The following is a 72,089-nucleotide window of genomic DNA, read 5'->3' on the forward strand; positions in this document are numbered from 1 at the left end:
AATTACTCCGTATTATCATCCATCCTTCATTGGGATTATAAAACGTTATTTGGCAGTTGTGTGCTAAAAATAAAAAAAGTACCTCCATGATAGTACGTACTGTGTTGATAGGGACATACTCGATTACCCATGTGCATGACACGCAGTCTATGTACACAGCGCTGCAACGAAACTGGCGTTGTCTATCTTCATTAACAGCCTGGGAATAATTTGATTTTTGTTGTTTTTAAGCTGTTGTTAACAAAACTCATAAAAAAACACACAGTCATTGAACTACTGTAAAACATGTTGAAAAAGCGACATGCATTTTAAATGACGTAATAGCGAAATGCTGATTTAGCGAATCTCCAAGCCTTGACTATTTTGAATTTATAATAAAGTCATTAGCAACATCTTGAATTAGCGAATCAGTTCTCTCGCTAAATTCGCTAAAAAGACATGCTCGCATAAAAGACACGTTTTACAGTACTTTTCAAACAGCACTGGACTATTCACACAATGTTCATGCTGATTGTAGCTATTAACATGTACGAGTATAAATTTCACTTTATCAGATGACGAATTAAAAGCATTATGGACGTATGTTTGTGAAAGCATTTATTTATTTATTTGTTGTATCTTTTTACATCAGGGGCCCACTAACAAGTAGTGAGGAGCTGCAATAAAATTATTGGAAAAAGGACATACTATATAAACGCAAAAAGAAATGGACAATTTAAAACTTAAAGGAAGTGCAAAAATAAAACTATACATGAAATAAATGTAATCTACATAATCTTTTCTATAATCCATGGCATCAATAAGAAATCTTGGAAAGAGTTCCTTTTGTACGCCCAATCCCTAATCCTAACCCATATTCCTACCCTCCAGCACTCCCCATTTAATTGTTCATGCCCCTCCTAAGGACATATATAGTTATCTAGAGGGGGCATATACAAATGAATTGGGTAACTGGTAGTGAGTGATAGAGTTAGGGATGGGGTACAAAAGGAACTCTATCAATTTCTTCACATATCCCATAAGTGTAATGCTATCGCCTAAAAGGAAACATAATAATGCTTCTCCCTTCGTAATATCTTCGTGAAGATTTGCTTCACCATTTTTACATCTTGAAAGATGCAGACCTCTTTAAAACATCGCAGCTATCACATCAAAATATTAAGGAAATTAGCAGCACTATTAAACAACAATACATAACATACTGGAGAGAGAATATGATAAGTGAAAAAACAAAACTGAGAACATACATTAAATTTAAAATGAATTACAATCTGGAAAATTACATTAATGTTTTGGATAATAATCAAAGAATATCAATGGCTAGATTCAGAACAAGTAGTCACAATCTAGCCATTGAAAAAAGGCAGACATACCAATCCAAAAACCCCATTAGAAAATAGAATTTGTAAACAATGCCCATTACAGGAAGTTGATATCAAACAGATAGAAATGATTTTATTTCCAATATTTTATTCCCCAAAGAAATCATTACCAACCTGCAAAAATTCACATTTAATGAAAAGTAATGACAGAAATATAATAAAACTTTTAGGGGAATTTTTACATAAATCATTTATTTTAAGAAATGAGCTTTCTTTGGATATAATACCTTGACTCTTTTTTTTATATTTTTTCACGTTATCATACTTTGATATTATTTCAATCACTTATATTTTTATTACTGTAAACCAATAGAACATTTGTACTTCTAAGGATGCAATAAAGTTATTATTATTATTATTAGGATATGACTAATATTTATCATCATATTTATCCCTATGTTCTTTGTAGCTTTCACACTCCAGTTCTAGAGTTTCAAATCTTTCTTGCAGCATGCAAATGAGAAAACATGAATACGCGAGTTTTCGTTCATTTGCGTATTCTAGTATGCCCGACAATTGTGACCACGCACCAATGTTATAAACCAGCCAAATTCGGCTGTGGTTCAGGAGCATAGTGCAGTGTCACACAGTTCAATGTAAAATGATACCACGTGACCTGCCGTCGCGTAGGCGGCTCTACAATAAATGACAGGGGTGACAGACCAGATACTGAGACGGGTTGACAATTTATATGACGTTATGTTTTACCTAAAAAAGTTTAGTTATTTAATATATATATATATATAAATTGCCACGAAAAATGGAATTGGTAAGTCATCCTCCTCATAGAGGATTCAGTCAGAGTGAGTCTCAATGCTAAATATTGGATCACCCTCTCTTCAAAGTGGAACGGTCGACTGTTGACCTCAGTTCCCTATATTTTGCTGGCGACATTTTACCACTGGACCGGACAACTGAGCTAAAATTTCGATGTCGAAATGGACGTGACGAAAACATTTAATACACGGTGTTCTTGGATAAGGTTTTCTGTGATTCACCAGAGTGCTCTTTGAGCAAAAGGTTTGTGAACATTTTTATGTCATTTTAAGTGTGTCAGTGTCACAAATAATAATTCAAATGTACGTAACGTTGTTGACAGATAATTCTCACAGTCGGAGCTACGTCACGATCCCCCAAACGTTGCCAGGACCTACGACAAACAGGAAAAGACAATAAATTTTTGGATTAACACCTCTGTTTCCCCCACGTTAACCAAATTTCCCCACGCGAACGAAAAAATCGGTTGTCTTCTGCTGACTACCTGTTCCGGTCCGTCTGTCTGTGAGAATTTGGCAGAACACGCTTTAGAACACGCTTTTCAAACAACCTAAATATCACGAACATTACAAATATTGACGAAAAATGTGATTATCTGTCAAGAATGTTGGTATTTGATCATTGCCGAGGTCGAAAAGAAGCCCAATGAAACATGGTTCAAATCAGGTGAAGTCCTCCTATTGTGACTGTTACAATGGGCCGAGAATAACAAATTCAACTGTAATATATCAAAACTATTTACATCTAGTGTCAGAAATCTAGAAACTGCGGCTTCCATTGAAATGGTACAATGCAACAGAGGGGATGCGGTTTATATTAGAGCATCTACACATGCATTGTATGAGAAATGATGCATTTGTTGTGCTCAATTATTCAAAAATAATGTGATGCAGCTTCTAATACAGATTTTATGGTACTGGCCATATAAACCACTTTCCCAGAAGTAGTGAGACTGGGGTGCAAAAACACACCTGCTTCTTCATGGCGGCGAATATGTCAGTTTGTTGATACATGTACATTTTTGTGGCGGCAATTGGTACACCCAGAAGCACAACATGTCTTCACATGTGTAAGTTTACTTTACACCCCAAAACGGTATTCGTGTGTATGCGAAACGCTGAATCTTCAACTTCCATAGAACATCGCTGTTGCTTTCGTAATTTAAGGTACTGTGCCAAACGATAATACCGTACTTATCCGGGTAAGAGCCCATGCCTGGACAAACGCCCAGCCCCCACTTTTGACACAATAAAGAAGTTGAGGTCATATCCGGGCACACGCCCAGGGCGGTCTTTTTCTACACAAAATTAAAAAACTGTGGTTGTATTAACAGTTGACTTTCTTGAAGTCTGTCGTGATACTTATAAAAATTGTTAATTGCGTAAAACAAGGGGTGAACGCAAAATAGCTGTGACAGCGCTCTGCCTTCAGTGCAGCGCGTTCACCGCTGATTTTTTGTCAGAATCATAACAGTCAGCAAGTCTATAAAAATAAATATTAAAGCAGAAACTGTAGTTCTCTTTTTGAAATATGTCATGGCCCAAAAAAGGGCCGGCCGTTTGGTTTGTGCTTCCTTAGAAACGATTCAAGCAAATCGTATAAGGAGAGCCGCTAAGCAAGTGTCGCACTCGTTCGGCTTTAGCGTCGTCGACAATGAAAACAATGTTGCAATATTGTAGCAACCCGTACCTGGGAGAATGGTTGAAATCACGTTATTTTGGCTTTATAAATATTTTGTAGCAGCTTGCGAATCTATAACTGGGACCAGCAATTTTGCAATGTCACGCCGAAGACTGACAACTTTTTTACCATCTTTTATCACCGCTATTGCATTTCTGTCATGAAAACTATTCTTCTGTCGTTGGATAAAAAAAAAATTCCTATTTCAAGTCCACCGCGATATCCATATAGTGAGACATTAAAACCGCCGGAACTTGTTGAATGATAACTTTCACCGTGATTAATAAGCGTCGAGTCTGATAAGAAAGCAATGTCACGATTTGACCTTTATGATGAAATACTAGTAGTGATGTCATTCTTAGCCAATCAGTAAAGCAGATGCATAAAGGTCAAAGATGATTGCTAGACTGTAAACAAAAAGCATCGTGTGCCATCGCAGCAGAGCGACCCCATTTTTCTTGTCTCTTTATTATGATTAGACATGAATGAAAAGTGCCAAGCTGGCAGACTGCGAAATCCGTGGATTAAAAGTGCTAAGTCCGAATTGTGTGGGACGATATCGACGAACTTGAGGAATAAGTTGTAGGGATTTTGTTCGACGGCTACAGTGACGCCGACTTGGACATTTGAGGGTTTTGAGTTTGACGAAGATGGCAATGAACGTACAAATAAAGATCTGAGAAGTTTTTTTCAAACAGCTGTGAATTTTTATAATTTTTACTGTGTAAATTTGTAAATTATTATTGATCTTGTATGACGGTTGATTCGTAATTTGTCTAGACCGGAAATCATTTTACGCAGTTTAACCCCTCACATTTTAATTCATTTTGAGTTCACGTGTATTGGGCGTGTTTGTCGGCGGGAAATCCTAATTCAAATGATTTCTCACTGTCAATTTTTATTATTTCTGGTTTATTTGTCACATTATAAGCAATACATTATTTTTGTTTTACTTCTAGTGTTGCTGTTCTATTCCCTGTCGCAGTTCGATCTGCGTGTTGTCAATTTTCGTGAACTTTCGTTTTTTTTGCCGGGGATCTCCTGGCAAACGCCCACCCCTTCTTTTTGGCAATTTTCCATGTTCAGGACCCTGGGCTTATACCCGTATAAATACGGTAGTACGGTACTACTTGTACTTTAGCAAAGGAATCACTAACATTTCAAGCATTTTAACAAATTTGATTGGATCCATCTTTCGCGTTTGTGGCAGTAAATCTGCCAATAATTGAAAAAAATCTTCAAATACTCATCGGTAATATGCGTTACCAAATGGTTTCTACCACCAATGAAATCATCACAACTTGACACCTCCATGAAACCCAGTGTTTATCATGACTTTTAGTAATTTTACAGTTACCGGTATATAACGTACACTAAGCTGTTTATAAGCAGGACAAAACTACAGTCTTGCTTCTAACCAAGTTTTGTAAATACATTGTATCAGTAAACTGCTTTCATTCACATTTAAATGTACTGGTTTAAGAGCTAACCATTGTCTACCTTTATAATGCACAGGAATGCCTTTGACTTCACAAAACATAGCAACTGTGACCACCTAAACATTTAAAATGTGATGCTTGCTGATTTAATGATGTTAAACTATCTACATGTATTAGTAACAACAATGTTGGAAAAGGATTTGGATTCAAGTCCACAACATCAATCATATTAGGATGAGCCTCCGGCGACTGAGCTATTCCTTTTTTTGATGGAGGTTCTGGAAAAAAAAGGCATTAAAAAGGTTCATGAGCAAGTGACAAAGCTTATCTTAGGCTTATCTTTTGTATTTATTTAAATTACCCGGTAACACATAGTCAATGCTGTACGCTACAAATGCTTCTGATCTGATTTCTGAGTGTGTATTTACAAATATAATTTATAAACTCAAAACTTTGGTGAGAGTTGAGAAAATTGCATCAGGGCACTAGTGTTTCTAATACATAAATTTGTGTTTTCAATTCACTCTGCAGTCTGTACTCATAACTTTTTTCTGGTAAAGATTGCTTGTGAAATGTGCATCACTAACACTGGAGCTTTAGTTGACACGCTGTCTGCTCAGTCTTGGTGTTACTGGCAATGTATTATTTCTTAAAGATACAAGTTGATTGTGTATTGATGTCTACATCTACCTGTATATAGTGTATCCTCGGGGGCGGACATCCGGGCATTTTCACCGCCTGGCAACCCGCGGCGGTGAAAACAAAGGCCCAAAACTCGCAGAAAACGGTACTTTGGGGTGATTGTTGATACTCCTCTGAACAGTGCAACAAAATTAGCCCTACGTGTGTAACATATATAAATTTGGTTGTTCAGGGTTACTTCAAAGTTGAGTTTGTGTTGTTTTCTCGAATTTTCACCGGCTCGACCGGAGTTCCACAGCAGCGCGCACAGAGCCCATAGAAATGCATGTACAGTGGTGCGCGTCTTAGCAACGTGGAACGTCTGTGACGTAGCTCCGCCCCCGAGGATAGGTATTTACATGTATATACATGTGCATGTAACAGCAAAGCATGCCATACAAAATATCAAACATACTGGTACTCACATATTTGTATACATGTCACATTGTAAAAATATTTTAGCCATATGGCAGCAGCAATATCTGTTTACAATTATTCGTTTTTTTATTATCTGTTTTTTTGAAGAAAAAAAAAAAAGAACAGTAAAATAATACAAATTAACTTAAATAATACAAATTAAATACTTCCCATTGACCACAATGAAAATACATTTATTTTAAATTTTTTTTTTTTTATTGCCAGACTAGATAACACAGCAGCACTGCAAAGATCTGTATTGAGACAATGTTACCTAAATACTGTTTGCATTGTTGTTGTTTTGCACTGAAAAACAAGACAGTTAGGTCAACATGTCAAAGTTGAATCAGTGAGAATATACAAAAATAACAAATTTACATTGTCAAAACAAGTTTCTCTATTTCTGGAGCTACATGTATTAAAATTATTTAAAAATACTTTAAGTTAAAGAGAAATTTTTTCCATTTATTTTTCCATTTAATTGTGGTTGTGTGAATTGTTAGTCACTCGCCTCAAATTGCCAACTCCAATCTTGTTAATTTTGTATGAAATCAAGATAATGAAATTTTAAATTACTGTATTTGCTCTATTAGTATTACCCAATATTCTAGTGCACATGTGTATGTATTCTATGCTGAATCATTTCAGGCCCAAGTCAGTTTTAATTCAGTTAATATAGAAATAAACATGTTTGTCCGACATTTGAAGCACTACTTTGTATTGTTAAAATCAATATCTTGATACGATTTCATAGCAGAATGTGGGAAAAACATGTCATTTAGACTGTCATAGTCTGGAATTGTTTTATCTAAAAATATATTTTGGCTATCAAAGGCTATTGTTATTTATTGCTTTGCTTTGTTTCTTCTGCTTCTTCAGCTGTTTTTTTAAACTGCATTTTCTTGAAAAAAGTTCTATCAATAAGCCTGAAAATTTAGGCATGCATTCTGCTTGTTTTGCTCTAAAAAGTGACTGAAACATTTTTTGATTAGTCCCGTTGTTTGACCACAATCTTGGATTTTGTGAAGCCCGGAAGTGCTCAACTGTACCACTGGGGGTCTAGGACTTTCAAATGTCTTTGTGTTGCCTCTTTGGCATATGTGTATCAATATTTATATATCTAATTTATGAAATATGCCCCTATTATTGCTGGATCCTGAGTGTCTCTAAAAAAGTAACTGTACTGTCAATGATTTACTGCAAAGTGTAAATAATATACCTATTTAACTGTACAAAAGTCCAGGAACACAAAACAAACGACTGACAAAAATCGGCAAAACAAAAAAACTGGATATCTAAAAAGGTATGTACCCCATACAAAAAAATATCAGTGAATACAATATTTAAGAAATAAAGCCGCAAGCAGGATCATCGGGCCCAATTTGAGATAACAGGGCACGGCACCCTGTTAAAACCCCTAGTGGAGAACTGTTATTACACACGAGCTGTACTATATCCCATAAAAACAATCTGACTGCCTAGACCCCCAGAAAATGGTCAAATAGCCACTTCCGGTTCAATTCAAATCCATTATGGCCGCCGGACCAATTGACCTAGAAGCCTAGCTCTTTTAAGTGTCTTGTCATAGAAAGAATAAAGAATAAAAATGTGGCTGCCATTTTTAATTTTTGAAAAACATAACTGCTAGTTTATTTGATGTACACAGTCTTCAGAAGCATCTCTTCAAAGTGACTTTTTGCAATTATTCTGACCAATATAAAAATAATTGTCATTATTACCATCAGTTTAAAAATATATTTAAATGGTAGATATCATATTAACAAACAATTGCCATTATATATGTACTGGCTAAATGCTAAAGAATTTCTAAAAGTACCGGATTCGGCTGATACCCCGCCCTGGGCGATCTTGTGGAGGATTCGATTTTTTTTTAGAAAAATGTGGACCAAAAGATCGCCTGGGCGATCTTTTGGCAGATATTACGTGGCCCATCTTGTCTAAAAAAAATAACCCTGCGTTGTTAGAAATGGTCTAGAAAAAATAATGTTTCGCGTTGACCAAATATAATCATGCAAAGTATAAATTCAAAGTGTTTTAATACATTGGTGAGAGGTCGCATTTTACGTGAACAAGAACATGCACTAAGAAGGAAAAATCGAAACGGGGTGTATTATGGACATGACACAACACACGCTGTGACAACTGAGTGATTAGAGACATAATTTTGGGACGCAATTGAACTTGAAGTACTTCTTTGCGAAACTTGCTGCGCCGTGATGCTGGCATCAAGTGTGTGTTGACCGAAGTTTGACCCCAAGTCACGCGCTGAACTGGCGTGTTACCTTAGCAACCTTTTTCTTTTGTGGTCCGCGCGTCGATCTAGTAAAATTTGTATTATATCCGACGGTACTGTAATTACGCAACTTGTATGCAACTCTGTACTGGCTTTGAATATACCAACGTCGTTTACTTAGTGCACTACTTTTCTAATTACGCAAATTTGTTTACAATATTGTACCAGCTCTGAATATTTCAACTTTGTATTAAATGTATTGCTTTCATGATAATTACGCAAACTCAAGTTAATTTTTACTATTGTTAGGGCACTGACCCGGGGTATTGGGTCTGTGAATATTTCAATATTACCGACTTGATAATGCGTTGCATTCGTAATAATTACGCAAACATAAACATTGGCGCATTTAAATCATTAAAAATGATAGTAGTCGGGTATCTACGGAAAGTCGAGAAAATATTTTAAATACTTGTGATTCACCAATGTTCCAATGGTGATTTTTTTATTCGAAATGAAGTGAATATGTAATATAAACCATACCATGCGTCAAGTTAAATTTTACTATAATATAATAAACTCTGGACAGCGCACTTCGATCGCAATATTCACGTACATTTCGACTGAACTCTAATAACCACGCGTTTGAGTTCACGCACTGATATTTAAATTCGGGCCACCCAGCTTGACGCAAATCAATATAGTTACTTGTCATGTGTTCAAAAAATCTTTCAACTCTCACAAATACCATGAACGCGAAGAGCTAACTGGGGGTTAACTGAAAGAGAACGTCTTTTTTGGAGAAAAAACACGTCAGTACAAGATTATGTGTACAAGGTTAGCTTTATAGAACGTACATGACGTAACGTACGTAAATCAATATAGTTACTTGTCATGTGTTCAAAAAATCTTTCAACTCTCACAAATACCATGAACGCGAAGAGCTAACTGGGGGTTAACTGAAAGAGAACGTCTTTTTTGGAGAAAAAACACGTCTGTACAAGATTATGTGTACAAGGTTAGCTTTATAGAACGTACATGACGTAACGTACGTAAATCAATATAGTTACTTGTCATGTGTTCAAAAAATCTTTCAACTTCCACAAATACCATGAACGCGAAGAGCTAACTGGGGGTTAACTGAAAGAGAACGTCTTTTTTGGAGAAAAAACACGTCAGTACAAGATTATGTGTACAAGGTTAGCTTTATAGAACGTACATGACCGCTTAACTCTGTGTTTTTTAATAATCATGTCGCATGTGAAACGCATGAGACATTTTAGTTCGCCCATTTCTTGTTTACCGACATTTTGTCTGGAATGCGATACAGACAAAGATTAAACATTACTGATAACAACCAAGAGGCTCGAACCAGGAAGGCTTGGATATTTTAAACTTCGTAAATAACATTCTTTTCAAGCGTAGACTTTATTCAAGTGTAATAATACGCAACAACAATTCGTATACAGCATTGGTTTTATTGAAGTTTTTAATGCTTTTCGGCTTCACAGTGAATTATTTTAGCGTCATATTTGAAATAGCGCGCTCGATACAAGATGTCGGACTGGAAAATTGGGGTCTGTAAAAATGTTTGTTGGTTCAGTCAGGCAATGTGTGGACCAAAACATCGCCCACTATTTGAAACATCGCCCATGGGCGGGGTTTAGGATGGGCAGGGTATCAGCTGAATCCGGTAATTCGGTGTTGTACATGTAGACAAAATATTGTGGGAAGTTTCGTGAGAATTTGCAGTATTTGTGGCACTAGACATACATTGTATCAGTATACATGTAAAATATACTATAATTATATACTAGTATTTCAACAAATGAATTACTTCAGTAGTCCAGCCCCCACATTTGTATACACTGGATGAGTTATGTATTTTAAAATTGTCAGTGCCTGCAGATCTGCATGCTGGGATTAATGTAGCAGTCTGTTCTCTATTTTAATGCCATTTGGGTTTCTACAGCTAATCTGAGTTGCAATTGTTTCACATGTATGTGGTCAGTCATTATATGGCAAGTGAAGTTTGTTGATGCCTGTCTGTTACTAACCCTGGATCTACTAGCATTGTTAAAGTAGGTGATATGGTGTTAGATTGTTCACTCAAACACAGTCATAGATCCTGCTATCGTGAAGTGAGGTGGATGTTGGGTCAGTTTGGGACCAAACAGCTGAACCAATTACAAACTAATATTATGGTATGAGCAAAACTTGGTGTTTCTGTTAAAATCTCAATTACACATCTGATTTCCTGGACTTAATTTAATTCTAATGTACAGGGAATCATAATTGGGTTATTGCTGGTGTACACATGCGTATTGAAGGGATTATGCTTTGTGTCTGTCTCTTTTACAATATCAAAATCCATGTCTGTGTTGAAATGGACAACCACTCTGACAGTGCTGTGGATCCAGGGTAGTAGCTGTATTTTTGCTGTGTGCATTTAATGTACAATATTTTTGTGAGTTTAATGTCATTGTATAGTGATCTTTTTTTTAATTTTTTGCTAGGGTCATGGGAATGCTGAGAGTTGATTAAAGAAGAACTTTGATCACGCTGCACTGAATATTCAAAGAATCTGTACCCTGGACAAATAATATCCTGGACAATCTTAAAAAATGTCTTGCCTTGTTTCGTTTCAAGTAAATGCCCCCAGTGTGAGGAGTGAAAAGGGAGAAGTATTGTGTTTAGTAGGTAACTGTGATGAATTAGGAAATTGGTCACATAAATATGTGGTTGAGATGGAGCGAAAGGAGCCAAACAGGTACAATATAATATCATTTTATTCTAAAAATACTGCTTGATTATGTAGTCATACCTTATTAGTAGCTACATGCACTGTAGATTAATATGATTAAAATTAGTCGTATTTTGAATTTTAAGTAATTTTTTGGGCCTATATCCGCTTCTATTGGTGATGCGCTTTTTTCTGATAGTGCAAATTTGGAACGATAAATCACAAACAGTTATGCTTTTCTGTAAAGTACTTTATTTTGACTTGAAATTTATTTTTGCTGTTTTTGACTCCCATGTGCGAAGCACAAAATGGGAGTCTTTGCAGTTAGTGTGTCTGTATGTGTGTACATGTATGTGTATGCGTGTGTGTATGTGTGTATGTGTGTCCGACTGTTCCACTGCTATCTCAAGAACCATACATCGGTTTTTGATGAAACTTGGTGCATAGATGCTCTGGACCAATGCGCAGATTAGATTAGGTTTTGGTAAAAATCCATGCTCGTTAATTACCTAATTTGCATGATAATTAGCTAATTTTTAGCTGTTCTATGACTGTTCCACTGATATCTAAAGAACCACTCATTGGATTTTGATGAAACTTGGTACATAGATGCTCTGAACATATGCGCAGATTTGATTAATTTTTGGTAAAAATCCGTGCATATTAATTACCTAATTTGCATGATAATTAGCTATTTTTTAGTGGTTCCATGACTGTTCCACTGATATCTAAACAACCACTCATTGGATTTTGATGAAACTTGGTACATAGATGCTCTGAACTAATGCTAGGTTTTGATTAGTTTTTGGTAATAATCCGTGGATACTAATTACCTAATTTGCATAATGATTAGTCAATTTTCGGTTTTTCCACTGATATCTCAAGTACTAATCATCACATTTCAATGAAACTTGGTACATAGATGTCATACGACACTGCACAGACCTGATAGTTTTTATGGTAATATCAGTACATATTAATTACCTAATTTGCATAATTAATTAATTTTCAGCATTTGATATAAGTAGTTAGCATTACATTTCAATGAAACTTGGTACTTACATACTCAAGGACTATGCAGAGATTGATTGTTTTCGATAAATATTTGTGCATATTAATCACCTAATTTGCATAATTAGTTAATTTTCAGCTTTTCCACGGGTATCTCAAGTACTAATCATCGCATTTCAATGAATGTTTATACATGGATGCTGTAGGACAATAGACAGACCTGGATAATTGTGGGTTAAAATCTGTACATATTAATTACCCAATTTGCATAATTAATTTTCAGCTTTTCTACTGATATCTAAAGTACTAATCATCACATTTCAATGAATCTAGAATTATGCAGACCCAATTAGTTTCCGGTAAATATTTGTGCATATTAATCACCTAATTTGCATAATTAACCAACTTTCACACTGATATCTCAGGTACTATACATCACATATCAATGAATGTACATGGATGCTGTAGAACAATAGACAGACCTGAATAATTATGGGTTAAAATCTGTACATATTAATTACCTAATTTGCATAATTAACCAATTTTAAGCTTTCACACTGATATCTAAAGTACCGTAAAAACTCCAAAATTTCGACCGGTTTTAAATAATTGGTGTTAGAAATGTGACGTGTTTTTAGAGTCAAAATTAAGGTGCATTTTCGGACGGTCGAATTTTTCAGAATAGAAATCAGCAAATGAAAAAATGGGGATGATAGACAGTGTGCTTCATTAGTTTTTAAAAAATGCAATGTCCGTCAATTGACGTAAACTTCCTCATGTTTCACGGTAAAAGCAAAGGTCGTGGCCGAGTTGTAACTCAAAATCTAAACAAAGTCATCAATCAGTGAGTATTATGACAAGCAAAACAAAACATCAAGACGCGGAGAAGAGGTCAGCACAAAACTAATAGGTCAAAAGACAAAGCTGTCTCGCACTACCTAGGAAAACTTGCGAATGTTCGAAGTACAGGTACCCATTGGACAAAAGATGCATGGAAGTTTAGCTAACTATCTCCCCGACCCAGTGCAATGTATCCGGTTAGAATCAAAGCTCACGTGTCCCTTATTTGAGGGACCAAATTCTGCCGTAAATTCGCCCTTGGATTAAAAAATAAAATGGGATTTAAGAAAATAAAATGGGACTTTTAAGGTGTATTTTGGCGTCATTTTTCGGACATTTCAATCAATTCTGCCTGCTAAAATAGAGTAAGTTTTACCGTAATCATTGACGTCTGTCTATTCAAGAGTACACGTGTATGATTTTTATCGTGACTAGCGTGAGCGGGTAAGCTTCCTTTCGAGAATGAGCTGTTATCACTGTGAACAATGTTAAATTATTCTTCAGATGCCCAGTTTATTTTTTAAAAACAACTAATTTTTTTATTTAAATAAAAATCATGCCGTTTTCGCATCAAAATCCAAGCCAAAATATCGTACTACAACATCAATCTCTTCCGCATTGCGTTCAATAACATTAACATATTTAAATAAGCTATGGTAATTTGAACACGTTGGCATCATCCAGCTTTTTGATTGGTTAATTAGCGATTTGACCTATTTGACCTAAGAGAACATGGCGGATATCCTACAGCATCAAACGTTTATACGAGACCGGAATCATTCGCTTACGATGAAACTAAGTTGACTTTTATTTGTATTTCATAACCATTCAACAAATTTATTTTGTGTACATTATTATAATCACTACTGAGTACAGTAATAATCAACAATTCAGAAACGCAGCATGCCGAGATTTTTGTGTTCGTTTTTATTTGAAACTTCGTTTATTTAGAATATATTTTCGTTACCAATAAAATAAAAATCTCTCAGTCAATCAGAAACCCGGATTCATGCCTTCGAGGAAGGTCCCGTTTGAACGCTCACATCGGTTTTTTTTTCGTTTGGGGGAAAACTAAAACTGGTCGTAATTTTTGAATAAGAATGAGTCGGCAATTTTTAGTGGAGTCGAAAATTTGGAGGTAAATAAAACACCGAAACCCGGCAAATAAATAGGCGTTCAAATTTTTAGAGGGGTCGAAATTTTGGAGTTTTCACGGTGCTAATTATTCCATTTCAATGAAACTTAGTACAAAGATGCTCTAGGACAATGTACAAACCTAATTAGTTTGGGGTAAAAATCTGTTCATATTAATTCCCTAATAAGCATAATAATTCATAATTTTTTGGTTCTAATCACATTTCAATTAAACTTGGAGACATAGATTTTCTGTTACATTGCGCAGACCTCATTAGTTTTACACTCAAATCTGGTCATATTAATTTTCTGATTTGCATAATTAGTTTTCAGCTAAGTAATTTCGAATTATATTTAATGTGTCTCCAATACTCTCAGCACATGGGAGTTCTTTCTAAGCTTTCTTTGATTGCTGGAGGGATGAATCAGTGGAAAAAAAGTGAAAATATCCATATTTTACATTAAACTCGTAGAAAAATGTCTTTTCAGTGAAGAAAATAAGGTATTTTACAGTACATGTTTTACATAACACGTACTCAGTATTTTGGGCATCATGCAGTCAGAAAAATTCCAATAATAATGTCATTTATAGACAGGTGGTCTTTAAATGGGGGTTGTTTATTTAATCCATAAATAAAAAAATACACTAATTTCTCAGTTTAAGGGACAATTTGTCAACAGATATTTGAAGATGGATAATAAATATAAATATTTTGTCTGTCTTGAATTGATTGCAAAATTTCATGCAGACTGATGTAAAAAATAAATAGGAATCTTCCAATATTTTCTTTTTATTTGTCTGACCAAACCAGTGCAAAAGGCAGTCACTGGCGAGTCAGAGATGACTTTTATTTACAGGTCACTTTACATGTAAATTGCTTTGGTCTTTTTTATAAAAGGTAGTCACTAACGCAGGTTTGTTTGTATGTGATTTTATCCTTTAGTTCTATATGGACACTGCAGAAGCTGCTACCTGAAGGAAAGAGAATAGAGTATCGCTATGCAATCTGTAGTCTACATATACTCTCTGATGCTGAAAAAGATGTATGTGTGCATCAATGGGAAATACACTGTACTCCGAGAAACTTTGTACCTAAGGGTAAGTTGATAGAATGGAATGCAATTGTGTTATATGTTATCATGAACTACATGTATTATTGTTGAATAAAAATCATCTCAGTTCTTGGGGAACATTTATCCTACTATGTCGTATTTATGAATTGTTTTGGTATTTCAGTGAGTGGTATAATTATCGTTGTTAAAATAACCTAGCCTCTTAGCGAAAAAATGACCAAGTGTGTCTGCACTCCATCACAGATAATCAGCCAATCCACTGATGATCTGCGCCTCATTCTTGTCATCAGTACAGACAGCAAGTCTCGACCAAGTTTTTTTTGTGCCAATTCGATTCAGCTCGCTCACACACACACGTTTTGGCACTTGCCAACTGATCATGACCACTTATAATATCTATGTGTTTATTGCAGGTTCCGAATATTTTGAAGACGGCGGAGAATTCGGTGTTTATAGTAAGTTGATACAATGTAACATCTGTTTTGGTGAGACTTTTTAAGTACAATCACACTAAACCGTTTATGCCAACTTCTTGACAGGTCATTCATATCAACACATGCAGTTTCTAATAAAGAAAATAAGATATCGGGGTATTCATGTTTCTGATCATCTTTTTTGTCAAAATTTTAGAAAAATTTAGCTGTTGGAGAACATACACTAATGCAATCATCTGTAATTTTTCACTTAGATGGTGAGGAAAAAATAAATAGAGGTTGGCTAACACGACAAAGTGAGGTTCTTCTGTACTTCCATGAGGCCAGGGGAACAGATATGATCACTGTATTCCATCCACACTCAGATGAGGTGGAAGAAAACCAACCAACAGAACAGAATGATGTCTACTATAGCTTCAAAGTCTCAGCCAAAACAGTCCAAAAATCATACGAGAAACAGCGGAAAAAGAGACGTCCTCAACAAAGTTCACCGGTTTCACCAGGAAATAGCTCCTATCAATCGCCCGTTAAAGAGTCTGGTAGATCTCAATCTACCAAGAAGAGTATCCCTGTCAGTGTCCAGGCACTGAATAAGTATGAATACAGGCGTGCTGAACAAGGTGAATTTGGACACATGTTTGAGGATGATAATGACTATTTAGTTTTCTCCACACAAACGTATTATCCAGAATCTCTGGTAAGTACACTTGATTGCATAGATTACTTCATGTATTTAGGTACAGGTCAACTTGTGAATGGTGGTGATGGGAAAATTTGTTACTGGTGCATATCTGATTCCCTCATGTCAGACTCTATGGCATGTTTGTGATCTAGTCACCATACCTCAACTACTGATAAAGAAATTTAAGACATGTTAGCTACGTTCACATTACAAGATAACGTGACAACTATTTTTAATCCCTTTTATTAAACCCTGTGTGCATGTTAATCAGGACCCACTTCAGGACCCACTCAGCTTGTGTCGAAATCATACCCATTGAGCTGAGCTGTCATGATGAAAAAAAATCTCATCTTACTATGGCATCCATTTATATCTTTCTCAACAAGCTAGCTTCACTCTATGGCCATGTCATATGAATCAGTATATGCTCATCGCTGAGGGTGTGATTTTGTGTTCAGGCAACTAATCTTGGCACATGCTGAGTTTCGATCCTGACTCCCCCAGTGGGACTGAGATCATGCACCAAGATCCGTAACGTAAACGCTATACTTGTTATCATGTCTTGTACAACATGTGCTATCTTAATGCAGTGTGACTTTATACCTGATGTATTTAATGGCTCTGAGCGTGAAATCACAAACTAATTATAGATTTTTTTTTTCCTTGTTACTATATGTAGAACTACAATTAATCATTGGGGTTTGGTATAGTAAACAGTGAAAATTGTCTTTTGTGTTTTTTTAGAAAAATTGAGTTCCCATAGAAATTATTCATTTTAAATTTTTTTCTGAAAACTTAGATTTTAAGAATAATGTGAAAACAAAATTGTGCCAGTTTGTTGGCCACAAAAGATACAGATTTTACTGCATAAAAAATACAAAATGTATTTACTGACTGAATTTTCTTCAAATCATGCCTGAACCCGATTTGCTTAAAGGGGAACCGATACTATAAATATGGGCAAGATGGCCACTGCAATTAGTATGCTCATCAAAACCAAGCCGCTCACATCATAGTGGAAGCTCAGAGAAATGTGCCATGTACGATGTTTAGAGATCAAGCTGTGATTCCAAATACATTTCCACAGGGGCACGAATATGTACCCTAGCGATTACACTCATCTGGTTGGGCTTTTTATATATATATATGTTGTTGTTTTCGGTTGAAACGTGCAGCGACAAGTAAAAACATTTATTTACTTAATAGTGGACAGAGGCAGAGTTAATTACCCTTGAGCATGTGGTGCAATTCATGGGATTGAGCGGTTCCCCTTTAATCATTTGGTTACTTACACTGATAACTGGAATTAAAAATGCCATTGGTTGACGGTATATGTAGCAACAAGGAAATGAGTTAAAATTCAGACATTCTCTAAAAGTTACTAAGCATGCTACTTTAATAACCTATACATCATCTGAAAGCCTTGATATAGTTGAATGCAATAGTACGTACGCTGTACCAATGTTTGTCTAATTTATTGCCAGTAGCATGGCTATGATTATTTGGTCGTAGCTAGAAAACAAAGGCAAATAAAGAAAAACTAAGAGGCAATTGCCCTATCCCACAGTTTTGGGGACTGAAAGTGTTAAAAAAACATGATGTTTTGAATAGTCAGGATGGTCAAAATTTGTACGTCATATTTACTACATCACTGTGTTTGCCTATATCTAAGTTTTCAGATGATGTACAGGCTGTTATACCGGTAGTAACTTTTAAAGAATATCTGATCACAGATTAAATTTTAAAATGTTTTACCCCTGTTGCTACAATGTACCTTGGCACATCATCTGCTGAAAGCCATCACAAATACCAGTTTATAAAAGGCTCCAGCATGTGATGTGTTTAATAGTATAGACAACTAGAATGCACTGATTTACCTGGTTGTACTGGAGTCAAAACAACTAACGTTTCATCATACATGCACTTTTTATTGCACTTCTAACAAGTGTAAATATGGTGTGTAATTTGCACTGCTCAACAGAAGGCCATGCAATTGTAAAAAAAATAATTGTCTTGGCCACTAATGTGCCCTGTATGTTTAATGCTAGTTTTAATATATTCCCTTTTTTGCAAGTAAGCCTATGTTCCACGCATTTTGGAACGCGCGTTGTGTTAACTTGTGTAACTTGTTTCATTCATTAGGCATTTACCATTGAAGTTTTTGAGTATCACACAAATGAAGCCACGCCGTCATCCTCTTCCTTCTCAACATCTCCAGAATATCTCGGCGTGGCTCATCTTCTACCTCGCAATTTCAAATCTACATCTGGTTATGCTCATGTGTCTATTCATGGTAAAGATCAGCAACCAGTCGGTGAACTAACGGGTATGTGTATCAGCAGAGAAGGTACCCTGTTAAAGAATCGCAGACAATACAAAAAAAGTCACACAAGTAGACAAATGTATTGCTGTTCTTGCGTTCCATTAATCGTATGAGGTTGTTAAAATACAGTCACCGTACTGCTTGAGAACTGATGTGCCGAAATGGGGGGCATGTATGTCTGGCCATCCTTGGCCATATATTGGTGTAGTTTGAGAATTTTTTTCGGTCCAAAACAGTCCTTTTTGGTAAAAAATAAAGGCTCAAGATGTATGCTGCATTATAACATGTTGACTGTTTTTTTTCTGGAATTCACAACAGAGGTATCTCAAAAAAGCCTTCAAGTGCACATCAATTTATTTTTGGTTCTGTCCATGTTAGGTATAGGTTTAGGGTCCAAAAGTCTAATTTTTGGTTAAAACAAAGTTATAAATATGTGCTGCATCACAACTGTGATCAAATTAAGAAAATGTAGATATGCATGTTTTGTATGATTTTTTGAATTTCTCTGAAAATAGTGTGGAATTTATGTTTTTACGCTTTTTCATTCAAACTTTATATATATTTAATACACAATACATTACATGTACAATCTCTCAATCAAAGTGTATACATGTAAAAAGTTTCTTTTATTGGTCCAAAAAATTGCACTCTTTGACCGAACCAATACTTTACACGCACACCTCAAAACAAATTGACAAACATTTGTACGCTTTAGGGACAACATCAAAAGTTCAATGTAAGATAGAAAACTTAATTCCTTTAGTTTTTTAGCTCCGCTGTCGACTTTGTCGAGCGAAGCTTATCATATGAGTGATTGTCCGTCGTCGTCCGTGTCAATGTTTTACTTTTTCGACTTCTTCTTGAAAACTACAAGCCAGAATGCTTTGATACTTGGTGTATATGTACCTTGGGTAGTCCTCTCTCAGATTTGTTCATTTTGCGATGATATCTTCAATTCTCTAATTTTGGTGAATATTTTTGTCATTTTTGGTAGAAAGTGATATTTTCGACTTCTTGTTAAAAACTGTAAGTCCGATTGCTTTGATACTGTACATATTGTTCATTTTCTAATGATGTCTTCAGTTCTTTAATTGAAATGTGCATTGCTAACAGCGGAGCTATCTCAGCCGATAGGCTGCTTGTTTGACCCCATAATCATACTCTGTAAAATAGGGTCACCAGGTGGTGGGTTACCAATCCATAAACGAAATTTAAAAGTTTATGCGACTGCTTTGTTATTGACTTGATTACTTTTGATACTCCTCTTCTGGCTTGCTGTTACAATTTAGGGATAAGTCTGAAAATTTTTAAAAAAAAGCATTATAAATTTCCATCTGCGCGATCATTTGCATTCAATATCATGATTCTGTTTCTGTGAAACGTTATATAATTTTGATGTAACCAAAGAAAAATGAGACTTAAATGCAAAATTCAGAATGCTATAACCACTATTGGTAAAATGTACAAGACTAGATCAAGACAGTTTGGTAAGATATTATTTGCCATAGTATCAGTCAGAATGTTTTTTACATTTAAAAATCTAAATTCTGCTTTATTTGTGAGAATATAAATTTTAATCAATTCATTGACAAGATTTAAAATTCTCATCATTTGATTGGTGAGAATCCATATTATCATTAAAGTGGAGGATTCGTCACCTACGCATGCGTCAGATGGCCAAAGTGTGTCATTGTTTACAAACAAGCGTCTACCCATGAGCTTTTAAATTTTTAGCTTGTGTTGTTATCGTCGCATGGGACTTAAATCCCCACGCATGCGCAGGTGTCACTCTCTCGCTTTAATTTATTGGCGAGTCTTAAATTCTCACCATTTGTTTGACACATTGTTGAACGTTTGTATTTTTGCCATGGAAACAGTGCAAATTTGTATTCTCCTCATTGAACCATAATATCACACTGATACTGCTGAAAATAATATTGAGTTTTGCAGAACTAGTGTCATCTTTCTCTTTCTAGTCTTGAAATTTTAATAAATAGTGAACACATTCTTAATCATTTGTTCTGAACACGCCTGCACAGGTTTGTAGCGACTACCAATTTCCATTGCCACTGAAAACTGAGTCTATTAGTGCAGTCTGAATCCAAATCGAAATCTACCTCAACACATTTCTCAAAATGATGGTTTCAGTGCACATCCATGTACATTTTTGTATTTATTGGTGTTTTATATGTGTTCAATGGCAAAGCCTCAGTTTTAGTAAATATTTTTAATGAAATATGCGTAATGGAACCTGGTGGAAACAAGGATTGTAGAGTATTTATTTCTAAATACAAAAAAATCATTTCAAAGTTCTCTATTATATATGTTGATATATACATTTTTTGTAAAAAGTGTGAAATACTGTCGCTGTTTCAGGAAACTCAGTATTGACTTATATAAGACACGGAGTACAGGTACTTTCTGTATATGTGCGAGTCTTTGGACTAGGTCAAACCAAATCTTTTTGTCTCGTTTCTATATCTCATCTGCTTTTTGTCATTTTAATTTCACATGACAGGTATCATATATCAACCACCTTTGTACACTGTGACCTTAACTCAGAAAATCATGATTTTGAAGAGATGGGCGGTTACCTGAGTACCCCCTCTATGTGACATGTTTAGAAGTATATATTGCTTGTTTTGAAACAATTTGCATTGTCATTGATTTCCACAACATTTTTACAATGATTTAACAAAAATTTTCACACACAAAATTTATACATTTTATTATAGTATTATTTACCTATCATCAAAATTTACAAGAATAAAATTATTTGATCGAAAACAACTAGGGGACCCTGAACATAAAAATTCTGCAAAAGTAGGAGTAGACATTTGACTTGGACAGTCACTAATACAATCATGTGCAGTATTCATTGTTGGAATGCACAATCAGGTTGTTTTTTTTGAAAACTGAGTGCTAACAGAGTCTGTGTTTTTTTTCTGTTTTCTTCACAGTTCAGTATCTGGTTGTACGCTGTCTTGATACTGATCAGAGCAATATGCAAGTCAGTTATGCAAAGCACTGGAAAAAGAGACGTCCTTTGAATGTTGGTCATCGTGGGAGTGGCATATCACATGATTCCAGCTTAGCAGAGTAAGTATGATGTTAGTTCCCAATTTTGATTGAGGCTGGAATTCAGGACTTGTTATAGATTTTTATATTTGTCAAGTTTATCTGTTTCGATCTTGCATTTAACTCGATGCTTTCCAACGATGCTGAGAACCATAGTGTGAAATATATTTTCTATCAGGATCAAACTCAAAGCGTGCACTGCTTATTTGGTGATGTTTGCTGAGAAAATTGCTGCTGTATGTTCTGGTGTTACAACATTGAAAACTATTAATTCACACACCCTAATATCTAATTATTAAATGTATCTTTTGAATATGTAATGCTCCAAAAAAAGTTTAAAATTGTATCTTTTTAGTTCACTCTCTTTATGCATGTTATTGCATGGAATTCAGTATTATCAGAGAAATATAAAAATAACATATTGCAAAACTTTACAAACACGCATGTAAACTCCTGTTGAGATAGAGTGCTACACAGAAGTAAAAATATTATGACAGTTATTTCTTCATTTCATGTCATAAGGATAAAAGAAAAAGAAATAAAAATGTGGGGTCTTCGTACTCTGATCAGAGAAAATCGATGTACAAAATGGAGTGAAAATAAAATTTTGTTTTGTTTTAGGGCATTTTACTATGATTGTTTCGTATGGCTCGGACATACATGTATCTTAATATCTCAAAAATTAGTTTTCAATGTGGTTTATGGAAACCGCTGCTAAAATGGCATTTTTTGCATATTATTTAACAATTTTTATCAAAAATCAGATTAACAGTGAACCAAAATACATGTACTGTGAACTAATACCAAAAAGAATAATTGTAGACAGATTTTGAAACAAAATATTGCTACCGCCATATGCGCTAATGTAAAAAAATAGGTGGGAGGAGAAATAGTTTTGTTCTGATAAAATGCTGTTGTGTATATAAATATATATACCTGTGTGACGGATGAAAAATCTGTAACACAAATCTGTTGATTTAACAGGTTCCCTGCTCTGCATTTAGCACCGGTAAAAGAGAATACCATAGCTTCTTTTCAGTCTGCTGCATCTTGTGTAAGTACTCTACGTTTGATACTTCACTTGTCACCATATTGGTGCCAATTGTAAAGGATACTTCAAAATTGTAATCAAATTTGCTCTATTAATAGTACCGTAAAATCTGTATTAGAAGCGGTACCTCTAAAATACTGTAAAATACTTTATTTTCGTCTGGAATCAATTTTCGCTATTTTCGCTGCAGGAATGACTCAGTGAAAATAAAATCCAGCAAATATACCCTTTTTCCTATATTTTACATTCAACTCGTCAAAAATCAGTGAAAATAAATTCCATACAAAACACCTAAAATGTCTTTTCAGCGAAAATTAATTCCAGCTAAAATAAAGTATTCTACAGTAAGTCGCACCCATTCTTTTTGAATAATTGAGAACCAAACATTTCTCATATGTGTAGATGCTCTAATAGAAGCCGTATCCCCACTGTTGCATTGTACCATTTTAATATAAGCCGCAGCTTCTAATGCAGATTTTACAGTATATACACTCATGTACTTTGAAAAAGGGTTTGTATGGTCGCAGTGGGTAACAATTTAATGATTTGGTATACAACAAATGCGATATTCAGTTTATATGTGCATCTATTGCAGATGCACTTCTAATAGAGTCAATACGGTAAAGGATTTTATTAATTTCTATAAATTTCGCAATAGCTCAGTTTTTTTGCTATTTTGATGCATCAAGGGCTTTCAATAAGGTAAATCTTTGAATCTTTTTTTCCCCGAAAGCTTCTAAAGGGGAATATACTTATTTTTATAGCTAGTGCTGGTTGTCTGGTATAGAAATAAATTATTTTCTGTGGTGGATTAACATTTTGAACAGCCACCACCATTATTGACGATTCACTCCGCTAGGATTGCCCTCATAATCACTTTTGTTGGCGATCCTCTCCACTAGGATTGCCCTTATACAACGTGTAATCACTTCTGTGGCGCTGTGTGTGTGATTTTCAGTGTTTTCACGTATTATTACTTCTATGATTTTTTTGGCTTGGCCGATTTTGCTCAAACTTGGCAGAAAAGTCACACCTTCACTCTAGTTAGGTTAAAAAATCTGGAAACAAATTTTGGCCCATTGTTTCCATGGCAACAGCCAAAAAACTGATTTTTAGCTCCGCTGTCGACTTTGAGTGATTGTCCGTCGTCGTCCGTGTCAATGTTTTACTTTTTCGACTTCTTCTTGAAAACTACAAGCCTGAATGCTTTGATATTTACTGTATATGTACCTTGGGTAGACCTCTCTTAGATTTGTTCATTTCATGATGATATCTTCAATTCTCTAATTTTGGTGAATATTTTTGGTAAAAAATGATATTTTCAACTTCTTGTTAAAAACCGCAAGTGCAATTGCTTTAATATTACATATACAGGTACTACATGTGGACCTCTCTCAGATTTGTTCATTTTGTAATGATATCTTCAATTCTCTAATTTTGGTGAATATTTTGGTTATAAAGTGATATTTTTGACTTCTTGTTGAAAACCGCAAGTCCAATTGCTTTGTTATTACATGTATAGTTACTACATGTGGTTCTAACTCAGATTTGTTCATTTCATGATGATATCTTAAATTCTCTAATTTTGATGAATATTTTTGTAATTTTTGGTAAAAGGTGATATTTCCCACTTCTTGTTGAAAACCGAAAGTCTGAATGTTTAGATACTATACATTTTGTTCATTTTCTAATGATATCTTCTGTTCTTTATTTGAAATGTGCATTGCTATAACAGCAGAGCTATCTCAGCCGAGAGGCTGCTTGTGTTATAAACCGACAAAAGCTTTCACGTTCATGTTCTACCATGACAGCAGCCAAAAACATGTTGCTTGCTTTTTGAGCCGAGCAGATCGCCAACCAGCCTACCTGCTTGTATTCAGTATGTGTGTGGATGGGTTGCGTTGCGTGATTAGGCAAGTTGGTTATTTGGACAGTCAGTGCATGAACCACCTATTATATGCACACGTCTAAAAAACGCTGATGTTAATACTGTTGTTTTGTTGTGCAAATATTAGCTAATCTGCTGAATTGTCTGCTCGCGTTCTCACTTAGTAAAAACACCGGTGTTTTGTGCCCTCAATGAATCATATCACAGAAAGGTCAATAAACGAATGGAAATGTCAGTCAACAAAGTGGTGTCCCCGCTGGTAAATGCGTTTGCTTTGTTCCTGTTTTCCCGTGTGTTTTAAGCTAGAGATTTTGTTAGGTCGAACATGACCAAGAAATGATCGGTTCATGTTCATGCTGTATGAATAGCGTAACAATATACCCAGCATCCCGAGCGATTTGGATTTGACAACAAGGAAATTACTGGTGTGACACACGGCACATTGCGTTGTGCAAGAGCCAGTGTGACAATGGCGTTTAGGATCTGGTCCACCCCTTTTATGTCGGTGTCAAAAACGCAGACAGCGTATTCTGTTCATACACACATTTTAACAACCTACTCAAATAAAAGGCGTTGTGACAACAGCTTATTTCGTCCAGTGAGAACACCACTATTGTGTTGATTTGTTCTTCAGTTAAAGGGCTCAACTGTCTGGTTGATGAATCTTGCATGTATGTAGCTGCCCATACTTAGTGCACCATCTAAGCCGATATGATGGGCCACTAATGCACAAAGCTTTGCTATGATGCAACTACTGTAAAATGACTAATTTTCACTGGGTTTAAATTTCACTGATTTACCATTTCAGGCATATTCATTGGGTTTTAAATTGACAGTTTCGTCATTTAGATAATGTGTTCTATGCTAAATTTTACATATTAACTGGGTTTTAATTAATAGCACATTTTCCAGTCAGCTAAATTAAAACCCAGTGAATAATTACCCCCTTTACAGTATTTAACTTACTGCCACACCAGTCGCGCAACAGAAAATTGTACACTTGAATCTCCCTATAGTTACAGAATATGTAATTTGATAAAAGGATCAAAATTCACATTTTCTATTCAAAGTGTAAAAACAAAGAAAATCCAAGGCTATAACAATTTTCTTTGTGTCTTAAGGGACGATGTCAAAAGATCGATGTCTGTTAAAAAACTTAATTCCTTTAGTTTTTTTCCAAACCCCCCTACCCCCCACTGAAACTTAATTGATAAATATTGGTCATGGCGTCAGACTATATTCACCATTAAATACAAATTGATAATCGGACAGTAGTATTGCATAGCAGTTGGTTGTCGGGTGGGTGTAAAAAGATTTTACAAATGCACCTAATTTGACGCACAGATTTACACTCGAACCAAACCATTTTTCTGTTTTTTTCCCTTTTCGGTTATTTCTGTCCATGATTGGATAGAAAAAACAAACAAACTACAAATACTCCAAGATTTTTTTGACTTCATTAAAAAATAAAATCGTTTTTGTAGGATGGAAACTTTTTGAGGTCAAAACTCCCCACCCCCAAACTAAAGGAAACAAGTTTTTTATCCGACATTGATCTTTTGACGTCGTCCCTAAGTCACCTATACAGTCACAATTTAATTTTGTTCTTGAAGACTACTTCTCTTCAGTCAATAATGTAACTCAATTTTATTTTGGGGGGATTTTTATTTTGACTGCCTACAATATACATGTATATTATCATGCCTGTTAGAGGGCACACTTCAAATAATGCTATTTTCAATTTTAAAAACTAGATTTATTTATTTTTTCAACACAATATGAGGTTTAGTGTATTCCTAAAATATTTTTTAATAAAGTACTACCAGTAGTTTTGTTTTAAATGACAGCTTTAAGTTCAAGTAGTATATTTCTTCTCAACGTTGTTTTTATGTTTGTTTTTTTTTCATTTACACAGGGAGTTGATATGATTGAATTTGATGTATTGCTAACCAAAGATCGGATACCTGTAGTATTCCATGATTTCAGTGTCTATCTCAATATGAAAAAGGTAATGCACTTTCATTTTAGTACAGGCACAGAGTATGTTCAGTTTGGGTAGGTTTCAAGTTATTATCTGATACTGAAAAGTTGGTACATGCATTCATATCTTCTCGCTTAGACAGCTGTAATTCATTATTGTCTGGTCTCCCTGTAACTAAGATAAAACCTCTTATTCGTGTACAAAATGCAGCAGCCCGCCTTGTCACTCGTGCTCGAAAATATGACCACATTACAGACATTTTTATTAAACTTCATTGGTTACCAGTTGTACAAAGAATCAATTTCAAATTACTTTTACTAGTGTATAAATCTTTGTATGGTTTTGCCCCAAATTATCTATGTGAATTAATCGAATTTTATGTACCTAGTCGTAGTTTAAGATCTGAATCAAAGTTTCTTATTAAAACTCGTCAGGTGTGTAGTAAAAAGTCCAAGGTGTTATACAAAGACCGTGCTTTTGAAAATTTAGGTCCTAAACTTTTTAATGAATTACCTCTGTCTGTTCGTTCTAGTCCTTCAGTAGACATTTTTAAATCCAGACTGAAAACGCACTTATTTAAATGTGCTTTTAATATTTGACTGATTGTTTATTGTATCAGCGCCTTTGATCTTCATATGTTGGAATTGTTGCGCTTAATTAAATAAAGTTATTATTATTATTAAAAGTTATTATTATTATTTGCAGAGCCCTCTTTGCCTTTGCGTGTAAAATTGCAAAGCTTGAAATTCACTGAGGATATGGAGGCAATTGCTTATACATCCAACTTGAATACTCTGATGCCTTTCAAAAGATTCAAATATTTCATTAGCATTCAACAAAACATGTTAATAAAGCAAAAAATGTTCCTTCCCCGCCCCCAAAACAGTTAGTTTGACTTTATTTTTCCATGTCAAACCTGCTACCTTTAATTTGTAATGCTTCCTTTGATTATACTTAAAGCGGCAGGGTCGTCACCTGTGCATGCGTGGGAATTGAGTCCCAAGCGACGATAACAACACACGCTAAAAGCGCAAATGCTCATGGATAGACGCTTGTTTGTAAACAATGTTATTCAGTGGTTGATTTAGAAATGGCCACCTGGCATGCACACCAACTAAAACAGCCATTACTCGTATAATGCAGTGTGATTATAATGTCATTGTAAAAGTACAGCCACTCAAATACAAATTCTGCATTCCAATATTTGCTCAAAAATGAAAGGTGAGCATTAATAACATTTATTGCTTGAAAAACCAGCTATTTATTCAGTCTCTTGTCATCTTCAGAAATTAGCATCTGAAGACAGTGTTGAGTTGTTTGAAGTTCCTATAAGCGAGTTGACTCTGGACCAGTTACACCTTCTGCGGGTAAGTCAAGGTATATGTTGGAGCATAGGGTCTATGATTGCAAAGATTTATGGTCAATTACTGTGGAATACTTTATTTTCGCTTGGAATTAATTTTCGCTGAAGGAATAATTCAGTGAAAATAAAATCCAGCGAATATACCTTTTTTTCTATCTTTTACATTCAACTGACTAAAAATCAGTGAAAATAATTTCCATACAACACACCTAAAAAGTTATTTCACCGAAAGATAATTCCAGTGAAAATAAAGTATTTTACAGTACTTCAATTTTGTGAAATGTAATCATGAATTCCTATGATTGAAATACCAGTAATAATTAATATTGATAAGTTTATGTTTTATCCTATATAATGTGTACATGTAGTAATCGTAACAAGAGATCAGATTGATATAGACTGCAACAGTAGCATCACAACAGCAATATGGATTTTTTCTAAAGAGGCAACAATGTTATTGTTTCTTAGTTTGATGTTTAAAAATAAATACAAAATAAATAACTGAAAAGAAATAATAAAACAATCCACAAAAACAAAACAACTGACAAGTACCATACACTACATCATATCATATCAGTAAGAGAATGATATAAACTCTATGGTATACATGTTAGATGTTTTGAAAAAATTTAGCTTATGCTGCTTTACATGTGGTACTCGCCATGTATAATTCGGAGTCGTATATTATGCTTAATTGAATATAAGAAAAGTTTAAGTGACTGATAGCAATAATCAACATTTTCACACACTTTAATACAGACATTCTAAGCAGTCATTTTCCTTATTTTGTTTCATTCACTGCAGGTAAGCCATTCCAGCCGAGCCAACCATCCACAGGGTATGTATAACTCTTAGTATTTAGTTATAATTATAATATATAAACATGAAATAGGATGGCTTGCGCAGGACCGTGATGGCTTGAGGAGATATGTTGGCGCCTTATGCTCCACCCGGAGTGAAGAGGAGTAACTAATAATATATAAACATACATAGTTATTTGACATTTATTGAATAGCTAAAAGAATTGCATTATTTATAAGTATATAAATGTATGCAAAATGGCATAGCAAGTGTATTTTCTCTATTAGCATTTCTACTAAAGTGACATAAGTGCTTTTGTTGTCAAAAAAGTCATATTTTACTAATGTTTAACAGCTTTTACTTTTAGTTACTAATTAATTAATTAATTAATTTTGTCTGTATGCCATGAGTGCATGATTTGACCAGATATTTGACCATGGCCTTTATTTAGGCTTTAAGAAAGCATTTTATTGAATCAGTTCCATTTCATAATTATTTTCTGTTTTTGCTGACAATAGATGGTCCGGATGATGAAGACAACCCAGATTTGCAGCCATTTCCAACCTTGAGAAAGGTAAATGTTTATATCAAGTATATCTATAATGACTCCTCTTTTCATGATTGTATGTACCTGAGTTGAATTGGGTTGTTTGCAAATGTCATCAAGTTTGGTGCATCCCTGCAACCACCTCGTACATCTACATTTTGTCATCTCAATTGGTTACTTCAAATGATAGATATGTTTGCATAATGCAGATAAGCTAAATAATAATATTGCTTGCATGTGCTACTTGTATACACCTAATAAATATATTGTAAAAGAGACACCTGTCTGCTCATTAGTATTAATCAGTATTTTCTTCCCAAGCATGCTGTTTTTTGCTGAAATGTTCAGTATGTATGAGATGGTTGCAGGAATGCACTGAAATGCCTGCCTGAACTTTCAATAGAGACCATAGTGGTTATTGATACGTTAATTTTCTATAGTTATAATATGCACACTGTAAACTATCTAATTTTAACTGCTAGAAATTTTCCTAATTTCAAGATTTTTACTGCATTCATGGAGAGAAAAAAATGTTGCAAAAGTGTGTTGTAAATCCCTTTGCAAAATGAAAGTTGTTTACAGTATGTCAATGATATATACTGTTATGCTTAAGTATGGTGATGGTGAAAATATTGTTATATTCTGCCTGGATTCCCAAACATGCAATGTTCTATTTGGGAGAGTGGCATCCTATAAGATTGTGAAAACTATCAGGCCCATGTACTGTTCCTGTTGTGTAAATTAACCCTTTGAACGCCAACTTTTCTATATTTTTTTCACAAATCGGGATCAAGACTTTGTAATCAGTGGGGAAATTCTGCCACTTTGGTCTTAAATTAGTAAAGAGATTAGTGATACATATTAAAATGTTCAGAAGCTTGAAGTGCCATGTATTATCACCAAGAGTAGCAAATTTTCAACAGAATGATTGGCTTTTTTCTCCCATGCCAGCCTTCACAAGAGCTGGGACTACCAGATATCTTTATTATGTTCTTTCAGTAACGAATAAATTGATAAAATAAATAAATAATTAAAATAACTTATTCAAGGTCAGTAGTCAACAGCATTCAGGTCAGCAAAAAATGGTTGAACAAATATATGTATGAAATACTTGAGAATGATACAAAATTTATGTATATGGCTGTAATAAGGTATATATAATATTTCATAACAGTACGTTTATGAACATTGCACAACAGACATCGGCCTGCAGCATGGTCATGACTTAAGCATGACTGTAAATGTAAAGAACAACTGATGGTGTTGTTCAAGTCAGTATAATATCATTTACAGTGCACATGGTTGGCATAATCTCATTTACAGTGCACATAGTAGGCATAATCTAATTTACAGTGTACATGGTTGACAGTCTAATTTACAGCATACATAGTTGCATAGTCTAATTTACAGCATACATAGTTGCATAGTCTAATTTACAGTGTACATAGTTGCATAGTCTAATTTACAGCATACATAGTTGCATAGTCTAATTTACAGTGTACATAGTTGCATAGTCTAATTTACAGCACACACAGTTGCATAGTCTAATTTACAGCATACATAGTTGCATAGTCTAATTTACAGCACACACAGTTGCATAGTCTAATTTACAGCATACATAGTTGCATAGTCTAATTTACAGTGTACATAGTTGCATAGTCTAATTTACAGTGTACATAGTTGCATAGTCTAATTTACAGTGTACATAGTTGCATAGTCTAATTTACAGTGTACATAGTTGCATAGTCTAATTTACAGCATACATAGTTGCATAGTCTAATTTACAGCACACACAGTTGCATAGTCTAATTTACAGCATACATAGTTGCATAGTCTAATTTACAGTGTACATAGTTGCATAGTCTAATTTACAGTGTACATAGTTGCATAGTCTAATTTACAGTGTACACAGTTGCATAGTCTAATTTACAGCATACATAGTTGCATAGTCTAATTTACAGTGTACATAGTTGCATAGTCTAATTTACAGCATACATAGTTGCATAGTCTAATTTACAGTGTACATAGTTGCATAGTCTAATTTGCAGTGTACATAGTTGCATAGTCTAATTTGCAGTGTACATAGTTGCATAGTCTAATTTACAGTGTACATAGTTGCATAATCTAATTTACAGTGTACATAGTTGGCACAATCTCATTGACAGTGTACATAGTTGGCACAATTTCATTGACAGTGTACGTAGTACCGGTAGACATAATCTTCCTTACTGCCTTTGCTTCATTCATTAATTACTCAGTACTGGCTTCAGGTTTCTGTCACACAGATTACTAACAATGAAAACTGATATAGCTACAGCTTCTTCCATTCAGACTGTCGTTGTTCCCTTTAATAGTGATATCATTGTAATCTGTTAGTAAAACTATGAGCTTCTTGTATTTTGTTACAGGTATTTGAAAATGTACCAGATCATCTTGGATTCAACATTGAAATTAAATATCCACAAATATACGCGGTTAGTAAATCATATTTGTTTTTTCCTGTAATATTTGATATATGCCAGCTTTAGAATGTTAGTCAATATATATTTGAAGCATTTAGTGTCAAAGCCTTTGTTGTGTGGAGTATTGTGAATAAGAAGGCTTATGTATCATGTTCCATGTATGCAATCATAATTTTCAACATTCATGGACTGATTTTGAACTGATTTGCAGTGGGGTCGTTACAGTATGGCCCAAGCATGCATCAACATTTAACTAGTGTTTTAGCTGGATTAAAACTAGAGATTCACTCGCTTTTAAAATTGCCACATATCTAAATTTTGTAGCATTATGGAATCCTGATACCCTTTCTTTTGCAAATCAGATTGAAAAATGCAATTGTTTCTTAATCCATTTTGGCTATAGCTGGCTGATGGCTGTTTTAATTTAACAAAGGCTCTTCTAGAAACACATGTACGCATTTACATCTATATTAACTTACATAGTGTCATGACTTGTGTTTTTGAGAGATTTTACTATACACCACTGTAGATGACAGACTACACAACCTAACACAGATTTAAATGCTGTTTGTTTCATTTTGTCACTATAAGAGTGCATGAATTCTAAGAATGGTTTATTGTTTATGTATTTAAAAAAAAAAAAAATGCCGATCAAGACATGTACCTCATGAGAAAATATGTCCATTTTGCATTCAAAAAAATAATAGTCCATCACACATTACCAATTCTATCATTAGCTTACATACCTGTATGCTTCATGTTTCTTTATAGACTGGAATTCCCGAGCAGAAGAGTGAGTTTATTGAAAGAAATGTATTTGTGGATACGATATTGAAAGTTGTATTAGAGTATGCTGGTTGTAGACGAATCATTTTCTCATGTTTTGATCCTGATGTTTGTACCATGTAAGTAATGAGGGAAACACAATGATTCAAATCATCTGAAGTCATGTTAAGAATTAATCTCGTCTAATTTTCCAGAATACACACAGAATAAATACTTGTATCTTCAAACTTCACCATTAAAAATCATCAGGCTGAAAATAAATATTAGTGCGTTTCCTATAACGTGCATTTCTAAAGATAGGGTCATTTTTTTTAGTCATTTCCCTCCTTCATGAAATCAATTTCTTTGATCTATTATGCTGATGAATCCCATGTTTAATAATGTTTCCAGTAAAAATCTTCTTAATATTATTCAAAAATTGAGGCAATAAAATCAAGTTTCATTTTGTCCATCGGAATAGGTGATTTTGTGTCATAAATTCATGTTTGGGCAATAAAGGTTTTATGGTAGGCATGAATTTTAGGTAGGGTCTCAGCCAGCATATATTTTTTTTATTGAAGGATACAACTGAAACAAAATAAATTTCCAGTTTTATTTCTGAACTATGGAGAAACTGACAGATATCCCAGCTTCACAGATCAACGATGTCAAGAACCATCCACTGCAATGCTATGGGCTTTATCTCAAGGCTATTTGGTGAGTATGTGTGCTGAGCAGTTTGCATGTCTGTTTGTCTGTACATGTATGCAAGTCTGTGGTCTGTTCCACTGATACATGTATCTCAGGAACAAATGATCACATTTTAGTGAAACTTGTTAATAGATGGCTGGATTAATGCATGGACCTGATTAATTTATGATTGTAATCTGTGAATATTAATTGCCTAATTTGCATATGAATTAGCCAATTTGGGATTGTGAAATATTTCTCAGAATGCATATGTCAATTTCGTGAGCTCTCATTTGAACTTGCTTAACTGACAGCATGCCACCACACAAGCATTTGAACTGTAATTGCATGCCATTCGCCTCCTCAACTAAGACTATTTTTTATCTGTAAATAGTTTACAACGAGATTATCTGTAAATATTTGTTCACATAAATTCATTTTGGAGGCTTCCATTGGAGTCAATTCCGTATACTGGCATCCATTGATGGAATGAAACTTCCAATCATTTGTTGTACTGTTGATGCACTTCAGGGTCCATTGTCTGTCATCATGGCATATCATAACATTTTTAAATAATATAGTTTCAAAGCAATGATGGTTGACTTTGTTTTTACATATTATTTGACATTGAATTGTTTAGTAAGGTGTCAAGTCCATTGGCAATTACTTTCGCAATTGTTTGGTGAATTTTTGTAATTTAAAGGCTCCCAAAATTCTTACATTATTTTGGATTTCAAAATGTTTGTTTATCCTAAACAAACAGCAAAATGAACTATTATATGGTATATAATAAAGTACGAACTCAACAATATCGGTAAACGGTTTCATCTTTATTAGAATCCCGTTCACAGAAATACAGACTGCACAGCTCCAGTAAAACACACGGAGCAAGTGTCTCAAAGTACTGCACATGCACAGTTCACTACATAAAAGGTCAACCGGATATTTACCCTAGTGCATGCTGGGAGTTTACTGCACTGCATGCTGGGAGTTTACCATACAGCAAGTTAACACTATAGACCTGAATATGTTTAATAATCAATTAACCTCTTATTTTAGTTTTTATTGACCACACAATCAAACTGATTGCATAAAAATAATTCACATACATGCTGAAACCTACCAATATACTTTTTGACTCGCGTGTGCGAAGCACAAAAGGGACTCTTTGCAGTTACCCTGTCTGTATGTCTGTATGTCTGTATGTATGTATGTATGTATGTATGTCACTTTTTTTGTTCCACCGTTATCTCAAGAACCACTAATCAAATTTTGATGAAACTTGGTACATAGATGCTCTGGGATAATGCGCAGAGTTGATTAGGTTTTGGTAAAAATCTATGAATATTAATTACCTAATTTGCATGATAATTAGCTGATTTTTAGCTGTTCCAAGACTGTTCCACTGATATCTGAAGAACCACTCATTGGATTTTGATGAAATTTGGCACATGGATGCTCTGAACTAGTGCGCAGATTTGATTAGTTTTGGGTAAAAATCTATGAATATTAATTACCTAATTTGCATGATAATTAACTGATTTTAAGCTGTTCTATGACTTTTCCACTGATTTTTGAAGAACCACTCATTGGATTTCAATGAAACTTGGCACATGGATGCTCTGAACTAATGCACAGATTTGATTAGTTTTGGGTAAAAATCTGTTAATATTACTAATTACCTAATTTACATAATGATTAATCAATTTTCGGCTTTTCCACTGATATCTCAAGTACTAATCAAAACATTTCAATAAAACTTGGTGCATAGGTGTCCTATGACACTGCACAGACCTGATGGTTTTTAAGGGTAATATCAGTACATATTAATTACCTAATTTGCATAATTAATTAACTTTCAGCTTTTGATATTTCGAGTAGTAATGATCACGTTTCAATGAAACTTGGTACATAGTTACTTGAGGACTTTGCAGAGACCTAATTAGTTTTTTGGTAAATATTTGTGCATATTAATCACCTTATTAGCATAATTAGTTAATTTTCAGCTTTTCACCTAATATCTCAAGTACTAATCATCACATTTCAATGAGATTTGCGACATAGATATTCTAAGACTATGCAGAGACCTGATTAATTTTGAGATAAAAAATTGTGCCTATTAATTACCTAATTTGCATAATTAGTTAATTTTTTGCTGTTCTATGGCTGTTGCACTGATGTCTAAAAACCACTCATTGGATTTCAATGAAACTTTTAAATAGTACCCATCACATTTCAATGAACCTAAGACTATGCACCATATTAGTTTTTGGTAAATATTTATGCATCTTAATCACCTAATTAACATAATTAATTAATACTAATATCTCAAGTATGGATCATCACATTTGAATAAAACTTGGTACATAAATGCTCTAGGACAATAGACAGCCTGATTAATTTTGGGTTAAAATCTGTTCATATTAATTCTCTAATTAGCATAATAATTAATATTTTTTTGGTTCTAATCACATTCCAATGAAACATGGTACATTGTGCAGACCTTATTAGTTTTACACCTAAATCTGTTCATATTAGTTACCTTATTTGCATAATTAGTTTTCAGCTATTCCATCAATATCTCAAGTATAAGTAATTTTGAATTAATTTTTAATGTGTCTCCAAAACTCTCAGCACACGGGAGTTCTTTCTAAGCTTTCTTTGATTGTATGCTTTATATTTGGTTGAAAGCCAGCAGCAGCTATTTGTGTTCAGAGTATATTTATCTGTAATTACTCCTCTAGAAAACCACACCCCTATAGGTCACATTCAATCCAGCTTTGTAACTAGCATGAACATGGCTCTGCAACCTCTTATTTTTCAAGTTCTTATGAATATGACAATAATATAATAATGTTTTCTTTGATTACTCAAGGGTCTGAGTTCTCACACTGAGGACTTTTTGAATGAGAAGTGGTTGTTGACAGCTGTCAAAGAATCTGGGTTGGTTTTATTTTGCTGGGGAGAAGACAATAATAAGCGTGAAGTTATGGCAGAGTTGAAACAATTTGGAGTGGATGCCATAATTTATGACAGGTATTCTTTTCATTCTATCAGATACGTGTATGCACTTTCAAAAATAGATCATTTTGCCATGCATTTTGTCCTTCCACACGTTTTTGACCAACAACAATAAATTTCTCCCAGGCAAAAAGTACTTTCAACCACAAATTTTCACCTATAAGTCATAGCAGTGGAAATTTAACTTGTGTTCAACAATAAATTTTTATGAAATTTGAACTTACAGAAACAGCCACAAGTGATAAAATTGAAAATATGTCTAGCAAAGTATACAATTTACTGTAACGTCTCAGCAAATCACTTCAGAACAAAAGTTAAAACAAACTGAATTTTGTATTTTTTAGCTCCGCTGTCGACTTTGTCGAGCGGAGCTTATCATATGAGTGATTGTCCGGCGTCCGTCGTCGTCCGTGTCAATGTTTTACTTTTTCGACTTTTTCTTGAAAACTACAAGCCTGAATGCATTGATAATTGGTGTATATGTACCTTGGGCAGACCTCTCTCAGATTTGTTCATTTCATGATCATATCTTCAATTCTCTAACTTTGGTGAATATTTTTGTCATTTTTGGTAAAAAGTGATATTTTCGACTTCTTGTTAAAAACCGCAAGTCCAATTGCTTTGATATTACATATATAGGTACTACATGTGGACCTCTCTCAGATTTGTTCATTTTGTAATGATATCTTTAATTCTCTAATTTTGGTGAATATTTTTGTCATTTTTGGTAAAAAGTGATATTTTCGACTTCTTGTTAAAAACCGCAAGTCCAATTGCTTTGATATTACATATATAGGTACTACATGTGGACCTCTCTCAGATTTGTTCATTTTGTAATGATATCTTTAATTCTCTAATTTTGGTGAATATTTTTGTCATTTTTGGTAAAAAGTGATATTTTCGACTTCTTGTTAAAAACCGCAAGTCCAATTGCTTTGATATTACATAAATAGGTACTACATGTGGACCTCTCTCAGATTTGTTCATTTTGTAATGATATCTTTAATTCTCTAATTTTGGTGAATATTTTTGTCATTTTTGGTAAAAAGTGATATTTTCAACTTCTTGTTAAAAACCGCAAGTCCAATTGCTTTGATATTACATATATAGGTACTACATGTGGACCTCTTTCAGATTTGTTCATTTCGTAATGATATCTTCAATTCTCTAATTTGGGTGAATATTTTTGGTTAAAAGTGATATTTTCAACTTCTTGTTAAAAACCACCGCAAGTCCAATTGCTTTAATATTACATTTATAGGTACTACATGTGGACTTTTCTTGGATTTGTTCATTTTGTAATGATATCGTCAATTCTCTAATTTTGGTGAATATTTTTGTCATTTTTGGTAAAAAGTGATATTTTCTTCTTGTTAAAAACCACAATCATTTATGGTGAAAAATGATATTTTTGAATTCTTGTTGAAAACAGCAAGTCCCATTGCATTGATACTATGCATATTGTTCATTTTCTAATGATATCTTCTGTTCTTTAATTAAAATGTGCATTGCTAACAGCGGAGCTATCTCAGCCGAGAGGCTGCTTGTTTAACTAAAAATATTTGTTTGTTGGATTGACAGAGTTCATGATCCAGACGAACCAAAGGAGAATATCTTTCTTGTCGAACAGCGAGATAAGCGTTATTTGATGAATACTATTGCACAGTTGAGCACAGAAGATACATTTTCCAGTTTGACCGGCACTTCTGCATTACCCAAGAACCTTCCAGAAAGTTCTTGTGATTAAGGAAAGATGAATGGTAGACTGTGAATCAATGGATTTTCCCATTCTTTAATAAATACTTTCCATTTCCAGACACAATTGGTTTATTGTAGTATTTGCTGATTTAGATTTTAACATTGTAATATTATAAGTCATCTGTGATGGCTATAAATTATTAGGAATTTACACTCTATTAGTTGTAATGTTAGTTTGTTTTTTTTTAATCGAAAATTTTATGATTTGCCATCTCTTAAAAAACTAAATTTTATAAATTACAGTACCATGGTACTCATTTTTGGGTGGTATTTATATTAAGTTAAATCTAAGATAATATTACTGAAGGCTTGTGAAATTTTTCTGCATGGAGTATCTTCATAATATCGACAATATGCATATCTATGAATATGTATTAAGATATGAATATTTTCAGGGATTTTGTTCGACATGATTCTATTGTCAATTAGTCTCATCTTTAGAATAAACTTTGTAAATATACAACTAATACAGTTTTACCTAAAAATACAACTGCTCTGGGGTGTTATGTTTACAAATGTGTTATTGACAGCTATTGATTCAGCACGCACAGTGCAAGTTTTGTCTACCCGGAGGATGTCTGCAAAACTGTAGGTGTGTATTGGATACCTTTATTGTATCATCAGATGCTTATGGTTATACCATAATCCAAACTAATTTTTATCCAATATTTGGATATATTATAAACAAATTTTTTTGTCTAAATCTTACAATTTGCAACATTGGTGATAATGTCACAATAATCTTTGTAATGTGTATCTTATCATTTGTTATGATATAGGTGAAAATTTAGATTAAGTAAAATGTTTAACATGGAAATAAGCAAGTGAGTACAAGCACACACTATATTTAGAATAAAATGTTAGTACATGTAATAGAATTACTTTCTAAGATGTTATTTAGATAGCAGTTTTCTGAACTATCTATATTTTTCTTGCCTAAAGTTTTGCCATTATTAATCCATGTTTATTAATTACCAACCTTGTATAAATGGGTTTGTGTGACCTCATTAATATAAGTGTAATATCTCAAGCACTGTTGCAGATAAGGAAATGCAACTAGTGCTATAGTTGAGGCATTTGATAAAAAAATACGACTAACATATTAAATGACTGTATATGGTCATGTGATCTAATTAATATGCATAACTACTATATTAACACTGCTGCAACTAATGACATGCAACCATTGCTGTAATAAAAGAATTTGACAAGATACGACTAACATACATGTCCACATATGGTCAGGTGATAATATGCATAACTGCATATGGTAAAATGCATAACTGTAACACCTTGAACAAAAGCAAGTATGTGGTCAAAATATGAATAACAACTTAAATGATTTTACTTCATGTGATCAATACAATTTTTGCTTTATGTGAATTAAAAATATGCTTCTAATATAGTAAGTACTTCATGCCTGCATACCCTTAGCACATGGAAGTTCTTTCTAAGATTTCTTTGATTCAATCCCTGTTTAGATGAAGTTTGGCTTCTGTCCATCTGTGCTTTGACCGATCACATTCAAACTAATTGGCAACACAAAGAACATGTATGTAGATTTAATACTTGATATGCACGTTTTTTTTACAATTTGATTAAATATGGCTGGCTGGTGACCATTTGTGTTTTCCAATTTTCCAAACTCCTGTACTTAATTGTGGCTGTAGCCATTCCTCACGGATGAACAGTCGGAATTTGAACTTTGTAACAAGATCATGCATTCTGGGTTACAGGTGCATGTCATGTACATGTATTTTTTCGTGATTCAATTAGTCACCCTTTTTATTTTCCACCCATATTGATTCCTCACTAATATATCTCCTGATTCAGTTGAAAGTGTCCACACAAATACTATACTCGTATCACAATTATAACGAGGACTGTTTTATGATTTGATCAAATTTAAACTTTGCCCCAACTAAATTTAAAACTGACTGAAATCACTTTCACCATTTTAATATATCCCATTTTCGTATTAATACCAAGTTTATTTTAACAAATGTTTATTTGGTAAAATGTTTATATCCAAATTTCAGAACGCTTTATACCTGCGATTTATACCTGTGCAGGTAAAATTTGCATGGCACTAAGTATCAACTCTTTGAAATCATGGGGAATACTTTGTAGAAGCTCATTTGAAAGTCAGGGTTAAGAACCTTTAATTTTTGTGAAATTGTTTCCATAGATTGTTGCCAATAGTCCACTCATTTCAGGAAATTTCCTTTATTGTTAAATGCAAGTGCTACAATTCTTGTGTTCTAGGCAACTATTTATTTCTCAGGACATCTACGAGTCTGTGACGTTAAAATAATTTTTTTTTTTTGGAATAAAAGTACATGCGCTAACATTATTTGCTAACAACAACAATATTTCTCATAATGGATGTTTTATGTTTATTTTTAATTTTTAGAGGGAGTTGTGAAATTTGGGGCAATAAAATATGTTTTATTTCCATGTCTGTTTCATCGTAATTGAAGGTTAAAAGAAAAATGTTGTTACAATTGTAATGCATATTCCACCATTTACTGAATTTATATTCTCATGGAGTCTAAAATTCACCAGTGTGATAAACACATAATTTAATTCTGCTATGCACTATAGAAGAAATATCGACATTGAAGAGAGCTTGCATTTTATTTTGCTCACATCCAAAAATGTGTGCAAGGATACAGCAGTACTCGGTTACATAGCTTCTTTTCATGCTGTGATGCAAGTTAAGTTCCTTCACACTCGGCCAAGGGGGTTGCAGATGAAGAGGGGATGCTGTCCAATCATGTGACTTTAATGCCTTAACATACTGCACTTAATGACTTATTTCTTCATTCTTAACAAATCTGGTTTACAAGTTAGTGCTTATCACACTGAGACAGGTTTTCGTTCCGCTGTTTGATGAGAAGCGTAGCTGGCATCTTGAACTTTTTTACACAGTTATGAGACTCTGGTCAGTCATTTCTATAAGAATGTTGGTTCTTTGAACAATTGAGCTAAACCACAAGATAAGCATAATTACTTTAATAAGAAGGTATTTTTGTCAAGTGACAGGCAATAGAAAGTCTTGGAAACACTTCTAATGGGGAGGCAAGAGAAGTTTTCAAAACTATAGGGCAATTAAGCTCTATCCATGGTATGTCTGACACTGTCGCACATGTCTAGCCCTGCAGAATGGCAAGCAAGGTGTTTTCCTCAGATTGCACCTTACACCTATCATTCACACTTACTGAAATAGTACCAGTCCTAGTCAGTCTCTGTGAAGTGCTAATAATTTTATTTAATCCATATTTAAGAAATACTACCTAAATCAGAATTGATATCATTGGTTGCAGTGATTACTGTCCTGAGAATAGCGCTGTGTTATCTGCACAAAGCACTATCTTACAATGATTAATATCTAACACGTATATGACCAGATTGTACTGATACAAGCAACAACAACCAACCTTCACTTGTTTACGGTCGAAAATCTTAAAGCTGTATGTGAAATCAAATTCGGGTCATTCGCCTAGAAACGAATAATTTTACTTGGGCCCGGACTGGGTGGTCATAAGTAGTCATGTGAGGCATAAAATCGTTTTAACAACAAAATATTAATAAAACCTATCCTAATGTAACATCAAATAATATAAATTGGATCGATAATTTGTTATTATGGTGTCCCTATTTTTACAAAAATCGAGCATAGCTACTGCTGTGAGATACAGTGAATGAAAAGTATATTCAACACTGGAGTGTGCTATAATGCCGACGTAGTGGGCGATATTGGCTTGACGGTTTAACATTAAAATATAAACAAAAGTGCACTTAAAAAACCCAAAGGATTCTCATCAGGCGCTGTTGTCAGTCAGATGTGCATGTTGTTTAGTCAATGTTATAATGTTCTTTGATTAAAGCGGGAGGGTCGTCACCTAAGCACGCGCGCGAATTGAGTCCCAAGCGACGATAACAACACGCTAAATACGCAAAGGCTCATGAGTAGACGCTTGTTTGTGAACAATGACACGCTATGGCCATCTGACGCAGGTGACGACTCCTCTGCTTTAACAACTGGTATATGTATGGCTCATTAATATTCTGACGTTCAAAGTTTACTCAGGAAGGCCGAGAACCATGTGGATGGATAACAACAATCCTTCAACTATTTTTAATGCATGTATATGGCACAACATCAAGAACATTAGCGTTCAATATTATTTAGCTTGCTGAAATCAGAGGGCACCTGATAGTGATGATGCGGTCATTTACAGGTAGGCAATATACACTCTGGCGTTGTCTTTGATTGACTATAACAGTAATACTACTACTAATCTTTGGTAGCGGACATTTTTGTTCAGCATTTACTAGGAAAGTACGTCTTAGCTCCAACCTTTACCTGTTTACTAGTTTATTATAGTTTCCAGATTGCCGAGCTGTGTGAATGAATGTTCACTATAGTGAATGAAATGAGCAGGTGATTTGTGTTTGAATGAAACATGTGAATTACTAAGATAATTAGATGAATCCCGATTCCTCAAGATTACGTAAAACACGTACGCAGCGACAAAATACAACCCCTGATGAGACTGTAGAAAAACGGCCTAAAACTCACAGTAATATTTCATTACAGAGCGGCAACTCGGACGCTAAAGTTGAAAGGCCGGGGGGGGGGGTACTCCAAGTTAGACCTGTTACCCATGCTGAAGTATACCTTTTCGAAATATCCTCTAAACACGTAGAGAACGTTGAACTTAGAGGCAGGGCGAAGGCAAGTTTTTATTTATTTAATAATGGATACGTGTAACTTTGTATTTCTTGAAAAGGATTACATTACATTCCATTGAACAAAAACATGTGTATATATATTTATTATTTCTATAGTGATTGGAAATACGAAATAAAGTATGAAAGCTATGTAATTCAGTGTATGGTTACTCTTCAGTCCTGTATTCTAATGTCCACAAGTATTAAAGGCCGATAGTCGTCGCGCCACGCATGCGCGAGATATATTGGTCTCATATAAACAAAGATGGCGTCTTTGACTGTTGCGCAGATCAACGAGTACAAACTAACACGTTACCAGGCGTTAATTAAGTTTTGTTTTAGGTGATTGGAAGGTATCGAATTGGAGTCTCCGGTGGTAATTAGTGCAAGTCGCGCCCAGGTCAAACCTCGTACTTGTGATTTCCATTAAAAGAGCGCATTGAATTGTGGGAAAATCAATGTTTATCAACACAAATAACGCACATGCGCAGCGCGACTACAGCCCTTTAATGATAAATAAAATCATCTTTTGATCAGCGATGCGTCGTAAAGATGTCAATGTTTGGAAACTTGTTGATTATAAGCACACTATCTTCTTGTGTCGCTTGCTCCCCTCTCACCGTCTATTTGTAGTGATTCCTTTATATTTTCTTCCCGATATGGTGAGTAATATTACATGGTATTTAGGATTTTGGTGTCCAAGCATAGGTTGTTTGACACCACTACCAATGTCCCTGGTCAGCTGGTGCGACAGTGACATTTTCGTCATTACCCCCAGCTTCCTCAGTCTGTTTTTCCACTTCGCTGCCGAAAATAGCGAAGCGAGGAAACAAACGGGGGAAGCTTGTGTCATGAATTTGTTTTCGCGTATCTGTTGACCGACTTAATTAGTTGATTACGAGCGAATTGCTGTGTTATGTCTGTCATCGTGTAGGCCTATTTGAAGTTTTGGACGGAACTTGGCTCAGTGATTTGGAACTAATTACAAGATACCGTCGCTATTCTGACAGTTTATATTGATAGTTATTAATGTAGTGAACGATTAATCAAAAGATATGACGTATTCAGTACTTAGTGTGATTGGCTTTATGATTGAAGGTTACGCCCTAGAGTCTTTTACTGCTTTGTAATTGGTTAGAGTTGTGAAAATGAATAAAGAGAGTTTGAGTTGGTCTTGACGAACACAGCACGATAGACGCAGAAGAGAGAGAGTGCAGTCCTGGGCAGTCGAGAGTCCTATCCAGGGGTGAGCCTTGAGAGAGTCCAGTCTTGGGCGAGTCTTGGGTCAGCCTTGTGAGAGTCTTGGGGACTTTTCCTCAGGGCGCTGTGGCTTATAGAGTGCTCCAAAAGATCGACTAAGACGAGAGCTGAAACATATTTCGTTGTGTGTGTCTTATTTGACTGTAAAGTTAAAGTGACTTTCCCGATCCCGTACCTCAAGGGGACGAGATAGAGAGACGAGACGAGTTCCCCCCTGACAGTGTGGAGACCCCGAGAGAAAGAATATCCCCCTGATACTTGGATACCTCATGCAAGCGATCAATCTATAACAGTGGCACAGCGGAGAAACTAACAGTAACACAAACACAACTACATTTTGTAGATTTTTCCGTACTTCATTTTAATCTATAAAGTAACACAGAATGAGAAAATGTAAATTCCAGATAAAAACATACAGTTGTGTAGAGTAACAGTGACTGGTGTACCAATTCATAATTCGGAAAGACTATTAATATATGGCTCATGCATCCTGGACTTTTGGATACAGTGTATCAGACAGCCAATCACTGTATTCTTGCATAAAATATATTTTATGATTTGGTGAATTTATGTATAATTATATTTAAATTTCTAGGTTGTCCTTTTTCTGCTTGTCAACATAAGAGTAGAAATCATTACAGCATGGCAACTTGTTTTCCCAGCGCCATATCTCGGCATCTACTTCGAATTCACGAAAGACGTACAGCCTGCAATATCCGGCGGTGGCCAATTTGTAAAGGAAGAACTCGGTTACGTCGTCCCCAGGGCTCCAGGCTGGCGTGGTGCGGCATTTATCAGTTTCGTACAAGAAACACGTTGTGTGACGTAGAGCAGCAATGCACGACGCTGCGAAGGGTGATTTGGCGTAGTTAACAGCGATTCGGTCACAGTGTCTGATAATGTCATCCAGATCGTGCTGTGAGCAATTCACACTCGTGCAGTTCCAGTTTACTCCATATTCTGTAACAAATACAAAAATCAATACGTATGCTTAGGTTTACCAAATAGACAGTTGCACTATGTATAACATTTTTTCGCATACCACAGGCGCTTCACCAATGAATGGCGTCAGCGTCAATTAAATTAATTACCCAGCCGTTGACTACACAACAACACACTGCAACTATATTCTAAATACATACACAATTTGTCAAACCAATGATCCATAGATCCGAGATATACAACCAAGAATTAGCGTCGAATATCCCAGAAAAAAGAGAGCACTTCCTTCTTAACACGTGACACCCAAATATTATTCTAAGTCGGAATCAAACTGTTTATTTAAGTACCCAAGAATTCTACATCAGTCAAGCTTCATTTATGCCATCTGAATTCATCCGTGTAGCAATTTAACCACAAAATCATGTTCGGGGAATTTAATCGACACCGGGAACAGAATCTTTTTAGTAATTTACCAATTTGTTTACCCTAGTATGTCTGGACAAACGAATCGTAGCATGACAGGAATACATTTTTCAAAACCAATTATATCATTTTGTGTGTTTTTTCGCTTCCATAGTCAAACCCCAATGATCTATGCCACAATGAACACTGCCATAAAGATTTTCAGTTTTTGTAATTTCCTTCGTTTTTATGCAGAAAAATACACCATTTTTTCCAAGTAAAATCATATCTATTCAGAATTATTCAAGAAAATTATTTATGGGTGAATTTATGTACATGTATTATCTTGTCAAAATCAGTTGTTTTTTTCTCCCAAAAACGAACGAAACAATTTCACAATGTCAGAAACGGGAAGTCTTTATCGTAGTGTTAATGCTACATTAGTGGGCTTCTGAGGCAATATCAGAACGCATGACGATGAACAGCAACTTTTCGTTGATTAATTAATAAATGTATTTTTTAACAATATATTGACAAGTTGCTTTTTAGTATCATAATACTTATATACTTTTCATACTTTCTATAAATATTTTACATACATTCCTCTCTTCTACAACAATTATTACACACACAATGCATGTGGTATGCCTGGTTTAATTGATAACGAATACTTTTTTTTAAACGCCTATCACAACTGAACACTTATTTATAAAATAATTCTTGTCTAACCTTTTCCGTAAGTGAACTGCACATCGTAATCAGCGTCGTTTTCGCACAACCCGTTCTCGCGATAATATGACGTCACATTAACGAGATAATTGACGTAATCATCTAAATTGGCAGGGTCATCCCAAGGTCCCATTTCCAGATAAGTCTTATCGCTGTTACAAGACGAGTTGAGATAACAGTCTCGCTTCTCCTGTAAATATTAGTTGTTTTATTAAAACCTTAAAGCGGGAGAGTCGTCGCCTGAGAATGCGTCAGAGGGCCATAGCGTGTCATTGTTTATAAACAAGCCTTTGAGACATGAGCCTTTGCGTTTTTAGCGTGTATGGTTATCATCGTTTGGGACTCAATTCCCGCGCATGCGCAGGTGACGACCCCCCCCCGCTTTAAAATAGCAACATCAAAAAACATAAAATGTTTGGAATCACTATAGAAATGTTTGAAGAAAACAGCGGCTATTGTGCGCGTTCAAAGCGATCGGTAACCTCAAAATACCTGTACCGAACACCTTATGTCCCAATATTTAACATCAATGACAAGAAAAGAGTTAACTAGCACTTTGTCTAATATATCTCCGGCATAAATGGGTGCCAAGATGTCGCTTAGAACGACGGAGAGTCACAGGATTTTTTTTTTTTGCCTTTCAAATAGTATGACATTATTTCATTTTATCAAAGATAGGGGCGATGTAATGTATATGAAGGGGGGGGGGTAATGGAAAAACACAGTATAATATATTACGATTTTATTTGAAAATATTAATTCATTCACAAAATTATATCTGTGTCAAGCGCCCGCACTCTTAGAACGAAGTAACACACACGTGATTTACATTAAATTCTATGTCAGTGAAAAATACTTTATTACTACATACCTCCAACACTCTGCACCAATGTGCCGATGGATCCCAGTGCCAATAGGCAGGATTTTTCAGGATTCTGGCTCCCTTCATTTCACAGTCTTCGATTAGATCACATGTGCATGGCGGGGCATCGGTAGATGAGAAAGTGGTGACGGCCGAATCGGAATTCGCCACGTCTGATTCGGTCGACAATTCCACCATTGGCGATTCGCGATCAGCGACCTGAAACACAACATAATTAAAGTGACGATCACATCACATATCTATGTGGTGCAACCATCTCAATACGTTGTATAATAACGCGATACAGTCGTCGTGTGATGCGATGTATACACCGCTTTTTTGCGCGAAATTCGAACGTTCGCTACCTGACGAAAATGGCGCTTTAAATTAAGTCGTAAACTACAACAGCAATTATTCTAAATTTGAACTGATCGACCATGATATTGATAATGGTGAGTTATAAAAGTCAATAAGCAATGCTTCAATGACAAATTTTCTGCTATAAGTATTAATGGCCGTTCTAGATCTACAATGTACGGATTTAATTGACAATTGGTAATAACACGAGTATGATTTGTTCCAGGCAAGCTAACATGTCTGGGTTGGGTGCACGTGTTTTATACTTCGACATGTAAATGCAAAACGGTTTACAAAGAAATAATATTCCCTTTTATTTTAGAGTTTTTAGAGGACACTCTAAGCACGACGCAACAAAAGTTATGTTAATCGTAACATGTACGTATAATGGAATGTCATATAGACCGCCATTATTGCACGCACGGGTGTGCTTTAGTATACTTTACGGAGGTGATAATAGGTTGGAAAATCGTACATCATCAAATGTTTTTCCCTCACTGGTATCAGGGTATTTTTTAACAAAATGTTATCTGTAGAAATTTTTAAAATATCATCGAATTTATTAAAAAAAAGTATTTTTTATCAGCATCATTGAATTATAATTGTAATACACGACTAGTAATGGTAAGAAAGACGAATGTTCACAGTTAATATTTTTTACACTGGGGTTGGGATTGGTAATCAGTATATGTGTTTTACCTCACTAGATGGTGATCCCACAGCAGCGACGAATATAGCCAAACAAACCCAGCTTGCTATACGCACCGAGACACTTCCTATATCAATCATCATTTGTACGTGTCGGAAAACGTACAACGAACAACGTCAACTTATCTCTAGTTAACGTGAAACATACTATTTATGAATAATACGTCACGTATCATGTGAAGTCTCGCGATACTTCGTCACCATAGAAATTAATCTCTCAGGCAGTTATATTCTTTATAAACTTACTAGAACCTTTGTGTTCTATGGCTGTTAGACGAGGAAAATCGAACCCGTTCAAGCCAGAAATAGTAATGAAATATTCACCAGAATACAAGATGAACGGAATTGTTCGGAAACCCTTTCAGTGAAATGAGTCTTTAATGTTCACTATCCCAAAGTACAGTTTTTCTGAGAGTTTCGGCCTGGTGGTTGTCAGGCGGTGAAAATACTCGTATGTCCGCCCCTTCGATTGGACATGCATCGAACACTGAGCAGCGCCACCAACAGAGCAAGATCAGACGTCCAGATCTTCGTCTCCGAGAATCGTCGCTGCATTCCCTGAAATGTTACGATCCCCATCAATAGTGGCGTGTGACACCGCCCTCTCAGGCTGGTCGTCGAACACGAGTTGCGCGACGTCCACCGCCCTTTAAGCCTCATATCTGTTACACTGCGTCCTGTTACACGTGTAAAATATATTTTGTTTACACCTAGGGGTCCTTGCCCGGGAAAGTGGCAGAGATGTGTCGCCGACACTCCAGATCCCCATTCTCTTCCAGACAGCCACAATGCGAGGGGTTACCTCAGTCTCAGACTAGTATACAATTGTATTACTAGTCTGAGATTTTGGTCGAACCTGATGTCTCCACGTGTGAGAGTTATCGGTACGTTCCCCCTCATCTCTACGTTCCTTTCGTTGCACCATAAAATATTGGAGCACTGCAGCTCATGGTGTTGAATCACCAAATCAAACAAACTTGTCATTGTAATTACTCGGGGCCATTTTAATATAAATTCAATTTCAGAATTTTGTTGGACAAGACTTCTCATGAACTGCACCCTACAGCGGAAATCGATTAAACTCGGCAGTTCAACGTGAGCAGCGTGCATCATTTTGTTTTAATTGATGATTTACTTAATCAATAATTAGAATCTTATCAAACCATAGACCTTCTCTTTCTAAGGTCGATGATCAAACCTACAACCGGTACACACATCGTCAAATGCGTGGAGCGTGTTTATCAACACCAACGACTAGTATGTATTTAGAGTAAATAACGTAAACCTTGTTTATAATAATTGACGCTACTATGTCCCTGACTTTCTTTGAGTCAGTGTGTGATAGATATGCCAAGACAAAATACGGTGTCACTTTCTAATTGTCGAACTGCGCTGATTTCCACTATAGTCCAAATCCCTTATATGGTGCTTATATGGGTAAGTGAGAGGTTCCCCGTAGATCGTACACATTTGGAATGCATCTTTTAGAGTATACTAACGCGTGATTGAACACTTACAGCACCCCATTTTGACTAAATATATACATTCTCAAATAAGGAAATGAAATCCAATATATAAGCAAAGTGAATGAGTTTTCTCACGTTGATAACAGATCGCGTTCTTGGTATTTACAAGACCCCCATCGAGTTCTTGCAAATCATCCAGAATGAGACGTAACATTCAAGCTGGGAGGTCATTATATCTACATACAGGGCAAGGGTAAAATATTATCAGACCAGGATGTAGCGAAACAAGAAAAATACATTCGTATTAAAGAAAAATCGTAAGTCAGCACACGAGTTTCTCAGATAAAAAAGTGCCACGTACTACACAGAAAATATATATATATATAATTCGAAAATGCTAACCCCAATCTGAAATAATGGTATGCTCTCAAAAGCGGTACACAGCGACGTGCCATATCACGATATAGTTTAGAAAAAGTGTCCGAATTATTTTTTTTACTCATTTTTGAGCAAGAATATCTTATCATGATAATGTTGCTGTCAAACTTAGCTTGCTCTCTTCTTTCTTTTTGTATGAATGTCATTATTTGTATGACGATTTTATCCTAAATCTATCAACCGAGTTTCTAATGTTCAATGTTTTAACATTAGTGTGAGTACATGTGTACAAAACGTGTGTTATCGAAATAGATATGGCACCAGTATCTGAGCAGCATACCAAGGGTGTCTATTACATGATATTGACATACGAGACTTTTGAGTCGACAAATAAATTGTTTCACGTTTTAGGGATTTCCCCACTTTCGTGCATGACCAATCGTCAGTCCTAAATAGTCGGTTAGATAAAAAAGTACTACAATTGATACAACTAATAATAAATGTTTTAATGAATGTTCATTTCCAATAACTAGGGCCCAATAGTATACATTTCTGTACAAAATTCTGTATATAGTTACAGATTTGGTGAATTTTTAACAATTTCGCCATTTAAAACGCAAATTGTGGGCTTGTTACCATCTAAAATGCACATGTTTCACATACACATATAAGACACCAAGTTCTATATTCCGTCTTTTTACCCATCAGAATGTTTGTTCTACCACAGGATAGAGGGACTGTGGTTCTGCTATGATTTGTAGCTTGATAAAGATTACAATTTGGAGTTCACTTTACACCATAGACTACTCGACACAAAAGTTTGGATAAAACTCCTTTGGGGAGGGCAAGAGGGTTTACGTTTAGTATTTGGCCACGATTGTTTAATTAGTGGAAATTGTTTGAAAGTAGGAGTGAATATAAGTTTATACTATATGTGAATATAAGTGTTTTGGGCCGTGAAGTTTTAGACTGAAGTGTAATTTAAATTTATAGTTTTATTTGTTTTATATTCACGAGGTTATAGTTTCAATACAACCATTTGCTTTTACGAGATTATAGTTCAAATTTGTTTTATTTTCGCGAGATTTCAATATATACTTTTATTTATATATTTCACATTTTCTTGACAATAAATGAAATAGTATTATTTATTGTTTTATGAGGTTTCTATTTCATTGACTCCCGTGTGCGAAGCATACAATTGGAGTCTTTGTGCGGTTAGTGCGTCTGTGTGTCTGTTCTACTAATATCTCAAGAACCGATTATCAGATTTTAATGAAACTTGGCACATAGATGCTGGATCCGTTTTTTATGTTTAGTTTCTATTCGAGGTTTCTATATTTAAAAAAATATTGGTAATGATTTAAATAGTTTTAATTATCATATTATTTTTATTTTCTTCGCAATATTTGTCTGTATGTTTCAATCCAATTTCTCCCTTTGATTTATTTTCTGATAACATTTACAACTCGGAAGGTTGTTCATAGACAATCAAACCAAAATATTTCATCTGAGTCAACTGTTAGCGTTTACTAACTTCCCATACATAGTATCGATGTGGTCTGGGTGTCAGCACAAGTTGTGGATGCGCCAGAAAATTGAAGTTCGGTCACTTTGGTAGTTTTTCAACATCGCCGTCTGAATATAGGAAATACGAACACAACCCTTGCAAGTAAATGAATCATCAACTGTCACTTCAAGTAGTATATATACATAGAGATAACCCGTCAATGTGTACCCCATGCCAAGTGCAATATTAAATACTCTGATTCGTATATACAGTGGTAATTCAAACAGTCGACCAAGAAAATCGCTGAACAACAGGCCTTCAATCAGTCAGTTATTTTATAAAATGTATAGAATATATAATTAGAAAAAAACACACAAATACAACTCACCATCGTTTAAGGGCACACAGAACATGAGATATAGATTTTATTTCGTTATATTTGCTGGACATTTCTGTTTCGTTGAAATGTGTGGATAATGTACATAGCAAAAACCGTGTATTTGTGTCCAAACATCCTCCCTTTATATGATCAAACCATAATATTATAGTGAATACGCGAATAAACATACGTTTGCCAAATGCCTACTGCCTCAGTTTGTGAAAAATATATCCAGATGCATGTCACGTGACACGGAAATGCGAGAGGCAACAAAAGTTTATTGAGACTACAATGAATTATTTAACGTTTAGATTCTCACATTTCGCTCGACTTGTTGCAATCATGTCAAAAAACGCAACGCAATGTTACACCCGGCCCGGTAGAAAAACCGATAATCACACGTTATGTTATGATAGTGAAAAAAGCTAATATAAGGAAAATACGAACAAAAGCTTAACAACGCCGCTAATGGCCCTTTAAGGAGTTTTAATACAACAAAGGCAACACCGGCGACCACTCGCAAATGTGCATTGGCGTCTTAAAATGATTTTTAGTGTCAACTGTACTTAAGTTTATTTTTTTCCAAAGTTGGAAAGCTGGCAATGTGTATTAAATTTCACGACAGTTTAGTTTAGGTTGTTATATTCCCCTGTATACGTTGTTAAACTCAAAATATGCCGATTGTTGCCAACACAGAGCAAACAAGATATCAATTCCATTTACCAACAAGTGTATATTATGACATCTTACATTGCCCAGATTTCTCCTTTGCTCGATTGAAAAAGTGCAACACGGTTAACTGAAACATTGCCAATCTACGAGTCGGTGTCATTGTGTGCATTATCCAGTGGTCGTCATAGTTACGTCTCTTGTGAGAATTGCTGGTGTGAACGCAATATTATGAGTTCCCATCATTTTATTGCCGGGCGTATTACACCGACGTAACTTTTTCTAGTGAGATATCAGGGGGGAATTCTTCTCCACGGGGCTCTCCACACTTGTCAGGGGGGAATCTCGTCTCGTCTCTCTATCGCGTCCCCTTGAGGTACGGGATCAGGGAAGTCACTTAAGCTTTACAGTCAAATAGACGCACACCACAAAATACGTTTCAACTCTCGTCTTAGTCAGTCTGTCGAGCACTCTATAAGACACAGCGCCCTGGGGAAAATCCCCAAGACTATCGCAAGGCTGGCCCAAGACTAGCTAAAGACTGTGCTTAGACTGCCTTAGACTCTCCAGGACTGGACTAAGACTGCGTCTGTCGTGCTGTACTCGCCAAGACCAACTCAAACTCTCTTTATTCATTTTCAAAACCTTAACCAATTACAATGCAGTAAAAAGACTCTAGGGCGTAACCTTCAATCAATCATAAAGCCAATCACACTAAGTACTGAACACGTCATATCTTTTGATTAATCGTTCACTACATTAATAACTAGGAATACCAACTGTCAGAAATAGTAGTCTGAATAACGACGGTTATCTCGTAATTTGTTCCAAATCACTGAGTCGAGTTCCGTCCAGGACCTCGCCTGCCTAAACGATGACTGACATAACACAGCATTTCGCTAGTAATCAACTAAATAAGTCGGTCAACAGATACGGGAAAAACAAATTCATGACAGAGAACACGGTATGTATACCGGTATTTGTTTCCAAACTTCCTAGAAAGGCCAGCCCTAATACGACTATGAGTACGTAGACAACAAAAACGCTTGTCCCCGCAACACACTAAGTTTTGCATGGGGTGGGGCGAGATCTGCCCACCAACCTTGCGCCAAAGGCGCGACCTTACTACAAGGGTCCGGGCATGCTCCTTAAACAAATTGAAATCTATACCCTCTGAAACGCTATTTCCTGCATTTTGAGGAGCAAATTTTGCTGACACAAAGGGTTTCAGCTTGATTTTTGAGGGGCAACGCCCTCCCTCTGCCTCCCTATGCCGCCGCCACTGACACAGTTCTAAATCCTTTTACAAAAACCGTGATCTAGATGACCTACGTGTACATCTTTTACCTGTAATACACCAAGGTCAAGCTTTGGATATATAATTAATATCGTATGGATCTTATTTCGTTATATTTTCACGAAATTGTTGTTTCCTTGAAATGACAGAGCGTTTCCAATGAAAATCATGTTCGTGATAACGGAATACCGGAACTTGGTAGTGTATATAAGGAAGCGCTTGCTAGAGAATATATCATAATTCCATCTTACACGACTGTGTCAACTGTATTGAAGAAAGGTCGAGTATCTAATTTTACCTCTTGGTAAGTTCTTCACAATAATGTTTTCTGTTTGTTTTCATTCGTGATAGATATCGTTGCAATGTATACGAATTCGGTAGGCCCTGGCTAATTGTACAAAATGAATCCTACGAAGTGAAGTTTCTGCTGTTATCGACTAATGTCATGCATGTTTTATTTTTCATAGACAATGGCCACGAGACTTTTCATCATCGCTGCTGTTGTGGTTGCCATGGCTATTGCTATGGTGAATGCCTGCACATCTTCGTCGGGACGAACCCCTGCATGGGACGTGGGCGACAATACTGAGGTGTATCCGACATTCGACCCTGCCACCAAATCAGTAGGCGTCGGTGTTACTGTCAGGTAAATAATTCGTGATTCTATCGGTCTAATCTCATTCGTAACCATGGCTATACACAAATTCAAAAGGGGCAAACAATATACTCCATGTTATCTTATTCGTGTTACGTTTTTGCACCGTAAGCAACACATTTGTCTCAATAACATCACGCAGGCACTGTCCTGTCAGCGCAGTTATTAGAGGTTTAGTTACGCGTAATGACGCGTAAGTGATTCCATGCGTCTGGTATACCCGTACACGTACTGTCAGTTTCGGCGTCTGAGTTTAGTCATAATTTTTTTCCAAATGTTAGGTGCAGGGTTGTGAGAAACTAACTGAGATGTTCCAGCTGCCATGGCGAAATTATATCATAAAAACACACAAATATTCATCATAGTCTATATTAACTATCAATATTGCATATAAGAAGAATTTAGTAGAAAAATGCGAGCACAATTGTAGAAAATTGTTTTTGAACTTACCCGTAATGATAACGTATAGAACTGCACCTATACGTGCCGTTCTTCCCGCGTATGTGTCACGTGATGATGACGGTATGTGTATTCGGCACACGTAAATTTGAATGAGAACAGGTAACTAAACCCCTTGTATAGATGGACTATTTGAATTAGTTTGGAAAACCCTAATGTGGCAGGTTTTATGGTTAACCACTTTATGTATGCTGATATCTGTATATAATGAGTCCGACCGGGCGTGTGGTTTTAAAGTATGATTTATGCGTATGTATTTTATACCACGTAAAATCCAACTTATAGCAGATAAAGATTTGCCAGTAGGCGTCGTTACAGATATATGTATATAATACCTTTAAAGCCCGATTAATGTATGTATGCAAATGAACTCCTTCAATGCAATGTATTGACATCAAAATGACCTCAATCAAGTTGTTTTTTGGGATAATTTATTTCCTACAACACAAACCAGCTCGACAAAATCGGCAATTTAATTTCATTGATCATCATTACTCATCATTCTGATTCATTTTTACTTCGGTACAATAGTCAAGATAATGTTTTGAGTATGGTTTACTGGTTGCTGATTTCTAACACATGGTTTTAAACCGGTGAACATAATTCATTTCCTGTGATTCCAAGGAGCAAACAAATTTCCACTTCTACTCGCGCTCCACGCATGCACGAGATATGGTCTCATATAAACAAATATGGCAACTTTAACTGTTTCGCAGACCAACGAGTAAAAACTGAGAGGTTACCAAGCTTCAATTATGCAATTTTGTTAGTGCTTGGAAAGTATTGAAGGAGTCGCCGCCGGTAATTAGTGCAAGTCGCGCCCAGGTCGAAACTTGTACTCGTGATAGCAGTAGAAAAGCGCATTGGATCGTGGAAAAATCAAATGTTTACCAACACAAATGTCACACATTCGCAGCGCGACGACCACCACACTTTAATTTATCATTGTTGTGATTTTGTTAAACATTTTTGTTATTGTCTGGTACTTTTACTCAAAGTGGAGAGGGACGTCACCTGCGCACGCGCGGGAATTGAGTCCCAAACCATGATAACAACACATGCTTAAGACGAAAAGGCCTATGGGTAGACGCATGTTTGTAAACAATGACACGTTATGGCTATCTAATGCGTGCGCAGGTGACGACTCCCCCGCTACAAGTCAGTGAATTATGTTATACGATTTCAAATGCCACTGACTACACTCATCGCGGCGGCTACGTAATTTACAGTTCAAATGTTGAATTTCTATTTAAATTTACAATCGCAGCAACTTTACATTATCCTATGAATACATGAATATTCTAGGCCCATCAAAGTACACGACGAAAATCAGTGGGTTTCATACATGTTAAGTATGTCGTTTGCATATCACGTGTCTGTTTCGTCACAGGTTCAAGAGAGGCGCCGCTGCCATGCCCCGTAACGCCGTCCCAGACCCAGATCAGGTGTTCAATAAATTGAATATGAACAAGAACTCTTTCATTGAAGTTCAAGAATGGAAACGTCAGAAGGGAAGCATCTTGAATTTCGCTGAGATGTTGAAAGCTATCGACATTGACGGTATGTAACATTTCTGTTGTAGTTTTTCATAGTGTATGTATAGGTAAGATTACACGAATTAGAGCGTGTTTATAACTGTATAAGCCGTGCTGTGGTCAACTTTCGACATTAACTGTTAGTTAGTTGCTTAATAATAGTTTAATGTTACCATATAAAAAATAATAATAAAACATTACCTGAATATGTGTAATTACAGTCAAAACATCCATTACTCAAATGTTATTGGATATGTGGGCTGGGTCTACGAAGTGCCTCGCCGTACCGCTTCCATGTTCGTATTGTTTCCTCAACTTGCAAGTCACAAATCAAGAGCAGCACATTTCTTTATATAGGTGTTGCGTTCACACAATCCATTTGTGTAAACCGTGAGGGCGTTTACTCGTCTGCATGCACACAGAGAGGCGTATATGAATGCACACATAAAGAATACCAAGAGTAGTAAAATATTTAGGCACGTATTTTACTGTGCTGACTAACTTATAACCGGAAATACATACCAAGTCATGGTATAGTGTGTACAGCAATTAAAACGGCTGTCAACAGGTTACTTGATATGGTAGGAATCTTTTAACCACAAAAGGGCGCTGTGCTGACCGAGGATTTAGGCCGCATTTACGACACAACGGACGGTCGACAGTCTTCAGTTCTAATTTGTTAGTAAGGCCTCCGGCCTTCGCTGAAATGTCACACACGCCATCGGGGTTTGCTGGGTTAGTATACAAATTAGGACCGAGGACTGTCGATAGTTTAAAGAAATAACTGTTATAAAAGTAAAATAATTTGTCCGTGAAAAACTGTAAAATAACATTTTTGAAATAAAATATGTAAAACTACATTGTGATAGGTGACAGAAATGTTATATTTTACAGGGGATGAACAGATCTCATTAGAAGAGTTCAAGGAGCTGGGATTGTACTACAAGACTATACAAGGGCAATAGTTTGGTAAGTTCGTTGCATGTTTATATTTTTTTATCACATAAGCTAAAATTCTTTTGGGAAGAACGATTACTAATTGACTACCAATCAGAGGTAAAAGGTTCTGCCGTCAGACATGGTAAATCTTTGTTTGTAACCTTAACGCATTCATAACCACAACCAAGTACTAATACGGATGTGCCATAGCAACCTATTATATATCGAGTATTATTTTCTCTTTTCAAAAGTATTCAGTGCCATAGAAAACTGCACATAGACTTAATTAGTTGATCAATTCATCTCATTTGTTCTCCCAGTTCTCTTGTTCATATCCAAAATCTACTTCAATATTATTTTTTTCTGTTTGTTTTTAGATCCGGAGAAGTGGACGTTGGTCTATCACATGTACTCAAGAGATTACCGTGTACTTACCGGCCGTAGCACTGCTTTAGTTTAATTATATCAACACTGCAACCTGTCATTGCCGTGACAGCGTATCATCTCGAGTTATATGGTTTCATACTATTTCGTGAAAGCACAATTCATTGTGATCTACTTTTTAAAGATTTAGCTTTGAAGTGGGTTTACAATTATAACAATTCTAAACCTCTCAATCGCCATGAGGCGAAATGACGTGCAGTAACCGACTTATATCAGGCAATTCTGGCCAGATAAGCGTGTAAAATAATGTTGTTATAATTAGCATGAATACTGTAAAACCATTTATTTTTACTGACATTTAATTCCACTATTTGGATGTTTTGATCACATTCCCTGTGTTTTAATTTCACGAATTTGTCAAGGAAACAATGGGTTTTATTATTATTTTACATGTTCGAGGAGATTCAATTTAGCGGATCTTACTTATCAGCGAAAATAGTAAAATTTAAACAGTGAAGAATTAATGCATTAACAATACATTACTCGCATTGTAATTTGCTCATGAATAATTCAACAGTTATCGCTCCACGTTGAATACATTATTGTAAGAAGATAATTTGCATTGATCATCCAAACAAGTTCAAAATAACTATGCGATGTTTACCATGTTCAAATGAATACAGCTGCATCTGTTTACAATCTAAATAAAGACAAAGATACATCACGTGAGGTTTCATTCGAATAAATGTACAGTTTGAACCATGGTCACATGACCAAAAGTGGACGAAAAAAATATTTTGTTGAACTCGTGGCATATAACTTGAAGACTTATATAAGTGCTTCCCACAAATATGTAAATGAGCTGATATGTAAATGACGATGCAATTTTAGAAGTTCTTATATAATTCAGAAAACTTGATATTTCATGTAAAATGTGGTTAATTTTGTCATTCCTAAAACGGGAATAATATGTCCCCAAAACATTTTAGTGTGACCTTTTGTTATCTCGTCATTTCTGTGTTGATGTTTTGAAATCTCATTCAAACCGCCGAAATACTAAATTTGGTGTAATACTGTTTTGTTAAACGTCATATAAAGGAAAATGCAAGCGGGAATTTATCATGTAGATAAATACTTGTGAGCATATCCTTTTTGTATGCCGTCGCTTGCCAAAAATGTCATAAAAAGAAAGTTTTATTTGCGTATGCCTATCGTGATTGTTTCTACCACTACTACTAAGTCTTAAGTAAAAGACAAACTTGAACCCTGCCCAAGACCTCCGTAATACAGTATGCTAAACAACTATATGACTGAAACAGAAAGAAGAGTTATTCAAGACAAAGTAACAACTCATCCTGCAGTCCTGTCACAAAAACATAGTATCGGTCGGCTAGTCTTCCACATATATACCTTTTTATATACCTTTCCATGCGATGGATGACAGTAAAGCATGGCGACTGGTACACCAAGATATTGATTGCATCACGTCTGTACTTCGGTGCTTCAGACACGTTTTAGGTTAGGAAGTGGGGATCGTAGTCAGGCGGTTAACTGATTTAACAGTTTGTACCATTTTAATACATCAAAACTTCACACCATTTTTATACGAATCACAGTTAAATGCATGTATACACACACACATTAAAACTAGGATTCAAACTCGCAACTATGGCAACTATGTCATCTTACCAATGTAAGCAGACGTACTCCCAATTACGCCACAATGCACTGTAAAGACGTGCAAAATCTTACTAAGAAGAACTTACTAATTTTTCCTATATAGCATTAGAATGAACCAATATTATATAAGGCCAACGATTGTATACTAGAGAATATATCTACTTAGGTTAAGTGCATTGGACTCTTTTAGGCCTGGGATGGCAGGATCTTTTTCATCTGATAGAAACTACAGGTAATTTTCCTTCCTTAGGTATTGACAAGGGAATGTTACTGTTCCCAACTGTTGGGTTTGCGACTCTCCATATTCTGTTAGAATCATGCTTGCTCCTTGAAATGTGTTTAGTTTGGGGTTTTATACGAAATAGACGTAATAGGAGTACGTTGCTCGCGGCACCCGTATCAGCCTAGCATTTTAGGTTTATTTTCTGTGTCAGTTCAGCATGTTCAATTTGCAGTGTGTACTTGTTATCTGTAGTTATAGTTCGTATTGTCTGGGGTTGTTCTTCTGTCACCTCATTTGTGTTGTACCTCATATCATGTATCTGCTGTCTATTACAGCGTTGTGTTGGTGGACAATGTTATATTTTCTTGGATAATTTGCATACTGATTGCCAGTGGTTTATTTTTCTACCCTAGCGACACTGAGATTCATACGCAGGTCAATTTTTCCGTGTAGAAATATCATGCATTTTCCTACAATTGTCTCATATTTTTGTCTGTTGTTGTGGCTTGTAGGTCTGTGGCATGCTATACTTTTTGATTGTATTCACAGATTTCCAGGTTACTTGCAAGCAATATCACGTGTTTGTTGTCCCAAACTGTGGGCTACATCTATGGTATCTTGGGGTGCAAGCTTCTTATCACGCCCAATCTATTTCTTCAACATCTAGGTGACAAGAACCTAATATTAGTTGATCCACTAACCAGTCTTTCATTTCTTTGTCAAATCCGAACTTGTGTTTGGCAGCAACACTCTTAAATTTTGACATAAAGTTGTCCACTATTTCGTTTGGTTCTTGTGTCATGTCCTGTAACTGGTACCTTTGTACGCGGTGATTGGGCTTGGAGTTTAAGGTGCTGCACAATTTTTTAAAATTTTGTTAGTCTTCTTCCGGTCATCTGCATCACTAAAATTCCAGATGTTGTACATAACAAGCCCTTTCTCTTCTGTCCATAACAACTAGGCCTTTCTTCGTCGGTGGCATCTTTCAATGCACTTTTGAATTTGCATTTTTGTTGGAATTGAACAAAGGCTATCACTACATATCGGGTGTTTCCCAGTCCATCTGAGGGACTCGCAACCAGTTATTTCGTGTAGGCAGCCATGATGAGAAGAGCTATGCATCGTGGGTATATTTTCAAACTTGGGAGACAATGGAGAAATTAAATTGTTTTAAGTTAGCTACGATTTTGTTGTCGTCTGTCATTTAACTTGTACGTATAACAATGTGTATGTTATGTTGCAAATAACCTATTTAAAACTGCTTTGCTAGGTGCAAATGATTTGCAAGGTTTGATTAAGCATAATTCAGCTTATATTTTGATCAACTCGTACAGTATATATGTGTTCTCATTTCCTATATTTATTCTATTTTGTATAATTATTATTGTCTGTGCATAGATATATCACTGTTATGAGCCTATATTAAGGTATGATGTATTTTGTTCAAACAAAGCAAAACTGATGAAATACTACATCCCGTTTTCAGGCGTGCCCAGGTAGTTGAAGGAATGAACAGGTGTAAACACGTTTCATAACGCGTTAGTTATACGTTCAATAGCACGGGTTGGAATCAGATCCTGATGAAGAAAGTCCTGATGGATTTAAGCGGTAAATAGAGCCAATAAAGTCAATCATAAGCATTTCACTCGTTGGATGCTGAGATTCCTAAGTATATTTAAGTCAGCAAATGATAAGAAAAGCATTTGCCGGGGTACCAATTATACAAGGCTCATATAAATCTAATAATCATTTTGCGTCATAATAACTTGTTAGCATGGCTGCCATGCATGGCTGCCATGGCTCCAATACATTTACCCTAACAAAAATCAATGCAATACGCATAAAAAATGCAAGATTTAAACTTAAGTCATAAATTCAATAAATCTTACTAAACCATATACGTAGGCGATCAAAACAGATTATTTCTACCTTACTGTAACAAAGTTATAAATTACAGTGGATTTGTATCTTGCTGTTAAGAAGTTATAAATTACTGAGGATTTGTATCCTGCTGTTAAGAAGATATACATTACAGAGGATATGTATCTTACTGTTAAAAGGTTATAAATTACTGTGGAGTTGTATCTTACTGTTAAAAAGTTATCAATTACTGAGGATTTGTATCTTACTGTTAAGAAGTTATAAATTACTGAGGATTTGTATCTTACTGTTAAAAAGTTATAAATTACTGAGGATTTATATCTTACTGTTAAGAAGTTACACATTACAGTGGATTTGTATCTTACTGTTAAGAAGTTGTACATTACAGAGGATATGTATCTTACTGTTAAGAAGTTACACATTACAGAGGATATGTATCTTACTGTTAAGAAGTTATACATTACTGAGGATTTATACCTTACTGTTAAGAAGTTACACATTACAGAGGATATGTATCTTACTGTTAAGAAGTTATAAATTACTGAGGATTTGTATCTTACTGTTAAGAAGTTGTACATTACAGAGGATATGTATCTTACTGTTAAGAAGTTACACATTACAGAGGATTTGTATCTTACTGTTAAGAAGTTATAAATTACAGTGGGTTTGTATCTTACTGTTAAAAGGTTATAAATTACTGTGGAGTTGTATCTTACTGTTAAAAAGTTATCAATTACTGAGGATTTGTATCTTACTGTTAAGAAGTTATAAATTACTGAGGATTTGTATCTTACTGTTAAAAAGTTATAAATTACTGAGGATTTATATCTTACTGTTAAGAAGTTACTCATTACAGAGGATATGTATCTTACTGTTAAGAAGTTATAAATTACAGTGGATTTGTATCTTACTGTTAAGAAGTTATAAATTACTGAGGATTTGTATCTTACTGTTAAAAAGTTATAAATTACTGAGGATTTATATCTTACTGTTAAGAAGTTACACATTACAGTAGATTTGTATCTTGCTGTTAAGAAGTTATAAATTACTGTGAATTTGTATCTTACTGTTAAGAAGTTATACATTACTGTGGATTACTGATTTGTATCTTACTGTTAAGAAGTTATACATTACTTAGGATTTGTATCTTACTGTTAAGAAGTTGTACATTACAGAGGATTTGTATCTTACTGTTAAGAAGTTTTAAATTACTGAGGATTTGTATCTTACTGTTAAAAAGTTATAAATTACAGTGGATTTGTATCTTGCTGTTAAGAAGTTATAAATTACTGTGAATTTGTATCTTACTGTTAAGAAGTTATACATTACTGTGGATTACTGATTTGTATCTTACTGTTAAGAAGTTATACATTACTGTGGATTTGTATCTTACTGTTAAGAAGTTATACATTACTGTGGATTTGTATCTTACTGTTAAGAAGTTATAGATTACTGAGAATATGTATCTAACCGTTAAAAAGTTATAAATTACAGTGGATTTGTATCTTACCGTTAAGAAGTTATAAATTACAGTGGATTTGTATCTTACTGTTAAGAAGTTATAAATTACTGAGGATTTGTATCTTACTGTTAAGAAGTTATAAATTACTGAGGATTTGTTTCTTACTGTTAGAAAGTAATAAATTACTGAGGATTTGTATCTTACTGTTAAGAAGTTATAAATTACAGTGGATTTGTATCTTACTGTTAATATGTTATAAATTACTGAGGATTTGTATCTTAGTGTTAAGAAGTTACACATTACTGTGGATTTGTATCTTACTGTTAAGAAGTTATAAATTACTGAGGATTTGTATCTTACTGTTAAAAAGTTATAAATTACTGAGGATTTATAGCTTACTGTTAATAAGTTATAAATTACTGAGGATATGTATCTTACTGTTAAGAAGTTACACATTACTGTGGATTTATATCTTACTGTTAAGAAGTTATACATTACTGAGTACATGTATCTAACTGTTAAAAAGTTATAAATTACGGAGGATTTGTATATTACTGTTAAGAAGTTATAAATTACTGTGGAGTTGTATCTTACTGTTAAAAAGTTATCAATTACTGAGGATTTGTATCTTACTGTTAAGAAGTTATAAATTACTGAGGATTTGTATCTTACTGTTAAAAAGTTATAAATTACTGAGGATTTATATCTTACTGTTAAGAAGTTACACATTGCAGTGGATTTGTATCTTACTGTTAAGAAGTTGTACATTACAGAGGATATGTATCTTACTGTTAAGAAGTTACACATTACAGAGGATATGTATCTTACTGTTAAGAAGTTATACATTACTGAGGATTTATACCTTACTGTTAAGAAGTTACACATTACAGAGGATATGTATCTTACTGTTAAGAAGTTATAAATTACTGAGGATTTGTATCTTACTGTTAAGAAGTTGTACATTACAGAGGATATGTATCTTACTGTTAAGAAGTTACACATTACAGAGGATTTGTATCTTACTGTTAAGAAGTTATAAATTACAGTGGATTTGTATCTTACTGTTAAAAGGTTATACATTACTGTGGAGTTGTATCTTACTGTTAAAAAGTTATCAATTACTGAGCATTTGTATCTTACTGTTAAGAAGTTATAAATTACTGTGGAGTTGTATCTTACTGTTAAAAAGTTATCAATTACTGAGGATTTGTATCTTACTGTTAAGAAGTTATAAATTACTGAGGATTTGTATCTTACTGTTAAAAAGTTATAAATTACTGAGGATTTATATCTTACTGTTAAGAAGTTACACATTACAGTGGATTTGTATCTTACTTTTAAGAAGTTGTCCATTACAGAGGATATGTATCTTACTGTTAAGAAGTTACACATTACAGAGAATATGTATCTTACTGTTAAAAAGTTATACATTACTGAGGATTTATACCTTACTGTTAAGAAGTTACACATTACAGAGGATATGTATCTTACTGTTAAGATTTTATAAATTACTGAGGATTTGTATCTTACTGTTAAGAAGTTGTACATTACAGAGGATATGTATCTTACTGTTAAGAAGTTACACATTACAGAGGATTTGTATCTTACTGTTAAGAAGTTATAAATTACAGTGGATTTGTATCTTACTGTTAAGAAGTTGTACATTACAGAGGCTTTGTATCTTACTGTTAAGAAGTTTTAAATTACTGAGGATTTGTATCTTACTGTTAAAAAGTTATAAATTACTGAGGATTTATATCTTACTGTTAAGAAGTTACACATTACAGTGGATTTGTATCTTACTGTTAAGAAGTTATAAATTACTGTGAATTTGTATCTTACTGTTAAGAAGTTATACATTACTGTGGATTTGTATCTTACTGTTAAGAAGGTATACATTACTGTGGATTTGTATCTTACTGTTAAGAAGTTATACATTACTGTGGATTTGTATCTTACTGTTAAGAAGTTATAGATTACTGAGAATATGTATCTAACCGTTAAAAAGTTATAAATTACTGAGGATTTGTATCTTACTGTTAAAAAGTTATAAATTACTGAGGATTTGTATCTTACTGTTAATATGTTATAAATTACAGTTGATTTGTATCTTACTGTTAAGAAGTTATAAATTACTGAGGATTTGTATCTTACTGTTAAGAAGTTGTAAATTACTGAGGATTTGTATCTTACTGTTAAGAAGTTATACATTACTTAGGATTTGTATCTTACTGTTAAGAAGTTATACATTGCTGTGGATATGTATCTTACTGTTAAGAAGTTATACATTACTGTGGATTTTTATCTTACTGTTAAGAAGTTATAGATTACTGAGAATATGTATCTAATCGTTAAAAAGTTATAAATTACTGAGGATTTGTATCTTACTGTTAAAAAGTTATAAATTACTGAGGATTTCTATCTTACTGTTAATATGTTATAAATTACAGTGGATTTGTATCTTTCCGTTAAGAAGTTATAAATTACAGTGGATTTGTATCTTACTGTTAAGAAGTTATAAATTACTGAGGATTTGTATCTTACTGTTAAGAAGTTATAAATTACTGAGGATTTGTATCTTACTGTCAAGAAGTTATACATTACTTAGGATTTGTATCTTACTGTTAAGAAGTTATAAATTACTGAGGATTTGTATCTTACTGTTAAGAAGTTATAAATTACTGAGGATTTGTATCTTACTGTTAAGAAGTTATAAATTACAATGGATTTGTATGTTACTGTTAATATGTTATAAATTACTGAGGATTTGTATCTTAGTGTTAAGAAGTTACACATTACTGTGGATTTGTATCTTACTGTTAAGAAGTTATAAATTACTGAGGATTTGTATCTTACTGTTAAAAAGTTATAAATTACTGAGGATTTATAGCTTACTGTTAATAAGTTATAAATTACTGAGGATATGTATCTTACTGTTAAGAAGTTACACATTACTGTGGATTTGTATCTTACTGTTAAGAAGTTGTACATTACTGAGTACATGTATCTAACTGTTAAAAAGTTATAAATTACTGAGGATTTGTATATTACTGTTAAGAAGTTATAAATTACTGTGGAGTTGTATCTTACTGTTAAAAAGTTATCAATTACTGAGGATTTGTATCTTACTGTTAAGAAGTTATAAATTACTGAGGATTTGTATCTTACTGTTAAAAAGTTATAAATTACTGAGGATTTATATCTTACTGTTAAGAAGTTACACATTACAGTGGATTTGTATCTTACTGTTAAGAAGTTATAAATTACTGAGGATTTGTATCTTACTGTTAAGAAGTTATAAATTACTGAGGATTTGTATCTTACTGTTAAGAAGTTATAAATTACAATGGATTTGTATCTTACTGTTAATATGTTATAAATTACTGAGGATTTGTATCTTAGTGTTAAGAAGTTACACATTACTGTGGATTTGTATCTTACTGTTAAGAAGTTATAAATTACTGAGGATTTGTATCTTACTGTTAAAAAGTTATAAATTACTGAGGATTTATAGCTTACTGTTAATAAGTTATAAATTACTGAGGATATGTATCTTACTGTTAAGAAGTTACACATTACTGTGGATTTGTATCTTACTGTTAAGAAGTTGTACATTACTGAGTACATGTATCTAACTGTTAAAAAGTTATAAATTACTGAGGATTTGTATATTACTGTTAAGAAGTTATAAATTACTGTGGAGTTGTATCTTACTGTTAAAAAGTTATCAATTACTGAGGAATTGTATCTTACTGTTAAGAAGTTATAAATTACTGAGGATTTGTATCTTACTGTTAAAAATTTATAAATTACTGAGGATTTATATCTTACTGTTAAGAAGTTACACATTGCAGTGGATTTGTATCTTACTGTTAAGAAGTTGTACATTACAGAGGATATGTATCTTACTGTTAAGAAGTTACAGATTACAGAGGATATGTATCTTACTGTTAAGAAGTTATACATTACTGAGGATTTATACCTTACTGTTAAGAAGTTACACATTACAGAGGATATGTATCTTACTGTTAAGAAGTTATAAATTACTGAGGATGTGTATCTTACTGTTAAGAAGTTGTACATTACAGAGGATATGTATCTTACTGTTAAGAAGTTACACATTACAGAGGATTTGTATCTTACTGTTAAGAAGTTATAAATTACAGTAGATTTGTATCTTACTGTTAAAAGGTTATAAATTACTGTGGAGTTGTATCTTACTGTTAAAAAGTTATCAATTACTGAGGATTTGTATCTTACTGTTAAGAAGTTATAAATTACTGTGGAGTTGTATCTTACTGTTAAAAAGTTATCAATTACTGAGGATTTGTATCTTACTGTTAAGAAGTTATAAATTACTGAGGATTTGTATCTTACTGTTAAAAAGTTATAAATTACTGAGGATTTATATCTTACTGTTAAGAAGTTACACATTACAGTGGATTTGTATCTTACTTTTAAGAAGTTGTCCATTACAGAGGATATGTATCTTACTGTTAAGAAGTTACACATTACAGAGAATATGTATCTTACTGTTAAAAAGTTATACATTACTGAGGATTTATACCTTACTGTTAAGAAGTTACACATTACAGAGGATATGTATCTTACTGTTAAGAATTTATAAATTACTGAGGATTTGTATCTTACTGTTAAGAAGTTGTACATTACAGAGGATATGTATCTTACTGTTAAGAAGTTACACATTACAGAAGATTTGTATCTTACTGTTAAGAAGTTATAAATTGCAGTGGATTTGTATCTTACTGTTAAGAAGTTGTACATTACAGAGGCTTTGTATCTTACTGTTAAGAAGTTTTAAATTACTGAGGATTTGTATCTTACTGTTAAAAAGTTATAAATTACTGAGGATTTATATCTTACTGTTAAGAAGTTGTACATTACTGAGTACATGTATCTAACTGTTAAAAAGTTATAAATTACTGAGGATTTGTATATTACTGTTAAGAAGTTATAAATTACTGTGGAGTTGTATCTTACTGTTAAAAAGTTATCAATTACTGAGGATTTGTATCTTACTGTTAAGAAGTTATAAATTACTGAGGATTTGTATCTTACTGTTAAAAATTTATAAATTACTGAGGATTTATATCTTACTGTTAAGAAGTTACACATTGCAGTGGATTTGTATCTTACTGTTAAGAAGTTGTACATTACAGAGGATATGTATCTTACTGTTAAGAAGTTACAGATTACAGAGGATATGTATCTTACTGTTAAGAAGTTATACATTACTGAGGATTTATACCTTACTGTTAAGAAGTTACACATTACAGAGGATATGTATCTTACTGTTAAGAAGTTATAAATTACTGAGGATTTGTATCTTACTGTTAAGAAGTTGTACATTACAGAGGATATGTATCTTACTGTTAAGAAGTTACACATTACAGAGGATTTGTATCTTACTGTTAAGAAGTAATAAATTACAGTAGATTTGTATCTTACTGTTAAAAGGTTATAAATTACTGTGGAGTTGTATCTTACTGTTAAAAAGTTATCAATTACTGAGGATTTGTATCTTACTGTTAAGAAGTTATAAATTACTGTGGAGTTGTATCTTACTGTTAAAAAGTTATCAATTACTGAGGATTTGTATCTTACTGTTAAGAAGTTATAAATTACTGAGGATTTGTATCTTACTGTTAAAAAGTTATAAATTACTGAGGATTTATATCTTACTGTTAAGAAGTTACACATTACAGTGGATTTGTATCTTACTTTTAAGAAGTTGTCCATTACAGAGGATATGTATCTTACTGTTAAGAAGTTACACATTACAGAGAATATGTATCTTACTGTTAAAAAGTTATACATTACTGAGGATTTATACCTTACTGTTAAGAAGTTACACATTACAGAGGATATGTATCTTACTGTTAAGAATTTATAAATTACTGAGGATTTGTATCTTACTGTTAAGAAGTTGTACATTACAGAGGATATGTATCTTACTGTTAAGAAGTTACACATTACAGAGGATTTGTATCTTACTGTTAAGAAGTTATAAATTGCAGTGGATTTGTATCTTACTGTTAAGAAGTTGTACATTACAGAGGCTTTGTATCTTACTGTTAAGAAGTTTTAAATTACTGAGGATTTGTATCTTACTGTTAAAAAGTTATAAATTACTGAGGATTTATATCTTACTGTTAAGAAGTTACACATTACAGTGGATTTGTATCTTACTGTTAAGAAGTTATAAATTACTGTGAATTTGTATCTTACTGTTAAGAAGTTATACATTACTGTGGATTTGTATCTTACTGTTAAGAAGTTATACATTACTGTGGATTTGTATCTTACTGTTAAGAAGTTATACATTACTGTGGATTTGTATCTTACTGTTAAGAAGTTATAGATTACTGAGAATATGTATCTAACCGTTAAAAAGTTATAAATTACTGAGGATTTGTATCTTACTGTTAAAACGTTATAAATTACTGAGGATTTGTATCTTACTGTTAATATGTTATAAATTACAGTGGATTTGTATCTTACTGTTAAGAAGTTATAAATTACTGAGGATTTGTATCTTACTGTTAAGAAGTTATAAATTACTGAGGATTTGTATCTTACTGTTAAGAAGTTATACATTACTTAGGATTTGTATCTTACTGTTAAGAAGTTATACATTACTGTGGATATGTATCTTACTGTTAAGAAGTTATACATTACTGTGGATTTTTATCTTACTGTTAAGAAGTTATAGATTACTGAGAGTATGTATCTAATCGTTAAAAAGTTATAAATTACTGAGGATTTGTATCTTACTGTTAAAAAGTTATAAATTACTGAGGATTTCTATCTTACTGTTAATATGTTATAAATTACAGTGGATTTGTATCTTTCCGTTAAGAAGTTATAAATTAAAGTGGATTTGTATCTTACTGTTAAGAAGTTATAAATTACTGAGGATTTGTATCTTACTGTTAAGAAGTTATAAATTACTGAGGATTTGTATCTTACTGTCAAGAAGTTATACATTACTTAGGATTTGTATCTTACTGTTAAGAAGTTATAAATTACTGAGGATTTGTATCTTACTGTTAAAAAGTTATAAATTACTGTGGATTTATATCTTACTTTTAAGAAGTTACACATTACTGTGGATTTGTATCTTACTGTCAAGAAGTTATAAATTACTGAGGATTTGTATCTTACTGGTAAAAAGTTATAAATTACTGAGGATTTATATCTTACTGTTAAGAAGTTACACATTACTGTGGAGTTGTATCTTACTGTTAAGAAGTTATAAATTGCAGTGGATTTGTATCTTACTGTTAAGAAGTTATATATTACAGTGGATTTGTATCTTACGTTAAAAAGTTATAAATTACTGAGTTTTGTATCTTACTGTTAAGAAGTTATAGATTACTGAGGATTTGTATCTTACGGTTAAAAAGTTACACATTACTGTGGATTTGCATCTTACTGTTAAGAAGTTATACATTACTGTGGATTTGCATCTTACTGTTAAGAAGTTATGCATTACTGAGGATTTATACCTTACGGTTAAGAAGTTACACATTACAGAGGATATGTATCTTACTCTTAAGAAGTTATAAATTACTGAGGATTTGTATCGTACTGTTAAATAGTTATACATTACTGTGGATTTGTATCTTACTGTTAAGAAGTTGTACATTACTGAGTACATGTATCTAACTGTTAAAAAGTTATAAATTACTGTGGATTTTGTATCTTACTGTTACAAAGTTATACATTACTGTGGATTTGTATCTTAATGTTAAGAAGTTATAGATTACTGAGAATATGGATCTAACTGTTAAAAAGTTATAAATTACTGAGGATTTGTATCTTACTGTTAAAAAGTTATAAATTACTGTTGATTTGTATCTTACTGTTAACAAGTTATAAATTACTGAGGATTTATATCTTACTGTTAAGAAGTTACACATTACAGTGGATTTGTATCTTACTGTTAAGAAGTTATAAATTACTGCCGATTTGTATCTTACTGTTAAAAAGTTATAAATTACTGAGGATTTATATCTTACTGTTAAGAAGTTACACATTACTGTGGAGTTGTATCTTACTGTCAAGAAGTTATACATTACAGAGGATATGTATCTTACTGTTAAAAAGTTATAAATTCCTGAGGATATGTATCTTACTGTTAAGAAGTTACATATTACTGTGGATTTGTATCTTACTGTTAAAAAGTTATAAATTACTGAGGATTTGTATCTTACTGTTAAGAAGTTATACATTACTGTGGATTTGTATCTTACTGTTAAGAAGTTATACATTACTGCGAATATGTATCTAACTGTTAAAAAGTTTTAAATTACTGAGGATTTGTATCTTACTGTTAATATGTTATAAATTACTGAGGATTTGTATCTTACTGTTAAGAAGTTACACATCACTGTGAATTTGTATCCTACTGTTAAGAAGTTATACATTACAGAGGATATGCATCTTACTGTTAAGAAGTTATAGATTACTGAGAATATGTATCTAACCGTTAAAAAGTTATAAATTACTGAAGATTTGTATCTTACTGTTAAAAAGTTATAAATTACTGAGGATTTGTATCTTACTATTAATATGTTATAAATTACAGTGGATTTATATCTTACCGTTAAGAATTTATAAATTACAGTGGATTTGTATCTTACTCTTAAAAAGTTATAAATTACTGAGGATTTATATCTTACTTTTAAGAAGTTACACATTACTGTGGATTTGTATCTTACTGTTAAGAAGTTATAAATTACTGACGATATGTATCTTACTGTTAAAAAGTTAAAAATTCCTGAGGATATGTATCTTACTGTTAAGAAGTTATATATTACTGTGGATTTGTATCTTACTGTTAAAAAGTTATAAATCACTGTGAATTTGTATCTTA

The 72,089-nt window shown here is 34.1% G+C and overlaps 3 protein-coding genes across 3 annotated transcripts; 2 read left to right on the plus strand and 1 right to left on the minus strand.

The window, feature by feature from the left end:
• Positions 1 to 2,264: 2,264 nt before the first annotated feature.
• LOC100370219 (glycerophosphocholine phosphodiesterase GPCPD1-like) lies at positions 2,265 to 40,733 on the plus strand. The gene is made up of 17 exons (XM_085492491.1): positions 2,265 to 2,402; positions 11,147 to 11,400; positions 15,303 to 15,457; positions 15,846 to 15,887; positions 16,121 to 16,563; positions 18,691 to 18,874; positions 21,832 to 21,970; positions 22,934 to 23,003; positions 26,804 to 26,896; positions 28,156 to 28,236; positions 29,037 to 29,070; positions 29,552 to 29,607; positions 31,989 to 32,054; positions 32,814 to 32,947; positions 33,389 to 33,524; positions 36,373 to 36,533; positions 38,100 to 40,733. The coding sequence occupies exons 2-17, from the start codon at positions 11,255 to 11,257 to the stop codon at positions 38,263 to 38,265; spliced, it is 2,106 nt and encodes a 701-aa protein (XP_085348617.1). The 5' UTR covers positions 2,265 to 2,402; positions 11,147 to 11,254; the 3' UTR covers positions 38,266 to 40,733.
• Positions 40,734 to 44,608: 3,875 nt separating this feature from the next.
• On the minus strand, positions 44,609 to 48,357 carry LOC146732640 (uncharacterized). Its single transcript, XM_085491866.1, has 4 exons — positions 48,265 to 48,357; positions 47,218 to 47,427; positions 46,347 to 46,536; positions 44,609 to 45,233 (listed from the first exon to the last, which is right to left on the minus strand). The coding sequence occupies exons 1-4, from the start codon at positions 48,355 to 48,357 to the stop codon at positions 44,857 to 44,859; spliced, it is 870 nt and encodes a 289-aa protein (XP_085347992.1). The 3' UTR covers positions 44,609 to 44,856.
• A 5,853-nt stretch (positions 48,358 to 54,210) lies between these two features.
• On the plus strand, positions 54,211 to 58,141 carry LOC100369479 (uncharacterized). The gene is made up of 5 exons (XM_002736690.3): positions 54,211 to 54,276; positions 54,440 to 54,618; positions 56,477 to 56,646; positions 57,516 to 57,590; positions 57,938 to 58,141. Exons 2-4 carry the CDS (start codon positions 54,443 to 54,445, stop codon positions 57,584 to 57,586), a joined length of 417 nt encoding a protein of 138 aa, XP_002736736.1. The 5' UTR covers positions 54,211 to 54,276; positions 54,440 to 54,442; the 3' UTR covers positions 57,587 to 57,590; positions 57,938 to 58,141.
• The last annotated feature ends 13,948 nt before the right edge of the window (positions 58,142 to 72,089 follow it).

The sequence above is a fragment of the Saccoglossus kowalevskii genome, chromosome 17, assembly GCF_978046115.1.
Source record: "Saccoglossus kowalevskii chromosome 17, keSacKowa6.1, whole genome shotgun sequence".
NCBI lineage: Eukaryota > Metazoa > Hemichordata > Enteropneusta > Harrimaniidae > Saccoglossus > Saccoglossus kowalevskii.

Coding starts and splice junctions, on each gene's coding strand:
- LOC100370219 (XM_085492491.1), top strand. CDS start 11,255: ATGTCTTGCCTTGTTTCGTTTCAAGTAAATGCCCCCAGTGTGAGGAGT. Junction 21,971..22,933: donor CATGATTCCAGCTTAGCAGA/GTAAGTATGATG, acceptor TTGATTTAACAG/GTTCCCTGCTCTGCATTTAG. Junction 32,948..33,388: donor GATCCTGATGTTTGTACCAT/GTAAGTAATGAG, acceptor TTTTTATTGAAG/GATACAACTGAAACAAAATA.
- LOC146732640 (XM_085491866.1), bottom strand. CDS start 48,357: ATGATGATTGATATAGGAAGTGTCTCGGTGCGTATAGCAAGCTGGGTT. Junction 47,428..48,264: donor TGGGATCACCATCTAGTGAG/GTAAAACACATA, acceptor GTTGTGTTTCAG/GTCGCTGATCGCGAATCGCC. Junction 45,234..46,346: donor GCAGTTCACTTACGGAAAAG/GTTAGACAAGAA, acceptor TATTTGTTACAG/AATATGGAGTAAACTGGAAC.
- LOC100369479 (XM_002736690.3), top strand. CDS start 54,443: ATGGCCACGAGACTTTTCATCATCGCTGCTGTTGTGGTTGCCATGGCT. Junction 54,619..56,476: donor GGCGTCGGTGTTACTGTCAG/GTAAATAATTCG, acceptor GTTTCGTCACAG/GTTCAAGAGAGGCGCCGCTG. Junction 56,647..57,515: donor GAAAGCTATCGACATTGACG/GTATGTAACATT, acceptor TATATTTTACAG/GGGATGAACAGATCTCATTA.